Here is a 72089-nt window from a genome sequence, read left to right as displayed (position 1 = left end):
GAGGGGAGGCAGAGACTGATTCCCTGCATGTGGGCGCATGGATGTTGGCTGTAAGCTCTGCTTCGTACCTGCAGATGCATTCAGCCAATAAATTAATTTCTTGTTTGTTTCTGTGTATATTCCAGAATTTATCTTTCGATAACACGCAGTCACGCGAATGTAATTTCTTCTCGAATTTCCATTCTTTTTGTAGTTGCTTCGTGTTGTGGCCTTCATCTCTTTCTCTTGTAGAAGAAACTATAATATATGCGGATGGCATACTATTGCTTTTCAAATCCAAACAAAAAAGAAGTGAAGGAGGACATATGAAGAGTGCAAATGGGAAACTTCTAACAAGGGAACCTCCCCATCGCACCCCCCTCAGATTTAGTTATAAGTTGGCACAGTGGATAGGCCTTGAAAAACTGAACACAGATCAATCGAGAAAACAGAAAGAAGTTATGTGGAACCGTGAAAAAAATTAGTAAAATATACAAACTGAGTAGTCCATATGCAAGATAGGCAACATCAAGGCGAGTGCGAGCTCAGCAGCACCGTAGTCCCGTGGTTAGCGTGAGTAGCTGCAAACCGAGAGGTCCTTGGTTAAAGTCTTCCCTCGACTGAAAATTTTACTTGCTTTATTTTCGCAAAGTTATGATCTGTCCGTTCGTTCATTGACGTTTCTGTTCACTGCAATAAGTTTAGTGTCTGTGTTTTGCGACCGCACCGCAAAACCGTGCGATTAGTAGACGAAAGGACGTTCCTTTCCAATGGGAACCGAATCGCAAGGTCATAGGTCAACCGATTCCTACACGGGAAAACACGTCTGATACATGCTACACGACACTGGTGACGGCATGTGCGTCACATGACAGGAATATGTTGTCGACCCACCTAACTTGTACACTTAGCGAATGGGTAAAAAGATTCTTCTACCTTGCCCGATTTAGGTTTTCTTGTAGATGTGATAATCACTCCCAAAATAGTGATGACAACGAAAGAGTTTGTCACATAAACTTAAAATAAAAAATTAAAAATTTCATTCAAAGGAAGACTTGAACCTAGGACCTCTCATTCCGTAGCTGCTCTCGCTAACCACGGGACCACGGAGCAGCTTGCGTTCAAGCGTCCCTGATGTTGCCTATCTTCGCATGGACTACTCAGTTTGTATATTTTACCGATTTTTTTTTCAGTTCAGTTTTTCAAGGTCTATCCACTGTGCCAACTTATAACTAAATCTGAGGGGGGTGCGATGGGGAGGTTCCCTTGTAAGTGCGTACCATTTTTCTACTGAACATGTTTTCAGTCCTACTGTGTTCTCGATACTCCATTGCCTGTCCTAGACTTGTCAAAAGCGTCAAATCATGGAGAAAATGTTTCAAACATTCATTACTAGATGGCGACAAGCAGTGCGTCTCAATGACGTTCCAAGTGCCGTGCGTCAAGATCTACATTTGAAGAAATAAAACATAAGTTTTTGGTGAGTGGGCACAGCCCTTTGAGCTGCGACAAAGATTTTGTAACTATAGAGAAACGAGAAAAGATAATAAAGGTAAGATTTACACAAGATTGTTGAGTCAGCTAAAGTTATGAACCCCTTCCATCTAACTCCAATGCATACAACTCACTTCTTTGATTATAAAGATGCTACTGAAACACTGTTGTCAATACAGGAATGTAAGATCCCGAAATGCAGTATGATGCAAGTGTCTCATCCTCATTCACCTCAAATCGTTACATAAAAATACTTCTTTTTAAACGGAAGAATAGAGAAATGTCAATGTATTCAAAAGAGGAAAGACCACAGATGTGTGCAGTGCCGTACTTCATGTGAAAGGCCAACCATGTTTGTCAGTTGCAAGACAGAAAGTCCTGTTGCCGGTATTGCCATTTTTTCTCAATAACTCAGGGAGTTTTACAGTAAATTTTGCAACATCTGATCCCAAGAATGGAGATGTGAAAGAAACAGAAGTCAATACTGAGAGGTTTTTTGTCTTGAATTTAATTACGACATTCTCTTAAAAAAAATTTAAAACATATGGAACTGATTTTTCGTTGACTACAGTTCTACTATTTAAAATATTTCTGCTGTGTTTCTGTACTTGTACTGCCACAAGTAAAACGTACTGCACCTGTATTAATAGCCTTTAACGAAATCTCGAATATGAATGGTTTGAAATTTCGTTAAAGAAGAATAAATTTTATATTTTTGCCTTTTCAAATTAATTTTCTTTCGTGCGAACTTTGTTGTAGAACCACTCTCTTATTTTCGTGTGGTAATAAAAAAATTTACTTTCTTAAGAATTACGTACATTTCAAGAAAAATATTACGTGCACTCATATTAACTGGATAATAATATTTGGTTGAGAATTGAGTCCTTTAGATCATTCGGCCTTGGCATACACTTTCCAGATGCACTGGGTTTTGTTAAATATTTTTACTGAATTTTATCCCGGCACTAGCCATAGAACACAAGATTACCTCTATTAGCAGAAAATGTTTTAATTATTGCCAAGCCGACATTTATCACTGATCAAACCTACTTCACTATGCATTTGAGTTATTTTAAAGAACCAAACTGTTTAAATTTCAATGTTAACTAACATTAACTATCCGCCTACGAATGCACAAACGTATAATTAATTCAAATTTTATCAGCCACAGGATCACTGAAAAAGAAGAACAATTTCTTAATTCACTATTGATTTTTATGCATCTGTTCCCGATTTACGGGTTTAATAATTTTTTAAATGTGCCGCCTCTGCTATTGTTGGTCGCGGCACAGCCCAGTAACACCGCTAAAAAATGCTGAAAAATTCTTAAAGAAATTTTATAGATGACGTGGGCAAGCTAATTTACATAAATAATTCACACTTTTGATAAATTCTAATATATTTAAATCAAACAGTAATACAACTCACATTAATTCGTAACGCATCGTCTAATGGCGGCTAAGTCCAGACAGAGACAAAAGAAGTCTACACATTCGTAAAAAAAACTCTTTCACAGTGTCCTACCGCAATGACTTCTGAACAGACAAGACCAAAGAATACATAATGAATTGTGCTTATATAGTAGTGCTGACTATTAACATTTCTTTGTAAATTGACGATATTATTCTCTTCTGGCAAATTTTCATATCTCTGATACCGCAAATATTGACACATTTTACAATCACATAATAAATACAGAAAAATTCCTATCCTAAATACAGAGAAATATTACAACAAAAAATATAAGGAGAATCACAAATGTCTTTTACACCACATTCAGTAATATTTTTGTTCAATAATTACGATATATACAACTTGCCCAGAGCGGCGTATATGGTACAAATAAACTCTTGTTCTTTAATAACGTGAGTTTGCCAGGGAACGTTACAAGCCCTTGAAACAAAAACTTTATTATTGGCACTCAGAACCACTCAGGTTCCTTGTACTTAGAACGTTCTTAGTATATTATTTATTTGCTCATTTGTATTGTTATTTTTTGTGGCAATGCGATCAGCAGCCTAATTCCATGATATGAAAATACCTTCTCAGTTTTTTGGTACGTTTATGTTATATACGAAAAGTGATGCATTATTTCTTGGTTCTCTCCATAAATATGAGATGTTGCACTTAAAACATTTTCAATTTCCACTCTTCATATGAATTCGGTATGAAACAATTTTTTTTAAATTATTTCTACTTTTAAATAAAAAAGGATCTAGTGAAACTGTTTGAAGGCTTCAACAAACGAATAGGTGTTAGGAACCAGGTCGTATATGCTAATACGAGGGGCCATCAGTAAGTAATGCAACACTTTTTTTCCGAAAGGAGGTTAGTTTTATTCGGGATTCCAGCACATCATATTATTCACTACTCTTTGGCTACAAAATCCTATTTTTCAGTATAATTTCCGTTCCGTGCGACGGCCTTACGCCACCTTACTGAGTGTGCCTGTACGCCCGCATGGTACCACTATACTGGTCAACGTCGGAGCCAACGTCTTATTGTACCAATAACCTCCACATTACCTACGTACTGCTTTCCGCAAAGTGCATCCTTAATTGGGTCAATCAGATGAAAGGCGGAAGGTGCGAGATCTGGGCTTTAGGGTGGATGAGGAAGAACAGTCCAACGAATTTTTGTGAACTCCTCTCGGGTGCGCATCTTGTGTGAGGCCTTGCGTTGTCAAGAGAAGGAGAAGGTCGTTTGCATTTCTGTGCCGGCGAACACGCTGAAGACGTTTCTTCAATTTCCTGAGGTTAGCAGAACACACTTCACTTCAGAGTTGATCGTTGCACCTTGTCGGAGAATATCAAACAGAATAACCGCTTCAGAGTCCCAGAAGCCGTCGCCTTGACCTTAGCAGCTGAAGGTGCGGCTTTGAACTTTCTGTTCGCAGAAGAGGAGGTGTGGCACAACTCCATGGATTGAGGTTCTTTTTCCGGGCGAAGTGGTGAACCCATGCTTCATCGACTGCGACGATGTTCGACCAAAAAATATCACTATCCCGTTGAGCAGCGATGTGTTTGATTCTGATTCGTCTATCATTTCGAACGACAGTGTCCGCACGTTCCAACATTGCAGGAGTGAAGGCTGTGTTCAGCTGGACGGTGCGCTGGAGAACGGACAGTTTTATGCGATTTTGTTGCGATGGAGACAGACGCCTCTCCCAACGACTCACTGTACTTTTTCTCACTGCTAGGACACCGTAGACATTCTGCAAGCGCCTATGAATACCTGAGGTGCTATCGTTTGCCGCCAAAAGAAAATAAAAGCTGTCTCTGGGACCCTTACCAGGTTGGATTAATAGAAGAGATAGACATGATCCAGCGAAAAGCAGCGCGATTCGTCATGGGGACATTTAGTCAGCGCGAGAGCGTTACGGAGATGCTGAACAAGCTCCAGTGGCGGACACTTCAAGAAAGGCGTTACGCAATACGGAGAGGTTTATTATCGAAATTACGAGAGAGCACATTCCGGGAAGAGATGGGCAACATATTACTACCGCCCACATATATCTCGCGTAATGATCACAACGAAAAGATCCGAGAAATTAGAGCAAATACGGAGACTTACAAGCAGTCGTTCTTCCCACGCACAATTCGTGAATGGAACAGGGAAGGGGGGATCAGATAGTGGTACAATAAGTACCCTCCGCCACACACCGTAAGGTGGCTCGCGGAGTATAGATGTAGATGTAGATGTAGATGTAGAACGCACCTCGTTTACAGGCACCATTTTGAAGGCTATGTAAAGCGCCGCAACCTATCGGAATTTTGTAAAATTACAGGGGTTGAAGCGGCAATACCCCGCGATGTCCCACAGTAAATTCCGTATTATTTCAACCGCAAATGACCGAAAAAATGTGTTGCATTAGTTACTGAAAGCCCTCGTACAAAAAACTTCGCACTAGGATTGGTGTATTGATATTAGTAAATTGTGTGTGTGTGTGTGTGTGTGTGTGTGTGTGAGTGAGTGTGAGTGTGTGTTCAACTGTGTAAGTGAGTGTGAGTGGGCGCGTATTGGTACATCGTGCGAAATATACACTGAAAAGCCAAAGAAACTGGCACACCTGCCTAGTATCGTGTAGGCCTGTACGACAACCGCAAGCACGCAGAAGTGCCGCAACACGAAGTGGCATGGACTCGAATAATGTCTGAAGTAATTCTGGAGGGAAGTGACGTAACGAATCCTGCAGGGCTGTCCATAAATCCGTAACAATACGAGGGGGGTGAAGATCTCTCCTGAACAGCACGTTGCAAGGCATCCCAGATACGCTCAATAATGTTCATGTTTGGGGAGATTGGCAGCCAGCGGAAGTGTTTAAACTGAGAAGAGTTTCCTGGAACCACTCTGTAGCAATTCTGGGCGTGTGGGGTGTCGCATTGTCCTGCTGGGATTGCCCAAGTCCGTCGGAATGAACAGTGGACATGAATGGATGCAGGTGATCAGACACCTGTCAAAGTCGTGTCAGGGATCCCATATCACTCCAACTGCACACGCCCCGCACCGTTACAGAGCCTCCACCAGCTTGAAGAGACCCCTGCTGACATGCAGGGACCATGGATTCATGAGGTTGTCCCCATATCTCTACACGTTCATCCGCTCGATACAATTTGAAACGAGACTCGTCCGACCTAGCAACATGTTTCCCGTCACCAACAGTCCAATGTCGGTGTTGACGGGCCGAGACGAGACATAATCCTTTGTGTCGTGCAGTCATCAAGGGCACACGATTGGGCCTTCGGCTCCGAAATCCCATATCGGTGATGTTACGCTGAACGGTTCGCACGCTCACACTTGTTGATGGCCCAGCACTGAAAAGAGTTGCACGTCTGTAACTTTGAACGATTCTCTTCAGTCGTCACTGGTCCCGTTCTTGCAGGGTATTTTGCGGGCCGCAGCGATGTCGGAGATTTGATGTTTTACCGGCTTCCTGATATTCACGGTACACTCATGAAATGGTAGTACGGCAAAATCCCTACGTCATCGCTACCTCGTAGACGCTGTGTCTCATCGCTCGTCCGCCGACCATAACACCACGTTCAGCCCCACTTAAATCTTGATAACCTGCCATTGTAGCAACAGTAACCAGTCTAACAACTGCGCCAGACACTTGTTGCATTATATAGACGTTGCCGACCGCAGCGCCGTATTCTGTCTGTTTACATACACGTATCTCTGTATGTAAATACGCATGTCCATACCAGTTCCTTTGGCGCCTCAGTGTATGTCTCTCACGCTACTCTGAAACAGTAATCAGTTTTTATATTGATTCTACCTCAGTAAGTACAGTTAGCAATATTTGGTATCTTAAAGGTAGTCTATATTCACGACTATGACTATGTAAGCAGTGCTTAAGTAGATGTTGACATCAGCTTAGTTCAGTACGTTTTGAAACGTCGCCTTGGAAAAATTTAAAAATGACTGCTGGTAAACCTCTTACGTTATTTGATTTTCAAACAGCTGAGCAAAACTGAACGTTCTCAGACATTTCTCTCTTTACTTATTCTGATCATTACTAAACTGACACACAATTATTTTTGCGCAACCCAATCTGACTTTCAATAATCCCTACAAAAGAATGGCCCTGACTAACAATAACCTGTACCTTTTATGAATCACTTATCGTACCTCACAAAAATCTTCGTTACTCGAACTACTGCAATACAGCGAGCGCCAATACTGCCGGCTAAATAAAAGATTCTAACTACTGAAAGCACTAACTACTGACAGGCATAGTTAGCAAATGAAAACTTTTCATAGAGAACAAACAATGTATTTACCTTAATAGTGTTCAAAAGTCATTATATATATATATATATATATATATATATATATATATATATATATATATATATATATATATATATTCATGATATCCAGTCTTACAAATTTCCTTTTTCTGACGGACACATGTCCAGATCGTCCGCTCTCAAAACTCTGGCATCTCTTTCCCCACGTCCACCACTGCTGGCGGCTCACCTCCAACTGCACAACGTTACGCGCTGTTCCCATTGCCCAACACTACAATAGCTAATATTGCAACAGTGCCAACCAGCCACAGACTGCACACAGCACAGTCAGTGATTTTCATACAGAGCGCTACGTGGCGTTACCAACATAAAAACATAAACAGCCTAGTTACAGTTTGTACTGTTAACACTCAAGGAAGGAAACATTGGGAGTGTATTCCTTGATACAGAATATACTTTTGACCGCAGGTGGCACTATGACTTAATATATAAAGTATTCTCCACATGTTGTTCAGGATTAGTGCTCAAGAAGATTTATTTGTTCCTGGTGGAGAGGAGATCCTTCGCCAGGAACGGCAGTCATCGCAGCAGAGTAAATCAGCTACTAGCTGGAGTGCCACAGCGCTCGGTTTTGGATCCCGTGATGCACTTTATCTACATCAACGATATACCCAAGCAGGCGGGAGTGGAAATCGTCTTGTACACCGATCCGATAACTGTGCTGTTCAGGCGCTGCCACAACCGAAGCTTCGTTGTTAGGCACCCCCAGAGATAGCTGGACAAAATCACTTATTGGTGCACTGTCTGAAGATGAACGCCAATCCTAACACGAACCAAGCAGTTCTGTTTACCACAGAGCTCAAACTCCCCAAGCTCGACCTCTCAATTGGTGGCACAGACTTGACTTGGTGTGATTCAGTCACATGTCTGTGTCTTAGCATAGACAAGAGATTGACCTGGAGGTTATGCACAATCAGTGCATCCAATAAGGACTGTGGCCTATTTCATCAATTGTTTTCGCTCGTCAAGCGTGACGAACCATCAGACAACACAAAACTGGTTATTTGGCGTGTCATCATATTTCCGGCTATCTTATATAGTTCGACAGTGTGGTTAACAGTCGCAAATAAACATTTTAATAGACTGAAAACTCTACAGAACGAAGTTTTGCAGTGGAATCTCCCAGGTATACTCTCAACACACACACGAGGAAACTCCTAGGGAAACCATATATCTAACAACTTATCTAGGCGAAATCCATCAGATTTTATACGAAAATAGCTTCTTCGCTCCACAACCTCATCAATTCGTTACGCCAAGAACTTACAAATTCGTTTCATGAACGTCCAAAGATGATCCTCACACGGAACTTTCGGGATTCGCACACATTTACAGACTATACAAATAATGACGCTGTAAACAATTAACATCCCTTCAATTTTCCAGTCACCTGTACCACACTGAAGTTGACGAGCTAAATACCCTGTGGAGCTTCTGTTTGTCTGTCTGACCTATAGACTTAAGTTGTTGACGTTGTTGCCCACCCTCAGGTTCTCTGGCTTCCAAGACCGCGACGGCAGGAAGACTCAAATGGCTCTGAGCACTATGGGACTTAACATCTGAGGTCATCAGTCCCCTAGAACTTAGAACTACTTAAACCTAACTAACCTAAGGACATCACACACATCCATGCCCGAGGCATGATTCGAACCTGCGACCGAAGCAGCAGCGCGGTTCCAGACTGTAGCGCCTAGAACCACTCGGCCACCGCGGCCAGTACGGCAGGAAGAAGAGGTCTTGATTCACTTTTCATGGGTATTTAACGGGCTGAAGTGACTGCGTCCAAACTAATTATCAGCTAGGTGAAGAGAGTATACTAAAGCAGACAGATGGTCTATTTATTTTTATGTACTACTTTTGCAACAGTATCTGATAAAGTGTGTCGACTTAAGTTTGTAGCAAGTTGTGTACTATTATTGATTAATGGTTCCATGATTCTCCTTAAACAATTACCTGAGGTGTTATTGTGGACTATTCTCTAGCATGACAGTAAGGTTTCTATTGTCATGTTACGGATTCTGTCGCAATGTTCTATTTGCTCATTTTATTTCTAATAAAGGCAGATTATGATGAGTATTCTAAAGACGTCTCATTACGGAAAGCGAGAAAGAAGATATGCAGAAGATATTAGTTTGATGCAGAGATCATGAACGAAAATAAATGTAACACACTTCGCATAAACAGACGAAGATAGGCATTATTCTTCGATTACGCTGTTGTCGGAAAATCACTGGAAATCGTAAAATATCTAGGAGTAGCCATCAAGAGCAATGTAAGGTGAAATGAGAACATAAAACTAATTGTACGAAAAGTAAGTGCTAGGTTGATATTGATTGGAAGAACCTTAAACGAAATGTAATTCATCGACGAAAGACGTGGCTCACAAAACACTCGTATCAGGTTATGAAAATGCTCAACGAATTCCAAAGATAGGCGCAGCAAGAGAGCTGTCGGGTAACACGGAAAAGATCTGTGTTAACATTTCGAGTTTGTACCTCGTAGAAAGGCAGATGTATTCCCTTCTCCAGCACCCGTACTGGCAAAATTAGTACGAAAAAAAAAGTGAAGTTGCAGCTCGAACGGAGGGTTATCGACATCCGCACTACTCATGATCGCAAAAAGAAAGGAGACAGTTATACAAGAGGTGTTCAATTAGTAATGCAACACATTTCTTTTCCTTTGCCAATTTCGACTGAAAAAATGCAGAATTCATAGTGGGACATGGTGGAATATTTCTGATTCAGCTAGCAAGGTTTCATAGAGTTCCGATAGGTGGCGACGCTAAACGTAGCATTCAAAATGGCGTCTGTGAGGGAGGTGCGTTCTGACTCCATCAATGTGGGAACGTGCGGACTCTGTCAATCGAGATGATAGACGGACAACAATCGAACACCTCGCTGCACAACTGGACGTCTCTGTTGGTAGCGCTGACATACTCATCCATCAGTTGGGGCACTCAAAGGTGTACGTTCCCTGGATTCCTCGCCGACTAAGCGCCTTCCGGCATCAAATGTTTGGCCCAAGGAAGGGTGAACTCAGCGGGAAGCAGAACGTGGATGGTGGGGAGGTTGTTGATGCAGCAAGACGTTGGCTCAGACGTCGACCAGTAGAGTGGTACCACGTGGTCATACAGGCCCTCCAAATAATGTGGCGTAAGGGCGTCGCATTGGACGCAGATTATGTCGAAAAGTAGGGTTTCGTAGCCAAAAGAGTAGGCAATAATATAGTGCACTGGAATACTGAATAAAACCAAACTATTTTCAGAAAAATATTGCGTTGCATTTCTTATTGAACGCCCCATGTACTTGAACTAAAAGCAGCCTCCGTCGCACACGGTAAGACGTCTTGCGGCGTTTGGACTGCTCAGGGCGTAATTCGTCCTGACGTAACTGGACCCAACGCAAGGTTTCTTTCTTTTTCTCTCCTCCAGTATATTTTGTAACGTAATGGGAATGAGTTACAAATGAGTAACCTAAAATGTTATAAGATTCTAAAATTATTACTCTCTTCTCTTCGATGTGTAATGGAGCGGTTATAGATTGTCGAAAGATATTGTTATTAGACAATGCAATAGCACTCTATGAACAATGTGATGAAGCAGTACGAACGAGGAGTTAATGATCTTCATGTATTTCTACATAATTACTCTTCAGTTCACAATTAAGTGCGGGGCAGAGGGTAATTACCAGCAGAGAACAGCGGCGGAACCAGAGGAAAAAAAATCAAGAAAACAGAATTTTCAGTTTTACGCAGAACAAGTATAGTTTCAAGAAATTTTTACAAAGGAGTTATTATGATTTAATTCTGGGACAGAGCCAGGAATTTTAGAAATATAAATATTACGAAAAAGACTAAAGAAATCTGAACAGAAAGCTAATGAGTAATGTGTTGTGAAACGTAAAAAAATGTTCACTAGGTTTATTTCATTTTTACCTGTTAATCGATAAGCATTCATCTCCGTTTGATACACGCCCATTTATTGATTACTGTATTAAGTGAACTGAAATTTTATATTTTTTTATGTCTGCAAATTTTGAAACGATTTTCAACCAATGCACCTCGTGTCCCATAAAAAAGTAAGTATGATATATGAACAGTCACCTGAAATATAACCTCTCCTTGATGCAGCACAGGAGGGCTAAAGAACGATCACATTGCTCATTCGTTATAGAAAACTTGAATCAAATTCAAATGCAGCCGCGATTTCATACATCGCATGCGGAAATAAGAACAGCGTTGATTTGGTTTTTACGTCTAATTGCATGAGGTCTGAGTTCAGAAGAATCCGGTAAGCGTGTCGTCTAGTTATTTTAACAGTATTTCCTAGCTGTGATGGACGAGTGCACTTCGTAATGGCTACAACTGTTAAAAAATTTATCACGATTTCGCCAGAGAGGTGATAAGATGTAGATGTAGATTTCGTAATGCGATTTTCCTGTATAAATTTTCACCGATATACATGTAGAAAGTGTAAAAGGATCTCTAGTTGCCGAATCATTGAACATGAGCAGTAGCTTTGTTAGTGTTGCGTTTTAGTGTGCCATCAGGTACTTTCGTAAGCTTTCTTCGTAGTTTTATTTGTGGCCCACATCCATCATCACAGGTTCTTCTTAGGCTCTTGTAGAATTTAGGTAATGGGAGTAGAAAATTTCTTGTCGTTAAAAATTTCCTTTTCTCGTATATTAAGCTTTTTGTAACCATGGAACCGCAGAGTGATTCTCTATTTTGTGCTGCACCCATGCAGGTATAATAGGGGGGGGGGGGGGGGGAGAAGGCGTTACACTGTACGTTGCTTTGAATACAACGACGCCATGTTATGCCCCAAAACATTAGTAGACTACAGTTTATGATTACTTATTGATCTTAATTTCTGTCGCGTGCCCGTAACAGTTGTTTCAAATACTAAATGTTACAGTGTTTTCGTGAAGAACACAGAGATAGGAAGGCATTTTTGGATGTTTTTGTCTGGTCTTAAATGTATGTTTGATCTAGTAATACGACGCATTTGGCCTCGTTAATGTAAATTTTGTAATACATAATTGTTGCATGAATAGCTTACGTTCTAACTACACACATCAAAAAAGTTTTACATCATCCCGTTTCCCAGAACTGAAGATAGACGTTTGTGGATATCGTATCACAGATACAGTCCCTTTGACAGTTCAGAGATGACACTAAAACCACCCAAAGATGTAAATAACCATGCATGAGCAGCGCCTATTAGATGGAGGGGCTCCGACAGCCGATAAGTCCCAGTTATTCCACCACGAAGGAGGTACACAGCTCGTGTTGTCTGTAGTTCAACCATGTCTAGACGGTCAATACCGCGGTTCGATCGCGTCCGCATTGTTACTTTGTGCCAGGAAGGGCAGTCAACAAGGGAAATGTCCAGGCGTCTCGGAGAGAACCAAAGCGATGTTGTTCGGACGTGGAGGAGATATATAGAGCCAGGAACTGTCGAGGACATGCCTTGCTCAGGCCGCCCAAGAGCTACTGCTACAGTGGATGACCGCTACCTATGGTTTATGGCTCCGAGGAACCCAGACAGCAACGCCACCGTGTTGTATAATGCTTTTCGTGCAGCCACAGGACGTCGTGTTACGACTCAAACTGTGCGCAATAGGGTGCATGAAGTGCAACTTCAATCCCGACGTCCATGGCGAGGTCCATGACACCATTCAGCGCGGTACAGATGGGCCCAACAACATGCCAAATGGACCGCTCAGGATTGGCATCACGTTCTCTTCACCGATGAGTTTCGTTTATGTCTTCAACCAGACGATCGTCGGAGACGTGTTTGGAGGCAACCCGGTCAGGCTGAACGCCTTAGACACACTGCCCAGCGAGTAAAGCAAGGTGGAGGTTCCCTGCTGTTTTGGGGTGGCATTATGTGGGGCCGACGTACGCCGTTGGTGGTCATGGAAGGCTCCGTAACGGCTGTACGATAGGTGAATGCCATCCTCCGACCGATAGTGCAACCATATCGGCAGCATATTGGCGAGGCTTTCGTCTTCATGGACCCCAATTCGCGCTCCCATCGTGCACATCTTGTGAGTGACTTACTTCAGGACAACGACATCGCTCGACCCGAGTGCCCAACATGTTCTTCAGACATGAACCCTATCAAACATGCCTGAGATAGACTGAATTTCTGGACGACGTGACCCACCAAACACTCTGAGGGATCTACGCCGAATCGCTATTAAGGAATGGGACAATCTGGACCAACAGTGCCTTGATGAACTTGTGAATAGTATGCCAGGACGAATACAGGCATGCATCAATGCAAGAGGACGTGCTACTGGGTATTAGAGGTACCGGTGTGTACAGCAATCTGGACCACCACCTCTAAAGGTCTCGCTGTATGGTGGTACAACATGCAATGAAATGATGTTTATGTTGACCTCTATTCAAATTTTCTTTACAGGTTCCGGAACTCTCGGAACCGAGGTGATGCAAAACTTTTTTTGATGTGTGTTTTATCTGTTGCATGAGCCCCACGATTTCATCATAAATTTTACAAATATTGTCGAAGCTAATGAAAATTTGGAAGCGCAGATTTTCAGGACTGTCTGTAGGGGTTAGGAATCCATATGGTGATAGAAAAAATTATTTTATACTTCTTAGCCCAATTTAAAACGTGTTATATTAAAAATTTATTTTTATTTAACTAATTATTTACTTACTTTTGAATGCATTACGGGAACAGCAGTGATCAATGTCTTATAAATAATTACTATTAAAAACAGTCTTGATCACGATTTATTTAACAAGGTGACCGGTTTCGACCACTACTGTGCTCATCTTCAGACCATTGAGTAGGAACCTCTTTCTGTTGGAGAATCACTACTAGTGATTCTCCAACAGAAAGAAGTTCCTACTCAATGGTCTGAAGATGACCACAGTAGTGGTCGAAACCGGTCACCTTGTTAAATAAATCGTGATCAAGACTGTTTTTAATAGTAATTAATTATTTACTGTTTTCTAGTCTCATATGTGTGACATTTCACAATGTATTTTAAACATTTTTTGAATTTACATTTCTTATTTACATAATTACTAACATACTCTGATCAGGTAGAAAATTGTGACCATCGTCCTACTATCGATATGAACCTGTCCTGGCCAAAGCAGCGTCACCTGGCCAGGAATGCTAGAGAAGATGGTGATGGCCCTGAGGCTTGGCACAAGCCTTTCTGAAACTGCATTTCTTTTCGGGTGTTCTGGGAGTGCTTTGGTGCGTGTCTTCAACATGTGGCGAAACCAAGGTGAAACCACGCCCAGACGTCGTGGGGTTGGGCAGACTGGTAAAAAAGGACAGGTGGCGAACTGTTGCGGAACTAACATCAGACTAATGTTGGGCAGAGTTCAAGCGTGTCTGAACATACAGTGCACCGAACACTCCTATCGATGGGGCACCACAGCTGACAACCCATACATCTACGAATGTTGACACCTCGACATCAGCAACTACGATCGAAATGGGCACGTGACCATCTTCACTGGACCCTAGCGCAGCGGTAGAGCGTTATAAGGTCTGATGAATCTTAATACCCTCTCCATCATGCCAATGGGATGTCTCAAATCCGTCGTTTTCTAGGGGAACAGCTCCTTGACACCTGTACTGCAGGATGGAGACAAGCTAACGGTGGCTCACTTATGCTCTGGGAAATATTTATGTGGGCGTCCATGGGCCCAGTGCAAGGTATCATGAGGATCAAGGAATATCGTAGACTGGTTACAGACCAAATACACTCCTTCAGGCGATCATGTTTCCCGACTGCCGTGGAATTTTTCAACAAGATGATAATGCAAATGTCACAGGGCCAGGAGTGTGACAGAGTGGTTCGAGGAACACAGTGACGAGTTTTGAAGTGCTGGCCTCCCAACTCTCCAGATCTGAACCCGATCTAAAACATTTTGTATGTGACTGAACGTGGCTTCAGAGCTCATCGCCCCCGCCCCAGAATTAGGTGACTTGTGTGTACAGATGTGGTACCAGCTCCCCCTAGCGACCTACGAAGGCATCAGTGCTTCCATGTCATGACGCGTCACCGCTGTTATCTGTGCCAAAGGGTGACATACAGGATATGAGGCAGATGGTGTTAATGTTCTGGCTGATTAGTGTAATTATATACACATGTAAAAAAATGTGCATCATATCGGTTCCCAGAGTTCCGGAATCTGTACAGAAAATTCGAATAGACATCAACATAAACATCATTTCCGTCCTTGTTATTGGTCATGAAAACCACACATTGCATGTTGTACCTCCACACAGGGAGACCTTTAGAGGTGGTGGTCCAGAGTGTTGTACACACCAGTACCTCTAATACCGAGTAGTACGTCCTCTTATGTTGATGCATGCCTGTATTCGTCGTGGCATACTATCCACAAGTTCATCAAGGCACTGTTGATCCAGATTGTCCCACTCCTCAACGGCGATTCGGCGTAGATCTCTCAGAGTTGTTGGTGGGTCACATCGTCAATCAACAGCCCTTTTCAACCAATCCTAGGTATGTTCGTTAAGGTTCACGTCTGTAGCACATGCTGGCCACTCTAGTCGAGCGATGTCATGATCCTGAAGGAAGTCATTCACAAGATTTGCACGATGGGAGCGCGAATTGTCGTCCATAAAGACGAAAGCCTCGCCAATATGCTGCCGATATGGTTGCACTATCGGTCGGAGGATGGCATTCACGTATCGTACAGCCGTTACGGAGCCTTCCATGACCACCAGCGGCGTACATCAGCCCCACATAAAGCCACCCCAAAACAGCAGTGAACCTCCACCTTGCTTCACTCGCTGGGCAGTGTGTCTAGGGTGTTCAGCCTGACCGGGCTGCCTCAAAACACGTCTTCGACGATTGTCTAGTTGATGGCATATGTGACTCTCATCGGTGAAGAGAACGTGATGCGAATCCTGAGCGGTCCATTCGGCATGATGTTGGGCCCATCTGTACCGCCTGCATGGTGTCGTGGTTGCAAAGATGGACCTCGCCTTGGACGTCGGGAGTGAAGTTGCGCATCATGCAGCCTATAGCGCACAGTTTGAGTCGTAACACGACGTCCCTTGGCTACACGAAAAGCATTGTTCAGCATTGTGGCGTTGCTGTCAGTGTTCCTCCTAGCCATAATCCGTAGGTAGCGGTCATCAACTGTAATAGTAGCTCTTGGGCGGCCTGAGCGACGCATGTCATCGACAGTTCCCGTCTCTCTGTATCTCCTGCATGTCTGAGCAACATCACTTCGGTTCATTCCGAGATGCCTGGACACCTCCCTTGTTGAGGGCCTTTCCTGGCCCAAAGAAACAATTGGGACGCCATCGGACCGCGGTACTGACGGTCTAGGTATGGTTGAACTACAGACAGCACGAGCCGTGTACCTCCTTCCTGGTGGAATGACTGGAACTGATAGGCTGTCGGACTCCCGCCGTCTAATAGGCGCTGCTGATGCGTGGTCGTTTACATCTTTGGGCGGGTTTAGTGACATCTCTGAATAGCCAAGGGGACTGTGTCTGTGATACAATATCCACAGTCAACGTCTATGTTGAGGAGTTCTGAAAACTGGGGTGATGCAAAACTTATTTTGGTGTGTGCTACTATTTACCTGAAGATTTTACCCATATATGTGTATGTCACATACATTACACATCACCTCTTCCCCCTGCTTTGCCTCTCTGTCCATCTCCTTTTCCCCCTCTCTCTGCTCAGTCATCCCATCCACTCGCGTACCGCCTGGAGTGCATTCTGGTTTTGCCTGCATGACATGCCAGTCCTGCACGGCAGCTGAGATGTGTGGAGTTATGAACCATTTTCACCCCTACCCAGCACCCCTGCCGAACAGACGGAAAAGAAAGTGATTTAATATTGCAATGTCATACAGTTCTGAGCTATGTTTAAAATTTCAAGTCTGTAGCTCATTGGGAAGATAGTTTAAAATCAATCGCAAAATTTTTACTTAAATAACACGAAGTTCACGTAACCTCACTCAGTTCTCCAGGAAGATAGTGCGGCGAAATGTGTGGCGCACTACAGCGTCTCAAACGGAAGATTACCATATTTCCTGCAGACACAAAATCGTGTTATTTTGGTCGGTGCAGTGTTAGGTGCGCGACGGGACGTACACCTGTGCTGCAACAGTGTTTTCATAGTAAGGGGAGAGAGACGGCACGTGGCTTCGAGCAGAGAGCCAGCAGCGCGGTGCCAGGGGTCGGTGACGCGGAGGAACAGAGGTCACGTTGCCAGCGGAGACCACGGGCAGTCCCTCTCAGGCAGGCTGTGGCTGGAATGGACGCTGGCCGGCAGTTAGCGGCGCGACCGGAGGGCGTCCATCACAGCAAGGGGTCGCGGGGTCACGCCGGGTGCTGGCCGTCGTGCCGTCTGGGGCGGTATAAAGCGGCGGTCGCAGGCCAGCTGTTGGCAACACAACTCGGCACACCAAGCCATGGCGTCCGCGGCCGTCACCTGCTTGAGCCTCGCCGTGCTACTCGGTGAGTACGGGGGTGCACCGCCACTTCTCCGAGCACTGTCTCTCTACCTACATCTACAACTACATACTACTGGCTCCCGACTATTCGCGTTAAAGCGGACCCGAGACTGCATGGATAATCGGAAAACACAGATAATAAGAAACACACATTTCTTTACCGAAACTGCTACTCACACTTTATCTCTAAATAACAAGTACACTGCTTTTGTTCTGCTGAGTTTTGTTTATTTCAAACTAGTTTTCAGCTTATTGGGCCATCTTCAGGAAACAACTGACTAGCGTCTGGAAGAGACACTAGTTGCTAGGTAACCAAATATTGTAGGCAAAGATACAATCCACTTTCGTAGACTGTTGTGCGTCAAACTTGTTTCTTAACACTGAAATTACTCTTTACCCAAAGAACAACAATAAACAAAATAAATAATGAAACTTCACAATATTACAGGTTAAGTGGTTATAAAGCTAAAGTCTGTGAGGTCTTGACATTTCCTGAGAAACTGTTAAACTGAGCACTCCTCATGTATGTCGTGCAACAATATGTTTTTCAATATTGTAAATTAAACTTCAGGCAATCGGCAATATTACAAACAATAATTAAAATACACAGTCTTATATTATTACATGTTATTTGCCTGTAATTCAGTAAGATTGTGTATTTAATTATTGTGTATAATATTGTCCGTTGCCTAAAGTTTAACGTACAATGTTACAAAACATGTTGTTGCAAAACATAAATGAGGAGTACTTAGTTTAACAGTTTCTCAGTCAGTGACAGGAGCTCACAAAATTTGGCATTATAATCACATAACATGTAATAATGTGTAGTTTAATTATTTATTGTGATTAATATTGTCTGTTGGGTAAAGAGTAATAGCAAAGTTATGAAACTGGTATAATGCACAACACTCCATGCAATTGCACTGCATCTTTGTTTAGAATGTTTGGTTATCTATGAACTAATGTCCCTTCTAGACACTGGTCAGTTGTTTCCTGAAGATAGCACAAAAAGACTAAAACTATTTTGAAATAAACAAAAATCGGTGGAATAAAAAAACAATGTACTTGTTATTCAACTTTAAATGTGGAATTTTTTTACCAAGAAGTAACGGAATAATCCATAAATAACAATGCTATTTACTGTATTTTCAAAACATACCACATGTCACAGTTGAAAGCCAACATACCACATGTCACAGTTGAAAGCCAATTGCTTTACTTGCGAGTTACTTATCGGGCACTGGCAAATTATATGCAAAATCACACCTCAGAAACACTGCTTCCAGACACTTGCTTTCAGTTCATTTTCGGGAAATAATCTCCAATTTTCCCTCTGTTTGTCATTCACGTTTCTACTGACGATAGTTCTGATTTCCAGAAGACTCAGATAATCGCTATATTTATTTACTTACTTCATCTTCTCCTTCTCCTGACAAGCTTTTCCCCGTTTGTTGGCCACATTCCGTAGATTACTGGGATAACTGTTGTTCTGTCTGCTGGGTGGACGTCCAGGCAGTCGTTTCTCTTGCTGTCGTTCATGTTTACAATTTTTAGCTAGTCTTGTGGCGTCCAACCTTTCCCCATGACCCTTTCAATTTCTTTTTCTAGTCTTCATTCGTTTATTTATACCTTGCATTTCACACTAGTCTCTTATTATAATATTGTTCTGTTGCCACACATAGTTAATCCTTGGGTCTGTCTTACAAGTTAGTACTCTCATTTCCATTGCCGTTAACTTTTATTTCATTTTTTTTGTTTCCATTCTAGATTCTGATGCATGTGTCACAACAGAATGCACCATTATTTTATATATTTTTATTTCCTCCTCAGTTCTCATAGATTTGTTTCTTCATACAGTATTTTGCAAGCAACTATCTACCCTTACTGCCTTTGACATTTGGTTCTTCACTTCCACGATTAGCTCTTTATAACTGATGATTAACAGTACCTAGATAATCAAAGCAAATTACTTGTTCGATTAACAGACCATCTACTAATTAACAACTAAGAGGTGTTTTTAGGTATTGTATTTAATTGCCGAGCAAACCTGGCTGTTGGTAGGTTATTTGTTGCGCATGTGAACATTCTCGTGCAATAAAAATTTAAAGTTCATGAAATGCAAAATTTTAAATAAACAAAGTGAATCCAATTAGATGCCAAAAGAAACTAATTGTGTGCTCAATGGAAACTACATAACTAAAACTCAGTACGAAGTATATTAGCAACGATGCGTGTAATGAAGTGCAATGTTTGACTTAGAATATTCACAAAAATAAATTACTACTCTAATCGGAAGAAATTCTTTGAAATTACTGACACTGTGCACTGAAAATTAATCTGCTTGCTAGCACGACAACTGATAATCTCGACCAAACATTGTTTGCTCATGAATGCAAGATGAGATCTGCCTTGAAATAAACGTGACTTAAATCTTGCTCAGCATGCTGTTTTTCTCTCTGGAGTACTGACGTTCTCGAAAGCAAATATATATATATCAGAAGATACAGCAGCTAAAGGAAAATAAACTACTCACTATTAATTTCTCTCTATTTGCTTGTAAAGAACAATCTGTTGCGACGTGCGGCGTAAGATGCAATGCAACACGACAGTAGATTTAAAATTTTAGTATGAATCATGGAGGAGGCTTTTTCACTAAAGAAAACCGTTTTCAAGAAATGAAATTCTGATTATTGACAAAGAGACCACACAACATAAGAAGACGCTAACAATTACAAAATTCTCGCATTACCTTTAAAATTCCTCCAAAATCTTCTCCATCAGTATAAAGAACAAGAAAGTATTATAAATGAGTTTTCAACTCCATAAGAAAGTATTCCAGATAGTTTCTTTCAGATTCATAAATAAGAGATTTCAATCACTGAAAAACTCAACTGCTTGCTGCCATGTCTCAAATAAGAATGCCCAGCGTTGCGCAGCTGACTGACTAGCAAGTCAACCATAGATAAAACTGAACACAGAGTCGTGGATCTTATTCACTACTCAAGCAGTGTGCTCTTTCATCTTTGTCCCAGTACAGTAAAGGTGAATTATTTACAATAGCAGAAAATATATCGAAAACTTATTATTTTACCGCACAAGTTGAATTTTTTAAATGAATTTTCCAAGTTCAATTATTCAGCAGTTATTTGGTCCACTATTAACTTGAACAGAGGTAGGTTTAGCCATTCTTGTCTAATACCTTTATGTATCATAATTTTATCTGCCAATCGTTAGTGTGTTTTAACTCTTGTTTCATTACCTGTATACAGGGTGGTCCATTGATAGTGACCGGGACAAATATCTCACGAAATAAGCATCAAACGAAAAAACTACAAAGAACGAAACTTGTCTAGCTAGAAGGGGGAAACCAGATGGCGCTACAGTTCTAGGCGCTTCAGTCTGGAACCGCGCGACCGCTACGGTCGCAGGTTCGAATCCTGCCTCGGGCATGGATGTGTGTGATGTCCTTAGGTTAGTTAGTTTTAAGTAGTTCTAAGTTCTAGGGGACTGATGACCTCAGATTTAAGTCCCATAGTGCTCAGAGCCATTTGAACCAGATGGCGCTATGGTTGGTCCGCTAGATGGCGCTGCCATAGGTCACACGGATATCAACTGCAGTTTTTTAAATAAGAACCCCATTTTTATTACATATTCGTGTAGTACGTAAAGAAATATGGATGTTTTAGTTGCACCGCTTTCTTCGCTTTGTGATAGATAGCGCTGTAATAGTCACAAACGTATAAGCACGTGAGATCACGTAACATTCCGCCAGTGCGGAAGGTATTTGCTTCGTGATACATTACCCGTGTTAAAATGGACCGTTTATCAATTGCGGAAAAGGTCAATATCGTGTTGATGTATGGCTGTTGTTGTTGTTGTGGTCTTCAGTCCTGAGACTGGTTTGATGCAGCTCGCCATGCTACTCTATCCTGTGCAAGCTTCTTCATCTCCCAGTACCTACTGAAACCTACATCCTTCTGAATCTACTTAGTGTATTCATCTCTTGGTCTCCCTCTACGATTTTTACCCTCCACGCTGCCCTCCAATACTAAATTGGTGATCCCTTGGTGCCTCAGAACATGTCCTACCAAGCGATCCCTTCTTCTAGTGAATTTGTGCCACAAACTTCTCTTCTCCCCAATCCTATTCAATACCTCCTCATTAGTTATATGATCTACCCACCTTATCTTCAGCATTCTTCTGTAGCACCACATTTCAAAAGCTTCTATTATCTTCTTGTCCAAACTAGTTATCGTCCATGTTTCACTTCCATACATGGCTACACTCCGTACCAATACTTTCAGAAACGATTTCCTGACATTTACATCTATACTATTGTGATCAAAATGTCCAACAGTCGTGTGCTATGTATGCTGCACGGTATCCTGGACGACATCGTCCAAGTGTCCGGACCGTTCGCCGGATAGTTACGTTATTTAAGGAAACAGGAAGCGTTCAGCCACATGTGAAACGCCAACCACGACCTGTAACAAATGATGATGGCCAAGTAGGTGTTTTACTGCTGTCGCAGCTAATCCGCACATCAGTAGCAGACAAATTGCGCGAGAATCGGGAATCTCAAAAACGTCGGTGTTGAGAATGCTACATTAACATCGATTGCACCCGTACCATATTTCTATGCACTAGGAATTGCATGGCGACGACTTTGAACGTCGTGTACAGTTCTGCCACTGGGCACAAGAGAAATTACGGGACAATGACAGATTTTTTGCACGCGTTCTATTCAGCGACGAAGCGTAATTCACCAACAGCGGTATCGTAAACCGGCATAATATGCACTATTGGGCAACGGAAAATCCACGAGGGCTGCGACAAGTGGAACATCAGCAATCTTGGCGGGTTAATGTATGGAGCGGCATTATGGGAGGAAGGATAATTGGCCCCAGTTTTATCGATGGCAATCTAAATGGTGCAATGTATGCTGATTTCCTACGTAATGTTCTACCGATGTTATAACAAGATGTTTCACTGCATGACAGAATGGCGATGTACTTCCAACATGATGGATGTCCGGCACATAGCTCGCGTGCGGTTGAAGCGGTATTGAATAGCATATTTGATGACAGGTGGATTGGTCGTCGAAGCACCATCACCATACCATGGCCCGCACGTTCACCGGATCTGACGTCCCAGGATTTCTTTCTGTGGGATATTTGCTATCGTGATCCACCGACAACTCCTGACAATATGCGTCAGCGCATTGTCAATGCATGTGCAAACATTACGGAAGGCGAACTATTCGCTGTTGAGAGGAATGTCGTTACACTTATTGCCAAATGCATTGAGGTTGGGGGGTCAGGGATTTTCTCTGCCTCGTGATGGCTGGGTGTTGTGTGCTGTCCTTAGGTTAGTTAGGTTTAAGTAGTTCTAAGTTCTAGGGGACTTATGACCACAACAGTTGAGTCCCATAGTGCTCAGAGCCATTTGAACCATTGAGGTTGACGGACATCATTTTGAGCATTTATTGCATTAATGTGGTATTTACAGGTAATCACGCTGAAACAGCATTCGTTCTCAGAAATGATAAGTTCACAAAGGTGCATGTATCACATTGGAACAACCGAAATAAAATTTTCAAACGTACCTACGTTCTGTATTTTAATTTAAAAAAACCTACCTGTTACCAACTGTTCGACTAAAATTGTGAGCCATATGATTGTGACTATTACAGCGCCATCTATCACAAAGCGAAAAAAGTGGTCCAACTAAAAAATTCATATTTCTTTACGTACTACACGAATGTGTAATAAAAAATGGGGGTTCCTACTTAAGAAAACGCAGTTGATATCCGTTTGACATATGGCACCGCCATCTAGCGGGCCAACCATAGTGCCATCTGGTTTCCCCCTTCAAGCTAGACGAGTATCGTTCTTTGTAGTTTTTTCGTTTGACGCTTATTTCGTGAGATATTTGGCCCCGATTACGATCAATGGACCATCCTATATACAGTGTGTTCCAGGGGGACTGGTCAGTATTCAAGGATACAACAGGAACGACCATTCGTAGTAATAAGACCAGTAAACCAGTGCTCTTGAACGCATATATTAAGAGCTTCTTGATCTTCGGCACTGTAGAACAAATCTCTTCTACTGCAAGCTCTTTTCTTTCCATATTTTGGCTGGTGGTAGTAAAGAGTGAAACAAGAAAACAAAAGGTACAATAAACATGGTCTCTAAAGGGCGTATCTTAAGATCTACGAGCACTTTTTTCAGCAGAAGAGATGTTTCACATTAGCGAAGAACGAGTGCTTATGGTTCTAAGGGTATGCATGTCAGCACCATGTTTACTTGACAACTTTTTCCTTGTGTTGGTCCATACTGACTCCTCTTAAAATACGAAAGCAAATAGCTTGCAGTAGAAAAGATGTGTTGCACAGTTTCGAAGATGAAGAAATGCTCGTAGCTTTTAAGGATGCATTTTATAGCTCATGTTTACTAGGATTTTTGTTTCGAATGATTGTTCCTGTCATATTGCTGAATACTGACCATTCTTGCTGGGACACACTGTATATATTTGATTTTTACTATAACCATTGACTTTACTTCTCCATAATCTTACAGAGAAAATTTGTTTATTTATTCTTCACAATTACAGCCTATTGTCTAGGAAGCTAACGTAGGCCGTACAGTCACTTTTTTGTCGACAGCACTAAATGTAAGTTTTATTTACTTATTCCTGGGTTATAAATATTTCGAAAAAGTTAAGATGTTTGTATCTTTTGTGCCTGACTCCTTTATATGCTGTCCCAAGCTACGACGTTCGTCAAGGAATAATCATAGAATTGACGAAGACCAATGGCCGAAAGCTTTAATTGTGAGAGTCTTCTTGTTGTGCCTATCTGCGACTTAGCATCTTCGCTATATGGTGAGCAGCAACTTTCCTTTTGATAATATTGTTACATTCCATCCTGGGTTTTCTATTTTTTGATTTAATAATCATCGATGCCTCGTTACTACGTATCTTGAAATCATTACATCGTTTAATTTTATTTTAGTGTTTCTTGCTAGGGTCCCTTTCAGCAGGACGTACGTAGTTTTGTGAGGTGCTAGTCATAATTTGACACATCGACACCATCCTTCAAGTTCATGGAGCGCTGCGTTACATTTGTCTTCTGTGATTCTTCCCGAATCACCGCTTACAACGAACAATACGTCATCTGCAAAAGGAACTAATCCGTCTACGTTACCGCTGTCTATACACTATGTGATGAAAAGTATCCGGACACCTGCCTGAAAATGATGTACAAGTTCGTGGCGCCCTCCATCGGTAATGCTGGAATTCAGTATGGTGTTGGCCCACCCTTAGCCTTGATGACAGCTTCCACTCTCGCAAGCATACGTTCAATCATATGTAGGGAATGGCAGCCCATTCTTCACGGAGTGCTGCACTGAGGAGAGGTATCGATGTCAGTCGGTAAGGCGTGGCACGAGGTCGGCGTTCTAAAACATTCCAAAGGTTTTCTGTAGGATTCAGGTCAGGACTCTGTGCAGGCCAGCCCATTTCAGGGATGTTGTTCTCGTGTAACCACTCCGCCACAGGCAGTGCATTATGAAAAGGAGCTCGAACGTGTTGAAAGATGCAGTCGCCAGCCCCGAATTGCTCTTCAACAGTGGGAAACAAGAAGGTGCTTAAAACATCAATGTAGGCCTGTGCTGTGATAATGTCACGCAAAACAAGTGGTGCAAGCCCCCTCCATTAAAAACACGACCACACCATAACGTCGCCGCCTCTGAATTTTACTATTGGCCCTACACACGATGGCAGATGACTTTCACCGGGCATTCGCCATACCCACACCCTGCCATCGGATCGCCACATTGTGTACCGTGATTCGTCACTCCACACAACGTTTTTCCACTGTTCAATCGTCCAATGTTTACGCTCCTTACGCCAAACGAGGAGTCGTTTGGAATTTACTGGCGTGATGTGTGGATTATGAGGAACCGCTCGACCATGAAATCCAAGTTTTCCCACCTGCCGCCTAACTGTAATATTACTTGCAGTGGATCCTGATGCAGTTTGGAATCCCTGTGTGATGGTCTGGATAGATGTCTGCCTATTACACATTACGACCCTTTTCAACAGTCGGCGGTGTCTGTCAGTCAACGGACGTGATCGGCCTGTGCGCTTTTGTACTGTACGTGTCCCTTCAAGTTTCCACTTCACTATCACATAGGAAACAGTGGACCTAGGGATGTTTAGCAGTGTTGAAATCTCGCGTACAGACATATGACACAAGTAACACCCAGTCACCTGACCACGTTCGAAGTCCGTGAGTTCCGCGGAGCGCTCGATTCTGCTCTCTCACGATGTATAATGACTACTAAGGTCGCTGATATGGAGTACCTGGCAGTAGGTGGCAGCACGATGCTCCTAATACGAAAAACTTATATTTTGGGTGTGTCCGGATACTTTTGATCACATAGTGTAGTATGGTTTCCAGTGCTACGTCCAAAAACTGTGGACCACACACTGGTTCCTGCGAATAGGCTTTTGTTATGGTCTTTATTATTTCTTTTCCTGTGCATGTTAAAGACGCTTGTTACCCGTGGCAAATCTCTCAGTGGGTTGTACAGCGACTCTGGACACTCCGACTACCCCAAGGCGACCAGATGAAGACGGCCACCATAGGTAATAGAAACTATTTATTTGTTTCATTATTTCATTAACAGTACAGTGGTAATAGGTACTGTCAAATGAATTTTACCTTGCATACTCTAGTAACAGATCAATGCATTTCAGTGCCTCGGTATGCGTGATAATGGATTTCTCGATCGCCTCATCTTCGTTGTCTCCCTCTACCGGATACACTTTGCTCAGTACATCCGTGTCACATAGCCGCTCAAATCCCGGATCAGAGACATCGCTAATTAACCAACCGCGGATGCTTTCATCATCTACGTCTTCGCAACTAAAAATCTGTATTCCCTTCGAAAATGTTGTTAACAGTCGCACAATAATATTTGAGGCTGCATCTTTTATTTTTCAAAAATCCCCGAAAGGTAGCTGGATAGTACACAAGCTGTGTAATACCATATCCAGTAAAAGGAAGCTTGTTGTATATACTTCGTAAGATACCCTTTAGTGTACGGCGGAGTGTACTCTGTACTACTGCTAGACATTCCCTTTTCTCTGCCTCTCGCTTATATAGCGAGGCAAAAAATAGGATTACCTGCGCACATTTCTGCGGACCCTAACCTGTTTTCTTTCGCCCCTTTTATCATCATGCGTGAAGAACGTTGAAGCGGTAGAATCGTCTTATACCATGTCGCAAATCCTGGTTTTCTGAACTTCCCTCATGAGTCCCAATATAAGCTCATGGAGCATCTCCATAACACTCTCGCACTGATCGAACCGATCGGTAACAAATCTAGCAGCACGTCTCTGAATTGCTTCAATATATTCCTGTAAACCGACCTTGTGTGGATTCCAAACTTTCTAGGAGTACTCAAGAATCGTTCTGTACGGTGTCTCTTGTACAGGTTCACTAAACTTCCTAGCAAATCTCGGTCATTCGGCATCACTGCAAGTGATCTTACGTGCTCGTTGTACTTAATGTAGTTTCGTCCTGATATTTAATCTGCGTCAATGATTGAAGCAGGGTACCAGTAATCCTGTATTCTAACACTAAAGGCATATTTCTCTTAGCCACAATTGTTCACAATTAAGGCAAGCTGTCATTCATGAGAATTATTCAAATATTGGTACACAATTTGGCGCATATTTTTACCCTTCTTACATACGGAACTGGCCCCGCTTTTTTCGAGACGGTTAGGGTAGTTCGCTGCATGATATATTCATAATAAAGCTGACAAAGTGGCACAGTCTCTTAACAATCGAACGAAACGGTGGTAGAGGGAAACATCGACTGACATACAAAGTATTCGAAACGGAGTAACAGTGTTTTGTGAAATCTGCGTGCAGCAAGGTAGAATAATATGAGTTTAGTAGCAGGCCTGCATCTGATGATTAACACAGATTAGTGTAAGTACATACAGATCACGTGAAAGCTGGCAACAGATCATAACAACATATCATCGTGACAGGGAGCTGGTATTATTCTTTTAGCTTATTGAGGAAAAAAGCATAAAGAACAATACAAATATGCTAATTTGTTGTGGGGTGATGCTGCGACTTTAACTTCAGTTCTGCAGTGCTTCCCAAACGCTAAAACTTAACCAGTACGTAGATATGGCACTACTGCGTGACATGATCTTTGTCACGGTACAGATGTTCACCGTTGTATGAAATTATTTTGTAAGCTGTCGCATTTTCTGAGACGAGGATAAAGGTGATATTGGTGGGAAATTAATTTTACAATTTACTTAGTCTCTTGCTCAAAGAATATCTGATTTAAATTACTTTGTTATGTTACGTTGCACAAACAAGTTAGAAAGTCAGTGACGCCCTTCGACCATAGATACTAGTAGACTGGCCTTGCTGTGCAGATGCTATGGGGCTAGTGTGGCTCCAACATAAACCACGTGACTGTTGGCAAAACGTGGCGGGATTTCAAATCAGCGGTCTGCCATCCTATGTTTGTATCGGATTTTCCCCACATTTCTCAATTGACTGCCAAACGCTTCCAACAAAAACTACTTTTTTATTTGTGAAAAATTATGCCAGAACTACATTTGACCTGGATTTGTTCAAAGTACCATTTATAAAATCTAACAAATACATCGAACGCCACTCTGGTGGGCAGCGGGACGAAATTACTATAAACTATCAATTATAGTAAAATGTCGTTAAAATTCTTTTAAACAGTAAGAGTGGGCTCGTGTCAAAACTTTAAACATTGTATTCGCCACGTTTCGAGCTCTAGTCACTTATAAAAGAAAATGGGCTATGGGAATTATGTCAACTATAGGTGTCAAAATTGTTTACTTAGGAGCAGGTCCATTTTAGAGTATCAATTTTAGGTGCATTTCAAAGGTTAAGTTCCCACTATTTTTACAAAACTTTAAACTATCAGTTTAAAAAAAATGATATTTTAGATGAAAGGTGAGACTTTGCAGTTTCAGAAAATAATTTTGGAGCCTAGGTTTAAAAATGACAGACACTGTAAATACAAATTATAGATATACGTACATTGTAAATAATAACTAACCTATCAAAACACTTCTCCGCGAAGTGCTTCGAGCAAATGGCTTAAAGTTTTTCCGTTTCAGGGCCTGTATCCAAAGCTGCCTTCGGTTTTCATCCTTACGGAACCTATGAGTAGGAACGAGAAACGATTATACTTACTTCTGTAACCGAATTATCACAGTTACTTTCCAAAATGTAATACGAGTATGACTTTACAGGCATCACTTTCAACACTTTAATTTACGTGATACTCTACTTCAAGTGTAAAAAACATATAAAAGTCACTTCAGCAGATTTCAATAAACGCATCTGCACTATCATAGAAACACTTACACGTGAAATGTAATGCCATTTCCCCAACAAAACGCTGAGTACAGCCATAAGCACAACACGAAACTACCATGTTTTGCCAACATTCACGTGACTTCAGCCGAGAGATGTTGGAGCCACGAAAATGACGTCAGGGCCAGTCTATTATACTTACGGTCGAAGGTGACGCCTCTTCTGTGGAGATGATTGGCATGGTGGCCACGTTGGAAGCATATCCTTATTTTGATTGGAAGGCATCGTCTGCCGCATGCCCAGTAGGTAAATCGCCACCTTCTGGAGAGTGCATGTTGCAGATCACAGCAGTGGAGAATTCGGATAAGGCTGAATCGCCGCGAAAACTGCCACAGGTTCAGCACCTCATCCTCAGACTGACCACGACAATGAGTCACGTTATGTACAGTTGCCGCTCTCCCTATCCCCCCCCCCCCCCCATTCTCCTCTTACATGTCTTAGTTCCCAACGATCAAAGTTCTTTATTAAAGTTTAGGTAACGCTGCAATTAACCCGAAAGTTGGTTTGAAGGTCGTGGTGCTTAATTAGCCATGATATTACTGCAAGTGGTACGCCGTTGCCTTCCTACGGCCTCTGAACTGACATTCTCGGACTGCTATAGGAGGACCTGCAGTTTAACGTGGACTTCGAACCACGGTTTAACTCGGTATTTTTCACATACACAAATTATTACAATTTAGAACTGCGTTTTCTTTTTGCGTTTTCTTTTTGGTGTTTGGTGAAGGACTAGATTTGAATACTGTGTATAGCTACATGCGCTTTCCGATGCTGATCGGTATCATATTAAACGACATAAGAATAGTGTAATTTTTATATCACACTGATTTATTGTATAAGTGTCTCACGACATCAATGAATGAAGGAAACAAGGAGACACATAAATTTTACAATTAATGTAAGAATTATTTATGAATCTAAACTTCAGCGGCGTTGAAATTTATCTACGATCTACAGTTTAATTACAAAACGATAGTTAACGTGATTTTTAAATAAAATTGTGCTGGCATCTAATAATCCTGCAATAACGAAATCCCCTCTGGCAGTAACTGCTGATGTGAAAGATGCGGGGATGCAGCGTGTTTCAGTGTCCACGTTAAACTGTAGGTCCCTTCTATAACTAGCAGAGGTAAGTTAGATCAGAGGTCGGAAGAAGACAACAGCTAATCATCTCTAATAGCACTGTGCATAGCAAACATTGTGGTGTTCGAGCCAAACTTCGGGTTAGTTTATTTATCATAAGATAATTCACTACAGCAGCACATACAATCTGAAACTTTAGAAATACAAAATCATAAAAATAAAACATAATGTTACTGGAAGTCATGCAATTATACATTATATTTGGATGTCTGATACCGTCAAAGAGTGTCAGATTCGGTTGCCTCGATTAGTTCTTTCATTGGTAATTCCTTGCTGGCCACTCTTGCAGTACGTGCTATGCATTTTGCTCACATTTCTTCCAGCCATACATCGCAGAAATTGATACACTTAATGGACGGAGACGGCCCTAGCCTGTCCGTAGTTCGGAGCGATCACTGCAGTGGCACCTCCCCCTCCCCCCCTCCCCTTTCCATCCCCCACAATTAACGTTGAAGTTAGGTTGTGTAGTTAGTCCAGCTCTAGTATTCAAAAATTTATTGGGACATTGATTTAGTTTCAGATTTTAACAAAACCACATTTTATAGAATCGCCATTTATTATCTCACATACTACACAAAAAACTATAGTTAGTCATCCAATTTTAAAAATATCAGAAGTTTTGAGAGAAAACCTATTTCCTGCACTTTAGTATTCGAAAAACCCTTAACAATATTGCCACGTAGAAGAAGGTATAATTAGATGAATGATGAACACTAACATCACTTAATGAAGGTTAATTCAGCACTTGCACATACAAGAGCGCGGAACGAACTGCCTCTGGCCAGAACACACACGGTATACAAGATGGTCCATTGATCGTGACCGGGCCAAATATCTCGCGAAACAAGCGTCAAACGAAAAAAATACAAAGACGAAACTTGTCTAGCTTGAAGGGGGAAACCAGATGGCGCTATGGTTGGCCCGCTAGATGGCGCTGCCATAGGTCAAACGGATATCAACTGCGTTTCTTTTTAAATAGGAATCCCCATTTCTTATTAGATATTCGTGTAGTACGTAAATAAATATGAATGTTTTAGTTGAACCACTTTTTTCGCTTTGTGGTAGATGGTTCTGTAATAGTCACAAACATATGGCTCACAATTTCAGACTAACAGTTGGTAACAGGTAGGTTTTTAAAATTAAAATACAGAAAGTAGGTGCGTTTGAACATTTTATTTCGGTTGTTCCAATGTGATACAAGTACTTTTGTGAACTTATCATTTCTGAGAACGAATGCTGTTACAGCGTGATTACCTGTAAATACCACATTAGTACAATAAATGCTCAAAATGACGTCCGTCAACCTCAATGCATTTGGGAATACGTGTAACGACATTCCTCTCAACAGCGAGTAGTTCGCCTTCCGTAATGTTCGCACATGCATTGACAATGCCCTGACGCATGTTGTCAGGCGTTGTCGGTGGATCACAATAGCAAATATCCTTCAACTTTCCCCACAGAAAGAAATTCGGGGACGTCAGATCCGGTGAACGTGCGGGCCATGGTATGGTGCTTCGACGACCAATCCACCTGTCATTAAATATGCTATTCGATACCGCTTCAACTGCACGCGATCTATGTGCCGGACATCCATCATGTTGGAAGTACATCGCCATTCTGTCATGCAGTGAAACATCTTGTAGTAACATCGGTAGAACATTACGTAGGAAATCAGCATACATTGCACCATTTAGATTGCCATCGATAAAACTGGGGCCAATTATCCTTCCTCCCATAATGCCGCACCATACATTAACCCGCCGAGGTCGCTGATGTTCCACTTGTTGCAGCCATCGTGGATATTATGCCGGTTTACGATACCGCTGTTGGTGAATTACGCTTCGTCGCTGAATAGAACGCGTGCAACAAATCTGTCATTGTCCCGTAATTTCTCTTTTGCCCAGTGGCAATTCCTGCTGCATAGAAATATGGTACGGGTGCAATCGATGTTGATGTAGCATTCTCAACACCGACGTTTTTGAGATTCCCGATTCTCGCGCAATTTGTCTGCTACTGACGTGCGGATTAGCCGCGGCATCAGCTAAAACACCTACTTGGTCATCATCATTTGTTGCAGGTCGTGGTTGGCGTTTCTCATGTGGCTAAACACTTCTTGTTTCCTTAAATAACTTAACTATCCGGCGAACGGTACGGACACTTGGATGATGTCGTCCAGGATACCGAGCAGCATACATAGCACACGCCCGTTGGGCATTTTGATCTCAATAGCCAAACATCAACACGATATCGACCTTTTCCGCAACTGGTAAACGGTCCATTTTAACACGGGTAATGTATCACGAAGCAAGTAGCGTCCGCACTGGCGGAATGTTACGTGATACCACGTACTTATACGTTTGTAACTATTACAGCGCCATCTATCACAAAGCGAAAAAAGTGGTCCAACTAAAACATTCATATTTCTTTACGTACTACACGAGTATGTAATAAAAAATGGGGGTTCCTATTTAAAAAAACACAGTTGATATCCGTTTGACCAACACAGCGGCATCTAGCGGGCCAATCATAGCGTCATCTGGTTTCTCCCTTCAAGCTAGACGAGTTCCGTTTTTTGTAGTTTTTTCGTTTGATGCTTATTTCGTGTGATATTTGGCCCGGTCACTATCAATGGACCACCCTGTATATAGAGTTACAGAACATTCCAGTACAATGATTCTTGACATTTGTGGATACTTCTAACCTGTACTCGAAACGAATATAGAAATTAAAATTTTACAGTTGAGGTGAGTTTTGAACTCACGACCCTCCACGACAGTCTAGTAGCATACCCACTACACTCCGGTGACTGTAGTACTGAACTGCTTCTGTGACAATATCAGTAATTTCAGCTGAACTCGAAGAGGGTTGAATTAAACATGTGAATCACAAGTATTTGGAAGTGTGTCACTTATACAATAATGATCTGTTGCCCATGTTTACATGTCAATTCAATTCAGTAATCTAGTGGTTTTGAGTATATATTAATAATGAGCTTAGTGATAGATTTTGGGCTCATCGTTGGCCACTAGATAAGTGCACCCCATGCGGTATTGGACGGGGTCGCCGCTCCTCATGGATTTTCATCTTACGTGGGCTGCCCTTGTTGTTTTTAGTCCAGTCCATATATTCCTCGGACAATTCCTGCCATATTTAGCTAACTTTCAAACGTTTTATTAATGTTATCGAATTTTAATGAAACATTTTGGTGCTTACAGATATTTATCTTATTTTCAACAATATGACCTCATTTCTGAGATGTCTAAAGTAGTTTGCTTGTCTCGTTGTTATGTGACGTACATAAGTTTTGTCGAGTAGTTTTTGACGTTCAGTACTTGGCTGTAGAGTCCTCTCGACGCGCGCTGACTTAACCCAATACATAGTCGCTCAGGTGCATGCTTGACCCGGCTAAAGTGACCAAAGCCGGCTCTGGCCTGAAAGGCCGATCTGTTCTACGCAACGAGTTAAAATTTCATAGAGTGGCTGAGATACTAGTTACAGAACTAAGTCGGCCGCCATGTTCTCCTTAGTCAAAACATTAGGAAAGCGTTACTGTTGTTTGTGTTGGAAGTGTGTCAGCTGTTGTGATATTACTGCAATATTTAACTTTTCTAGTTGACTTTTTTGTTACAAAATATAAAGTCAACATGCCTGCAGTGTGTTCAGCGTTCAACTGCACAAATCGCAGCGATAAAACAACAAATATTTCATATAATAAGTAAGTATGTTAGTACCGAAATACGACACACGTTTTTTAATGTTTATTAAAGAGTCATTTGCATTGGAACTGTAATTATGCTTAAGACAAATGCAGGAAAGTAATTTATTTATCGTTGATTACAGATTTCCTTTAAAAGATAAGGAAATTACAAAAAGATGGGTTATAAATATGAAGCGAGAAACCTGGTTTCCTACTACAGCCAGTTACCTCTGTTCAGCTCATTTTGAAGAGAAATATATGTACCACACAAATGTCCAGAGGCGCCTTTTGTCAAAAGCAGTACCTACTATCTTTAACTTTCCACCACATTTACAAAAGCAAGATAAAGTATTCCGACCACAACCCAGAAAGCGATCTTTCGACAATTTGCAAGATAGTGCTGTTACAGTGACATCATTAGCACAAAGTAAGTCAATAATGTAATTTTACTCCGTGTTCTTATTACTTTGAATTACATACTTTCTATTATAATCTTGTGGTGTAACTCTGTTATAAACTTATGATGTAACTGCATTCTTTCAGTGCCTGTCGGACCCATATCTGTTTCTGCTGACCACAATTACTGTCTCTCAAGCCCTAAGAAGTTGAAAACACAATATAACAGAGTACAAGCAGAGAATGTGCGACTAAAGAAGCAGATAAAGCAAATGAAGCAACTTAGTGTACGACACAAAAGAAGAATAGTGCAGTTACAGACTTTAGTTGCTGGATTGAGAAGAAGGCTATGTAGTTCAGTTTCTTATATGTTAAACAGTGAACATGTAGTTGGTTTGTTGAAGGAGCTATTGGAACTTCAGTGCAGTGCTAAAGTATGCCATTATTCTCAGCAAATAAGGAAATTTGCCCTGACCCTACACTTTTATTCTGCCAAGGCATACAGCTACTTACGAAAATTTGTGAAATTACCCCACCCAAGAACGCTTCGCCGTTGGGCAATGTAACACATATTTCAAATAAATTCTCGTTCACAGTGTACTGGTTTTTGAGGCTTTGACTGTTTACTTTGAAATAGCGACAAAAATATCGCATTTCTGCGCCAGTTACTGTTTCTAATAGTTAACCACAGCATGTTTAGAAGTTTCACCGTAATATTCTGGTGGTACCTGCTCTAATTGCATTAATTTATGGGCAACAAGTAACGTTATAGTGGATGGACAGACTTATTTGAGTTGTCTTGTAGTGTTATCTACATCGAAAAGTTTAGCCATATTTCGACAAAAACATCCCTTTTTGCTGTCAGTGTACACTGAAATCACTGCTGTCTATTGCTTGTTTTAGAAAAAATAAAGCTAGTATGGGCTATTTCAAGTAAGTCAAACGCAGTTACAAGGGGGCGGGACACAGCAGACGAATGACTTGACTAAAGAAAACATGGCGGACAGAACTTCAATTTGCTTCAAACATGGCGGACCTATAGCCACTCTATGAAATTTTAACTCGTTGGTTCTACGTCACACCGTTGCCTCCCGAGGTCCTCGAGAAAGACGCCGCGGCGCGTACGTCATAGCACGTGACACTACACGTGTTAGGAGTGCCAGCAGTCGTCTCCGCCGGGAGTGAGTAAATATTTCAAACGAGTTTAATAATTCTTGTCTGCGTGTTTAGATGCATGCAAGCTCTCGATAGCATACAACAAAGTCAATGCCTTTAGAAGGTATCTTTTCAATTACACATTGATTTCCCGTGGGGCCTGCATGGAGCCGAGCGTACGCAAAGTGTGGCGGACAAGCCAACTAGAGTGACGTCACAAGTTCGTTGCACGGCACGTGTATCTTGTGGGCCCCGATTGACTGCGGCCTCACCAGCCGCTGGACGCCTAGGAGTGAAACATCTGTATTATATTTCAGTCACTGGTCCGACCCGACATGGGTCCCACATCTGAACAACGTCCCACAATCGAGGATAGCTATAACAAGTGTTGTGCCTGCGATATCTAAAATAGTTGTCAAACCACCTTTTTTTTTGTTGTTCGGCAAAACATGCACACAATACGAGTCAACAAACAAGAGTGTAAGGGTGCCCGCGCGCAGCTAGTACCGAGCGAGCGTTCTCGAATATGGCAGTCGGAAGAATACCGATATATCAATATTATTTCCAAAATATATCTGTTTATATCAGCGAGACTTTTCCCCCGATACAACGATATATCACCGAGCGAGGTGGCGCAGTGGCTAGCACATTGGACTTGCATTCGGGAGGACGACGGCTCAATTCCGCGTCCGGGCCATCCTAATTTAGGTTTTCCGTGATTTCCCTAAATCGATCCAGGCAAATGCCGGGATGGTTTCTTTGAAAGAGCACGGCCGATTTCCTTCCCCGTCCTTCCCTAATCTGATGAGACCGATGACCTCGCTGTTTGGTCTCCTTCCACAAACAACCCCAACCCAACAAGGATATATCCATGTCAAAAAGGCTATATCGAATGCCTATATTTTTATTTTATATTATATTTTTTGACAATTTTCGTCAAATATTTGAAGCTGTTCTTTTGAAATTGTAGTAGAGCATAATTTTAGCCGGACGCGTGGCCGAGTGGTTCTAGGCACTTCAGTCTGGAACCGCGCGACCACTACGGTCGCAGGTTGGAATCCTGCCTCGGGCATGGATGTGTGTGGTGTCCTTAGATTAGTTAGGTTTAAGTAGTTCTAAGTTCTAGGGGACTGATGACCTCAGAAGTTAAGTCCCATAGTGCTCAGAGCCATTTGAACCATTTGAACATAATTTTACTTTCACTATGGGAAGGAGCCTTAGTACTTCTTGCGCTTTCATCACGTCCAATATTTTCTTTGACTGTGTGAAGCAACTCTATGTCGCATAAAATAAGAAGAAATCCGACTATACCGGGAGGGGGGGGGGGGGGTGTCAGCGTGAATAGAATAACAAGATTTCCGATGTGGAGAAATAGCACACCAGTTGCATTGCAAAACAATTTTTAACGCAATTAGTGTGCTATTTCTTCGCATCGGTATTGTTCAAAAACAACTGCTGAAAATGCTGAACAAAAATCTAAACGGAAAGATTAGTCTTTGCGGTGGGTGGAGACGTTTGAGGAGAAATGACGACGTAACCGGCGCTACCAACAGAAACTGCAATGTTTAGCTTCACCACTCAGTTTTGGCACTACAGGGGAAGTCGACATAAAGTGTTCCGGACAGATCCGATATGTGACGAAACCGAAAGACGGACCCATCGGACACCTTTTAGTGTCCCACTTACATGCAGTTACTATTGTTAGCAAAGTGGTTATCACCAAACGTGAACATGCATCATTTTCCTTTCAATTCTTGCTCTAAAGAGGATAGGCAGACTTCTACCTTGTTGATGTACAGAATATTTAATAATGAATCAAATATACAGCTCTGAAAGCGGCAGTATATTTACAATATGAAGTCGATATTTTTATAGGCCGGTACGTCGATATTTTTCGGTCGACATATCGATACCTTTTTTCTTTGTATCGAGTGCCATTAATTTTATTTTTTTAAATATCAATGTATCGGATTCCCGATATTTTATAACATCAACAATCCTATTCTCGAAGCAGCACACTCAAAAGTCCAACATCTGCTACACAAGTGTCGTTCGCTGAGGGCAGAGCGCAATCTGTTATCGAAACACCAGACTTAAATCTACAGAGTGGATGAGTAGTCCCCGTGCCTCTGTAGCCCCTGTTTAATAGCGAATGCTGTTATGCAGGATGGCAGCTAAGTTAGTTCTTATCAGTTGTTGCAATTCATGTTTAAATGTTTTCGCAGTCGAAGTCGCATTCGCGTTTTAATTTTTAGCCATGAGAGATGTGAGCGGTCATAGTTACACTACTGAGGAGCGCTTGGCGACAAGTGTGTGGGTAGACGAACGATAACACACAGGGCAGGCAATAGGACATATTATAGTAGCATTCCAGGAAAGATTGTACAAGGCTCCAAATCGAAAGACAACACTTCTGAATTGGGAAAGACGTGCTTTTGCTTTAGGCAGTGTTAAAAACAGACACGAGAAGAAACGTGTGCCAAAGTCTCTGCTTCTATTGATCAATCTCCAAAAATTGGACACTTAAACGTGCTTCAGAACGCGGTATACTGACGACGACAATGTGAGATCACATGAAGAAAGACCTTAAGGTCAGACTTTTTGGACCGAAATTCGTAAACGAGTTATCGGATACAGACTGGAATGAGCGCGTTTTAGGACGCCGTGCTTCGTTCTCCAATGCAGTGAATCACTGAACCGTGCTAGGATTCTGTTTTCAGGTAACTACGACATTTATTGTCGCTTGAACCAAAGAGAATCGTTATTACACACTCGAATTGGAAAGGAATCCGCCTCGAGCGATATGGTCAGCGATGACATCACACCTGCTTGGACCGCACTTTTATTGAAGAGACTGTGAACGGTGAAAATTATTTACACATGTTACAAAAATGTTTAATACCTCCGCTTAAGGGAAGCATTCTTACAGAACGCATATGGCTGCAGCAAGACGAAGCGCCTCACTCGATACTAGCGGGTACGGGGACTTCTGGCCCAAACTGTAGATAGTAGGCCGAATGTCCTTATACGGCATCAGAGGTGCCAGTAGTAGTACAAAGCAAAGTCCGAGCGAAATCGAAAACAAAGATCCGGCGTCGTGTGCAGTTTGTCAGGCGTTCAGCGAGCAGCTCAGTTATTAGACAGAGAACGGCTGGCACTTACCGCCGCGACGCCTCTATCGCGTCATGGGGAAAGCTATGCACAGAAAGAGCATTAGTCCGGATCCATCGCCACACCACTTTGTCACTATGCAGATGGGACGGGATACACCTCATGAGTTTGCCCAAATTCGCTAGCACCACCATATACATCTATATATATATATATATATATATATATATATATATGTACGAGGGCAGTTCAATAAGTAATGCAACACATTTTTTTTCTCGGCCAATTTTGGTTGAAAAAACCGGAAATTTCTTGTGGAATATTTTCAAACATTCCCGCTTCGTCTCGTATAGTTTCATTGACTTCCGACAGGTGACAGCGCCGTATGGAGCTGTTAAAATGGCGTCTGTAACGGATGTGCGTTGCAAACAACGGGCAGTTATCGAGTTTCTTTTGGCGGAAAACCAGGGCATCTCAGATATTCATAGGCGCCTGCAGAATGTCTACGGTGATCTGGCAGTGGACAAAAGCACGGTGAGTCGTTGGGCAAAGCGTGTGTCATCATCGCCGCAAGGTCAAGCAAGACTGTCTGATCTCCCGCGTGCGGGCCGGCCGTGCACAGCTGTGACTCCTGCAATGGCGGAGCGTGCGAACACACTCGTTCGAGATGATCGACGGATCACCATCAAACAACTCAGTGCTCAACTTGACATCTCTGTTGGTAGTGCTGTCACAATTGTTCACCAGTTGGGATATTCAAAGGTTTGTTCCCGCTGGGTCCCTCGTTGTCTAACCGAACACCATAAAGAGCAAAGGAGAACCATCTGTGCGGAATTGCTTGCTCGTCATGTGGCTGAGGGTGACAATTTCTTGTCAAAGATTGTTACAGGCGATGAAACATGGGTTCATCACTTCGAACCTGAAACAAAACGACAATCAATGGAGCGGCACCACACCCACTCCCCTACCAAGAACAAGTTTAAAGCCATACCCTCAGCCGGTAAAGTCATGGTTACAGTCTTCTGGGACGCTGAAGGGGTTATTCTGTTCGATGTCCTTCCCCATGGTCAAACGATCAACTCTGAAGTGTATTGTGCTACTCTTCAGAAACTGAAGAAACGACTTCAGCGTGTTCGTAGGCACAAAAATCTGAACGAACTTCTCCTTCTTCATGACAACTCAAGACCTCACACAAGTCTTCGCACCCGAGAGGAGCTCACAAAACTTCAGTGGACTGTTCTTCCTCATTCACCCTACAGCCCCGATCTCGCACCGTCGGATTTCCATATGTTTGGCCCAATGAAGGACGCAATCCGTGGGAGGCACTACGCGGATGATGAAGAAGTTATTGATGCAGTACGACGTTGGCTCCGACATCGACCAGTGGAATAGTACCGTGCAGGCATACAGGCCCTCATTTCAAGGTGGCGTAAGGCCGTAGCATTGAATGGAGATTACGTTGAAAAATAGTGTTGTGTAGCTAAAAGATTGGGGAATAACCTGGTGTATTTCAATGCTGAATAAAACAACCCCTGTTTCAGAAAAAAAAATGTGTTGCATTACTTATTGAACTGCCCTCGTATATACTCTACAAGCCATGGCAAAGGGTACTTCTCATTGTACCAGACATTATGGCTTCTTCTCGTCCCGTTCATGTGTAGAGCGCCGGAAGAATGTTTCCTCAAACGCCTCTGTGCGGATTGTAAGTAATCTAATCTTGTCTTCGCGACCCTTAAGGGAGCGAAACCTATGGGTTTGTAGTAAAGTCCTGGATCGATCAACAAGTTCGTTCTAGAAGCAGTAGTTTCTCGCGACACAGTTTGCGTCTGTCTTCAAGCGTCTACGAGTTTCGTTCTTTCAGCATTTGTGTGTCACCCTTCCATGGAGCACAGAAACCTGTGAACCTTTGACCATCTGTGCTGACCTCCATTGTAAGCTTTCAATATCCTCTGTTAGTCCCACCTGGTACAGGTCCCACTCACTTGAGTAATATTCTAGGATGGGTCGCACGACTGTTTTGCGTGCAGTCTCCTCTGCAGACTGATCGCGTTTCCACAGCTTTCTACCACTGAAATGACGTCTGCCTCCTGTTTTACCTACGACTGCGCCTATGTGACCATTCCACTTCATATCCCTACTAATTGATACACCCAGCTTTTGTAGGAGCTGGCCAATTCCAGTTGTGACTTCAGGCAGGCTCTGCTAAGCGGAGCGTCGTCTGCTGTGTCGTTTGTGCCAGGGCCCTAGCGACCAGACAGACAACACAAACATTGTATTTTGTTGAGTTCAAAAGCGTAACTTGCGACTGGAGTTCCTCAAAACCGTGTAGCACGTCTCTGCGTGTATTTCCATAACAAATGAGCATGCAGGTGACAACAGATACCATGATGATATTAATGGTAAATAATGTAAAGAAGGCCGTACAGAACTCAACATTTTTGAAAATAGAAACCGAGTCAAAGTAACCTATGACGATGGCACAAAGGTGCTGAAACATGTTTGGAAAATAAAAAACTGCTCTTTACAGATCAGCCAGAACTGAATACCCACAATTGAATCTACATGCACGGATGCTGTTAGAGCTTCAAATTGAACCAGTTCACATATTTCTCGTTTATATAAAAGCGTCTGTAGCAATTGTGGGTACAGATATTATGCTGTTTTTACTTCTGCGTTGTCATTTATTTGTTTGTTCCTGTAGCAGTACTAATCTACTAATTTTAGTGTCTCATTCCCTAAACTAATTTCCACAGCATCACCTAACTTAATTCGTCAACACTCCGCACTCAACTTCCTTTTATTGATGTTCATTTTTTACCCTTCATTAAACACATTACCACTTCATTCCATTGATATTCCAAGTCCTTTGTCATCTCTGACAGAGTTGCAATGTTATTGGCTAACAAGAAATTCATTTGTAAGTGCATTGGTTTCCGTTTTATTTGCAACAGTTAGCAACACCTAGCAGCTACATCTCTATATAGTCGCCACTCCGATTTAGACATCTATCATAGCGGTGTACCAACTTTCCAATACCCTTGTCACAGAAGGCAGCCTCCCGCGCTTTACAATTTTCTACCCTGGACTGCAGTTCATTGCCTGTGAGCAGAGATGAAAATAAGAGGTAGGCAAGTCCGGGCTGTATGGTGGGGGATCAAAAATTTCCCATCGAAAACGCTGCAGAAGCGTCCTCATTACCCCTGCAGTGTGAGGCAGAAAACTGCCATGAAGAAGGAAATGCATGACAGTTAAGGTGCGTGAGGCTGCATGAAATCTACCGGCAGGCACCCGTACTTGGCGGGAAACACTATTTTCTACGCATCTCTAGGCACTCACTGCTTGCTCATAACTGAGAAGAGCGACGTGACTCTGTGTACGGGCATAATAGGGCCACTGCTCAAGACACCTGTGCAAAGCTCCATCAGATTTTCACTGTGGTTTTTCGCGACCGATCGTTCCTCGCTTTCCGAACAGCCCTCGTAAAATAACTGTCACTGAATCAAGTCACAGTAGGTCCAAAGGACGCCCGCTGCAAGAGCGGCCAAAACGTCTGTTTTGTTCAAAAATGGTGCAAATGGCTCTAAGCACTATGGAACTTAACATCTGACGTCATCAGTCACCTACACTTACAACTACTTAAACCTAACTAACCTAAGGACATCACACACATCCATGCCCGAGGCAGGATTCGAACCTGCGACCGTTACAGCAGCGCGCTTCCGGACTGAAGCGCCTAGAACCACTCTGCCACAGCGGCCGGCGTCTGTTTTGTCAATGATATTTATTACAATATGATTTGGTACTATTCCCAGCTTTTATGTTAATTAAAGGCTTCATTTCATCTCTAAGAACTTTAATTCCATTTTTTTAAATTGCTGCTTTGTTTTCTTTCCTACTTGATCAATGTCAATACTGAATAACACGGGAAATGGGCTGTAACGCTGTCTCACTTCTTTCCCAACTACCGTACCCCTTTCGTATCTGCAGTCCGTTTCATGTACAGACAGCTGATAGCACTCCGCTTTGTATATTTTGTCTCTGATAACTACAGACTTTCAAAGATTGCAGTCCAATCAGGATCTTCAAAAGCGCCTATTGGCTTCTGTGTCCGGTTCTTCGGTTGACGTTTGTTTGATTATTTTCCCGACTTTTCGCCAACACGAGTGGTTGGCATTTTCAAAGCTTCACTCTCTACTGCTGGCGGTGGACTGGAGTCGAGCTCGTGGCCATAGATAATATACAGGGTGATTCAAAAAGAATACCACAACTTTAGGAATTTAAAACTCTGCAACGACAAAAGGCAGAGCTAAGCACTATCTGTCGGCGAATTAAGGGAGCTATAAAGTTTCATTTAGTTGTACATTTGTTCGCTTGAGGCGCTGTTGACTAGGCGTCAGCGTCAGTTGATGCTAAGATGGCGACCGCTCAACAGAAAGCTTTTTGTGTTATTGAGTACGGCAGAAGTGAATCGACGACAGTTGTTCAGCGTGCATTTCGAACGAAGTATGGTGTTAAACCTCCTGATAGGTGGTGTATTAAACGTTGGTATAAACAGTTTACAGAGAATGGGTGTTTGTGCAAAGGGAAAAGTTCTGGACGGCCGAGAACGAGTGATGAAAATGTAGCACGCATCCAGCAAGCATTTGTTCGCAGCCCAGGAAAATCGACTCGCAGAGCTAGCAGAGAGCTGCAAATTCCACAATCAACTGTATGGAGAGTCCTACGAAAAAGGTTACTTATGAAACCTTATCGTCTGAAAGTTGAACGTCAACTACCCGAGGCGATGGATCGGCCGCCAGGCAGCCCGTGACAGAGCACTTCATCACTGGCCTCCAAGAAGCCCTGATCTTACCCCCAGCGATTTTTTCTTATGGGGGTATGTTAAGGATATGGTGTTTCGGCCACCTCTCCCAGCCACTATTGATGATTTGAAACGAGAAATAACAGCAGCTATCCAAACTGTTACGCCTGATATGCTACAGAGAGTGTGGAACGAGTTGGAGTATCGGGTTGATATTGCTCGTGTGTGTGGAGGGGGCCATATTGAACATCTCTGAACTTGTTTTTGAGTGAAAAAAAACCTTTTTAAATACTCTTTGTAATGATGTACAACAGAAGGTTATATTATGTTTCTTTCATTAAATACACATTTTTAAAGTTGTCCGTGCGGTTAAAGGCGCTGCAGTCTGGAACCGCAAGACCGCTACGGTCGCAGGTTCGAATCCTGCCTCGGGCATGGATGTTTGTGATGTCCTTAGGTTAGTTAGGTTTAACTAGTTCTAAGTTCTAGGGGACTAATGACCTCAGCAGTTGAGTCCCATAGTGCTCAGAGCCATTTGAACCATTTTTAAAGTTGTGGTATTCTTTTTGAATCACCCTGGTGTCCAAAATGAAATCAACAAAAGAAAATTTTGCAAGGTTGCGTTCAGTTTTCCACAAAACAGTATAAACAGATGATAATGAAGTAGAAACTATGTGAAGAATACAGAACGCAAACAAGTGCAACATGCATACCGGTAGACAAAAATGCTCTTCGTTTTCTTCAACTTAACGGATTTGCACACACATTCCGACAACTGGTTAATGGGCGCAGTATGGGGTGTGACCATCTCTGGCAGCGATACAGGCCTGACAACGACGGGGCATGCTGTGATGATGTCATCAGTCTCATGTCGGGGCAATAACGCCCATTGTTCCTGCACAGCTGCTCGCAGTCTTGAAGAGTGTCAGTGGATGCTGACGTGATGCGAGCCGTTTCCATAGAGCATCCCAGACGTGCTCTATAGAATTCAGATCGGGAGAGCGAGCAGGCCACGCCATGCGTTTCCAAGAAAACATCAGCCACCCGTGCTCTATGAAGTCGAGCATTATCGTCCATCATTATGACGTCTGGGCCCACAGTACCTCGCAACAACCGCAGATAAGGTGCCAAAATCTACTCACGATACCTGACAGCAGTTAAACATTGACGATTCACCTGTACAATTCCAGGAAGAGGGGTTCCAGAGGTAAGCATAATCCCTGCCCACACCATTAGATATCCTTTCTCGATCTCGGTCTCTTTCTACAATCTCTCGGTCCCGGAATCGTGTTCCACGTTCCCTCCAGATGCGAATCCATCGAGAACCACTCTCCAGACGAAATCGGGACTCATCTGTGAAAACAGCATTGGCTCGTTGTCGACCGTCCAGGTGGCATGTTGATGACTCCACTCTAAACATTCCCTTCTGCGAAGACGCGTCGGAGGCACACGTACAGCAGGTCTCCGACAGTAAAGACCTCTCTGCCGAAGCCTTCTGAGCACCGTTTGCCTCGATACAACACGTCCAGTGGATGTTGCGAGCTCACGTGCCAGTTGCCGTGCAGTGCTAAGACGGCAATGTAGTGTCCTTACAGTCAAATAACGGTCCTCTTTTCTGAAGTCGCACGCGGTCGGCTCTGTCCTGGTCTTCGGGATATAGTTTCGGTCTCTATAAACTGTCGCCACATCTGAGAAACAAAAGAACACTTCACATTAAGCCATCACGCCAAATCAGTTTGCGTCCGTCCTTCTTCCTTTCTTTCTATGGCCCTCCACCACAGAGAGACTGGTAAGCATCTTTTCTGAGCTATATTGCACCGTCTGTGACTGTGAACACAGCGACTGTGACTGTGGGGCTACCCGGCAAACATTACCTCGTTTCATAAATGCCCTGTCGTATTCGTTAGCATGGTTGCCCGTTGACCGGAATCCCATCTTCCGTGCAGAACACGACCCTACGGACATATGGCTGACAGTTTGTATGACTATATCGTGAATTAGACACAGGACCGAGAAACAGCGGTTTCTTGATTTAACTTTGAACACCAGTGTACCTGGCGTTCTAACGTCCAAGGGCTTTTCCGTGGGCATTTCCGGTGCAGTTGTGCCCTTCCTACTTCCAACGGTAGTTCGCTGCAGCACGGGAATCAGAGAACCGTTGACCTTCTTTCTTGCTGAAGCTGTTCTCATGTTTTTGTATTTCTATAGCCTCTCTGAACAAACGGGTGTAACAGCTCTTATCTACAACAAGAACTTCCGTGTCGGCGAATTTCATTATGTGGCTGGTCTCCTATAGAGCGTGCTCCGCCACGGCCGGTTTCTCCACCTACCCCACTCTGCAATGTCGCTTATGTTCGGTGATCTTGGTTCTGTTTGATCATCAAGTCATTTTAACGTAGGCATTTCCGCATGTACATGGTATGTGGTATATTTCTGGCATTGCAAGTGGGTCCCTTTCCTTCTTTGCCAATCTGAGATGCTCTTTGATCTTCTTTATCGGTTTATGAATAATCTTTGGGCCGCGTTTGCGCAATATACATCCAGTTCTGCTCGTCACTCTGGAAAGGTATGGCAGAAAGGCCGTACTCGACATTTATTTTTATCATATGTCACTTCGACGAGTGTTCGATTCTGTGTCGCTTCTTATGTAACTGATTGAGTAAACACTGCTCCTCATATGTTTTTCTGGTGTTGCATCTCGCGTCTGAGGCGCTGCGGCTCACACAACCATGTTGCTCACGGTACGAGTGGAGATTTGAAAGTTTGTGTAGGTATCGGTCCATATATGTCGGTTTTCGCCATCCCTCGTGACCAGCACATCTAGAATTGGTAGCTGTTCGTCCTCTTCTACCTTCTTGGTAAATTTTATCTTGACATGGAGGCTGTTAAGGTGTCTTAGGAAGTCACCGAGTTATTCTTCACCATGGGTCCCAACAAAGAAGGTATCGTTGCCGTCGACATATCACACAAGGTCCAAGTCCAGTGATTGTGCTTCGAAATGTCCACGAAGATGTTGGCCACCACTGGACTAACAAGGGGAGGCCGCCAATTGTGAAATTCAGATTCGATTCATACTGCGCATAATAAAAGCTCATGGCCAGAGGTGTAATGTGGCAAAGCACCAAGATGCACTTCTCAGCCGTTGTCGAGAAAATCGACAGTTAAAAGAAACCGTTGCAGTGAAATACTCTCTACGATTAATAATTTTCTACAGCGTCGTGGCGCAGCGGTAAGCGCTTAGGTTCGTAATCCGAAGGTCGCCGGATCGAATCTCGCGCCATGCAACCTTTTTTTTTTTTTTTTGTAATTCAAATATATATATATATATATATATATATATATATATATATATATATATATATATATATATATATATATTCCCGGCAATCAGTTGCAACAATTATGCATATAATAAGTTGTTGAAAGTCGTTTCTCGTGGAAAAACTGGCGACTTCGAACATCATTATGTTTTCCGCAAACAAAGTTGTATTTCACAAATGTTATTAATTGTCTTCATAATGTTAACCACGTATAGTTAACGGAAGATGTAGAGACGATATTCCGAAACGAATACGTATAGCGTAAGTCAAACGTTCGAATAAGAACAGAGACCCCACGAACACAAATTTGCTGTGGCAGGTATGAAATATAAACTCCGTTACTCGCTCGTTACTCTTGAAGGACAGATGTTGAATGGGCCGAAACGAGCAGCCGCATAACAGCGTTGTTGCCTGCTAACTTCGAAAGAAGGTAGATGCGGTCCCTAGCACAACTTATAACACCGTCGAAAATTAGTGCGGACGGGAGAGCTTTGGTAAACCCTGTTAAACGAACGGAAAAATGGAGGCGGTACAATTGGAGAGCGATCCGCCTTCACCAACATGCATAAGCAATTCATTAATAGTTTATATATAAAAAACTAATAAAAAAATTGCATGGCGCGAGATTCGATCCAGCGACCTTCGGATTACGAACCCGAGCGCTTACCGCTGCGCCACGACGCTGTAGAAAATTATTAATCGTAGAGAGTATATAACTGCAACGGTTTCTTTTAACTGTCGATTTTCTCGACAACGCGGCTGAGAAGTGCATCTTGGTGCTTTGCCACATTACACCTCTGGCCATGAGCTTTTATTATGCGCAGTATGAATCGAATCTGAATTTCACAATTGGCGGCCTCCCCTTGTAAGTGGACTACCCACGGCGATGCCTTCCAGCTGTTCGTAGAAGCTGCGAAATTGCTCTACATAAAAGAGCTTGGTGATGTATTACGGAGAGTCACTGAGTGGCACTTTGGTAAACAAAGAAACAACATCAAGGCTGACCAGGACGTCCTTTTGTCCAAGTTTTAGTTTCTCCGGCTTCTCAACGAAATGTTCTGAGTGCGTTATATGTGTCAGTATTTTCCACGTGCGGCTGGAGCGGAGAAAATGGTTCAAATGGCTCTGAGCACTATGGGACTCAACTGCTGAGGTCATTAGTCCCCTAGAACTTAGAACTAGTTAAACCTAACTAACCTAAGGACATCACTCACATCCATGCCCGAAGCAGGATTCGAACCTGCGACCGTAGCGGTCTCGCGGTTCCAGACTGCAGCGCCAGAACCGCACGGCCACTTCGGCCGGCCCTGGAGCGTAGAGACCAAGTGTTTCGCCCTCGCCAGTTTATACATCGGTGAGCCAAGAGCGCTAACAATCAATCCTACTGGAACATTATTCTTGTGGATCTTGCAGCATAAGCGGCATTGCAGGCTGGGGCAGGCGGAGAAATCGGCCGTGGCGGAGCAAGCGCTGTGTGAGACCGACGACACTGTAAAGTTCTTATCGTAGAGAAGAGATATAACACCTGCTTGTTCGGAGAAGTTATAGAGATACACAAACACGAGAATAGCTTCAACAAGGAAGAAGAAAACCTAAAAATGAATGGTTCCTTGATTTCCGTGCTGTAGCAAACGACCGTTGCAGGTAGCAAGGGCAGAACCGCACCGGAAACGCCCACAGAAAAGCCCATGGACGTTGACGCGCCAGATACACATAATATGCGGCCGCGAGCTCGACTCCAGCAGTAATGGAGGGTGAAACTCGGACAATGCCAGCCAATCGTGCTGGCCAACCGCCAGGAAAAGCATCAAACAAATGTCGACCAAAGTACCTCAGGCATATGCGAACAGGCAGTTTGCCAAAAAGTGGCCACGAAAACCTTAACAATTTTGTATCTTTAAAACCCTTTTCCTCACACGCTATAAATGCGAGTTTGTCCTCCCTCAATCCATCTTCTAAGATAACCCAAAGTGTCAGTATTACCTGTCCTTTTCCTGGACCCAAAGTGCTCTTTCCCTAGCACCGCTTCTACCAATCGTTGCATATTCCTGTAGATTATATATGTTCCACATCTCCTCCTAAAAATGAAAATTTGTGATAAGATCTTATGGGACTAAACTGCTGAGGCCATCGGTCCTAGAGCCTACACACTACTTAATCTAACTTAAACTAATTTACACTATGGATAACACACACAACCATGCCAAGGGAGGACTCTAACCTCAAAGCGCTACCCCGCGCGGCTCATCTCCTCCAAAATCATCGATTTTAACCAAATTTGGTACACTCACTACTTACTCTCTGGAAACAAGTACTATTTGTGTAAGAACCAACTGTCTGCCATTGGGACTGGAGTGGGGTTTACAAGATTTGGTAACATCTGAGATTTAGGCTGTCCTGCACAACTAACGTGTTGTGCAGGTTTTAGCAGGATTCAGTCCAGAGGGTATAAGTGTAGATGGAGAGGACCAAACAGAGAGAATGGGGAGGCGGAGGTGAATAGCGAGAGGGGGAGGATGAGTTGGGCAGAGAGAGAGAGAGAGAGAGAAAGAGAGAGAGAGAGAGAGAGAAAGGAAGGGAGTGAGGGAGGAGGAGATGGGCAGAGAGAGTGAGAAGAGGGGAACACGCAATATATGTGTCATGCACATATGCAGGCGAAGCTGCAGGTAAAACGCTTGTGATAGATATTTACAGTAGTTTGATGAACGCTGTAGTTGTCGGAGCTGGACTATCAGTAATTGCAGGCAGCTCAGTGACACTGCAGCGCAGAGGGTGACGTCTCCTTTTGTGCCAGGTATATGGTTGCTGCCCTCGGCGTCTCCACTGCCAGCGCCACCGTCGCAGTCAGCTGCAGCCTCCTGCCAACCGTGTTCCGGCGCCGGGTCCCCCGTTTGTGGCAGGGACATCGAGCTCAACACCACCAGCGCCTTCCTCACCTACTGCCACCTTAAGAGGTTCAACTGCATCAACCGCACCAGTGAGTGCTGCAGCCCACAAGTTGAGAGCAAGGCGTTATGTCTTCTCAGTCCTTTGTTCACAACATGGGCTGTTTGTCTTCTTGCAAGGTTTAGCAGCCCCTGTTATTAGCATAATTGACTGAAAATCCTATAGCAGATATTATTGGGGGGAGGCAATACTACATCATCGTTTTCATCAGTACTCTGCTAACCACTGTGAAGTGTATGGCAGAGGTTACCAATGTACCATGTGTTAGGGTTTCTTCCAGTTCCATTCACGAATGGAGGGTGAAAAGAATTGCTGATTTAATGTCCTGTTCAAATCAAATTAATCTTGTCCTCGTTATCGCTTTAGGAGCAATACTTTGGGGTCTGCAGTATGTTCCTAGTTTGCTCACAGAATACTGGTTCTCAGAACTTTGTCAATAGGCTTTCACGGGTATCCTCGACGTCTATCCACAAATGTCTGCTGGTTCAGTGTTTATGACATTTCTGTGATGGTCTCCTAGAAGTTAAACAAAGTCGTGACCAATGTTGTTGCCATTCTTTGTACACAGGGTGATTCAGCCGCCCCTACCACATTGTTTTATGCGACCTGGAACGGCTTCGTATACCACGCGCAAGATTTTCAAATTCTCTCAATCGCTATACGCAAACTATTAGTCCTAGAGAAGAAATGAACAGGACATTATTGTAGGAAATTTGATTTAGTTAAATTTTGCACTGGGATGCATTTTTGCTAGAGGCCGTAGTTTCCGAAAACCGTGGCCTCCAGGGAAAACGTATCCCAATACAAAAATGTAACGACATTAAATTTCCTACAAGAAGGTAATGTTCATTTTTGCTGGACTAATAGTAGTTTGCCCTTAGCGGGCGATGGAAAAGGAAAATGTTGCTCATGGTAACTGAAGGTATTGCTGGCTGCATAAAACACAGTATTAGGGGCAGCTGAATCACTCTCTGTGTACAATAACTTCTATCAGTCATATTCTGTAAGAGCTTTACACATATGAACGATTTATTAGGATGGTCACGCAAGTGTCTTCTACGCAATCTGCTTTATACATTTATTACATTTTCCCTAGTATCTTAATAATGAACGTAATTCTGGCGGCTGCTTTACCTATTACACAGACCTTGTAGTCATTCCATTTTATACTCCCACATATTGTTACATCCAGCTAATTGCATCAGTTGAATGTTTCCATTTGTAACTTACCGATATAGTAGTCAAAGGATACTACGTGTTTTCGTTTTGCGAAGTGCACAATATAACATTTCTGAATATTTAAAGCGTATGGGTAATCTTTGCACGCCTTACAAGTGTTAAAAAGATATGAAATGTATTCGCAGTTGCGATTATGGTCAGCCATCAGCTGTACAATGGAACGACGACAATGAAAATTTGTGCTGGACAGGACTTGAACCCGGATTTCCAGCTTATCTCGAGCGGTCGCCTTACCATTAGGATATCCGAGTACGCTTCACAACCAAACCCAAACATCTGTTTGTCGTCAACAACGTGTCTACAACTTGCACTCGCCATTCATTATGTATTTTCCTGTACAGGGGAGACATTTTACTTGCAGGCGCTTGCCCGGTGTCGGTGTATGAAGACGATATAGCAGTGCCTGTGTTGTTAGAACGGTACAATGTTCCTTCACCGAGCGAGGTGGCGCAATGGTTAGCGCACTGGACTCGCGTTCGGGAGGACGACGGTTCAATCCCGTCTCCGGCCATCCTGATTTAGGTTTTTCGTGATTTCCCTAAATCGCTTCAGGCAAATGCCGGGATGGTTCCTTTGAAAGGGCACGGCCGATTTCCTTCCCCATCCTTCCCTCACCCGAGCTTGCGCTCCGTCTCTAATGAACTCGTTGTCGACGGGACGTTAAACACTAATCTCCTCCTCCTCCTACAATGTTCCTTCGGACATGCATGCATGTGCGAAGGAACATTGTGTCGTATTTCTGAACAAGAACTGCACTGTAATATCCTATTAACAAGATACGACTTTAAGCAAGTACAGCTGTTTTCATTACAGAAAAGTGCGCCATTTGCCAAATTTTTGGCGTTGCCATTGATGTTGTCAGGTTATTAACATAAAACATGACCAGTAAGGTACTAATACACTATTGGCCATTAAAATTGCTACACCAAGAACAAATGCAGATGATAAACGGGTATTCACTGGACAAATACAGGGTGTTTCAAAATTGACCGGTATATTTGAAACGGCAATAAAAACTAAACGAGCAGCGATAGAAATACACCGTTTGTTGCAATATGCTTGGGACAAAAGGACATTTTCAGGCGGACAAACTTTCGAAATTACAGTAGTTACAATTTTCAACAACAGATGGCGCTGCAAGTGATGTGAAAGATATAGAAGACAACGCAGTCTGTGGGTGTGCCATTCTGTACGTCGTCTTTCTGCTGTAAGTGTGTGCTGTTCACAACGTGCAAGTGTGCTGTAGACAACATGGTTTATTCCTTAGAACAGAGGATTTTTCTGGTGTTGGATTCCACCGCCTAGAACACAGTGTTGTTGCAACAAGACGAAGTTTTCAACGGAGGTTTAATGTAACCAAAGGACCGAAAAGCGATACAATAAAGGATCTGTTTGAAAAATTTCAACGGACTGGGAACGAGACGGATGAACGTGCTGGAAAGGTAGGGCGACCGCGTACGGCAACCACAGAGGGCAACGCGCAGCTAGTGCAGCAGGTGATCCAACAGCGGCCTCGGGTTTCCGTTCGCCGTGTTGCAGCTGCGGTCCAAATGACGCCAACGTCCACGTATCGTCTCATGCGCCAGAGTTTACACCTCTATCCATACAAAATTCAAACGCGGCAACCCCTCAGCGCCGCTACCATTGCTGCACGAGAGACATTCGCTAACGATATAGTGCACAGGATTGATGACGGCGATATGCATGTGGGCAGCATTTGGTTTACTGACGAAGCTTATTTTTACCTGGACGGCTTCGTCAATAAACAGAACTGGCGCATATGGGGAACCGAAAAGCCCCATGTTGCAGTCCCATCGTCCCTGCATCCTCAAAAAGTACTGGTCTGGGCCGCCATGTCTTCCAAAGGAATCATTGGCCCATTTTTCAGATCCGAAACGATTACTGCATCACGCTATCTGGACATTCTTCGTGAATTTGTGGCGGTACAAACTGCCTTAGACGACACTGCGAACACCTCGTGGTTTATGCAAGATGGTGCCCGGCCACATCGCACGGCCGACGTCTTTAATTTCCTGAATGAATATTTCGATGATCGTGTGATTGCTTTGGGCTATCCGAAACATACAGGAGGCGGCGTGGATTGGCCTCCCTATTCGCCAGACATGAACCCCTATGACTTCTTTCTGTGGGGACACTTGAAAGACCAGGTGTACCGCCAGAATCCAGAAACAATTGAACAGCTGAAGCAGTACATCTCATCTGCATGTGAAGCCATTCCGCCAGACACGTTGTCAAAGGTTTCGGGTAATTTCATTCAGAGACTACGCCATATTATTGCTACGCATGGTGGATATGCGGAAAATATCGTACTATAGAGTTTCCCAGACCGCAGCGCCAACTGTTGTTGAAAATTGTAACTACTGTAATTTCGAAAGTTTGTCTGCCCGAAAATGTACTGTTGTCCCAAGCATATTGCAACAAACGGTGTATTTCTATCGCTGCTCGTTTAGTTTTTATTGCCGTTTCAAATATACCGGTCATTTTTGAAACACCCTGTATATTATACTAGAACTGACATGTGATTACATTTTCACGCAATTTGGGTGGATAGATCTTTCGCTTCGTCTCTTTTCTATTTGTTTTGTTTTACTATTACTCGCGTATCAAATAATGTATGAGATAAAATATGTTACTACGAAAAGAGACCCGAAATACCTTTTAGTGAGGCTGTGCTATGCCTTTCTTTGGATCATTAATTTTCAACAAAACAAAATATATTATGTTCTTATTGTTCTGGATCTGGCTTTCTATTAAAGGAACATTTTTTCGTTACTGTAACTCGCCATAAAGTTCAACATATCTTCCTTACTTTATAGTTATTGAAAAAGTTAATGAAAATTACTTCGTTATCAATACTGAGGTTACAGTACGCAATGACTGTTCAACATCATAATTTTGCAGTGGATTTTTGTTAACAGTAAAACAACAATAAGTACCACGACTAACACGAGAACATGAGACTATTATCGGAGAAAAAAGATGTTTTTACTATAAGGTTGCCAGACCAGAACTACGCACAGCAAGATTTCTTTTATGTTATGAAAGTAAATTATCTTTTTGCACTGTTAGTAATATATTATCAGCAGCCCGCGTCAACCTGTAAAACACATCATAAAATCTGCTGCTCTGCTCTGCAATTCTGAAAGCTGAAAGAAATAATTTTACTTCACTATTACCTGCCCGCTTCTTTGCGGTATGATGGATTTTATTTAATGCAATTTGAATGCGCCGCGGCAACGGCTCGTTCGTTCGTAGCGCAGCTCTGCACCACGACTAATATTTAAATAACTGAAAATGTCTTAAAGGGATGGGATAAAATACCAGGCAAGCTTATTACAAATCATAATGCAAGGTTTCACTAAGTAACTCTATTCAAAACATTTAAACAATTCAATTAATTACACACCTTTCCAAAACTTTTCTTAATGGCGCCCCTCTTACAAACTTGACAAAAGAATGCTACGCTAGCGTACAATATAACGTCACAGGCTATCCTACTAAAGTAACTCCAAGAAGACGACAGAGAAATTAATGTTCGTTCTGTATTATTTATACTAGTCACATATTCTCATCTTTGTTTGATATTTATCGTCTGTGGCGGTTTCAGTACTCGCCGACACAGATATTATCTAAAATAAATAAAAAAAACAGTACATAATTTTATACAAGAACAAAACATGACACACAATTTTTCTCTTTATTACATAATACGTCTTTTGCTAAGAGACGTTACAGATCCTGAGAAATCAGTACCCAGAACAACCACCTCTGGCCATAATAACGGCCTTGAGTCAAACAGAGCTTGGATGGCGTGTACAGGTACAGCTGCCCATGCAGCTTCAGCACGGTACCACAGTTCTTCAAGAGTAGTGACTGGCGTACTGTGACGAGTTAGTTGCTCGGCCACCATTGACCAGACGTTTAAAATTGGTGAGAGATCTGGAGAATGTCGTGGCGAGGGCAGCAGTCGAACATATTCTGTATCCAGAAAGGCCCGTACAGGACCTGCAACATGCGATCGTGCATTATCCTGCTGAAATGTAGGGTTTCGCAGGGATCGAATGAAGGGTAGAGCCACAGGTCGTAAAACATCTGAAATGTAACGTCCACTGTTCAAAGTGCCGTCAATGCGAACAAGATGTGACCGAGACGTGTAACCAATGGCACCCCATACCATCACGCCGGGTGATACGCCAGTATGGCGATGACGAATACACGCTCCCAATGTGCGTTCACCGCGATGACGCCAAACACGGATGCGACCACCATGATTCTCCAAACAGAACCTGGATTCATCCGAAAAAATGACGTTTTGCCATTCGTGTACCCAGGTTCGTTGTTGAGTACACCATCGCAGGCGCTCCTGTCTGTGATGCAGCGTGAAGGGTAACCGCAGCCATGGTCTCCGAGCTGGTAGTCCATGCTGCTGCAAACGTCGTCGAACTGTTCGTGCAGATGGTTGTTGTCTTGCAAACGTCCCCATCTGTTGGCTCAGGGATCGAGACGTGGCTGCACGATCCGTTACAGCCATGCGGATAAGATGCCTGACATCTCGGCTGCTAGTGATACGAGGCCGTTGGGATCGAGCACGGCGTTCCGTATTACCCTCCTATGCCCACCGATTCCTTATTCTGCTAACAGTCATTGGAACTCGACCAACGCGAGCAGCAATGTCGCGATACGATAAACCGCAATCGTGATAGGCTACAATCCGACCTTAATCAAAGTCGGAAACGTGATAGTACGCATTTTTCCTCCTTACACGAGGCATCACAACAACGTTTCACCAGGCAACGCCGGTCAACTGCTGTTTGTGTATGAGAAATCGGTTGGAAACTTTTTTCATGTCAGCACGTTGTAGGTGTCGCCACCGGCGCCAACCTTGTGTGAATGCTCTGAAAAGCTAATCATTTGCATATCACAGCATCTTCTTCCTGTCGGTTAAATTTCGCGTCTGTAGCACGTCATCTTCGTGGTGTAGCAATTTTAATGGCCAGTAGTGTAGAAACGGAAGTGCACAGACGTAGTACCGATTCTTGAGTACTGCTCATCATTCTGGGACTGTTCGTTGACAGGTTAAGTAGAAGACATAGAGAACGTCCAGTGGAGAGCTGCACAGTTCGTCACCGACTCTCTCACTATATGCCAATCGACAAGTAGCCTGAACTACACCTTCCACTCACTTCGGGTTAAACTCATCATTGGGCCTCATTTGAAAAGAGCCAAAATGATCGGTGGATCACAGCACACGCATCCAGTCAGTTACTGTCCAGTTTCTGCGTTGTTTGATACATACAAGTTGTGCGACTTCAGGTGCCTCTTTGAGCAATGGCTTTTTTGCGAGATACCTGGTTAAATGCCCATTACATAGTGTTCGCTTCGCAATATTCGCTTCTGAACAGCTGATCTGCCAATCTTCTGTCTTCTGCAATTGCCGTTGTGCTCTTGTAGTCGCTTTTTGACCGTTCTTTTTCGTAGTAACCACGTACATCTTCTTTATGGAAAAATTCGAGGAGCAGGCACTGAAAACTGTCAACAAATTTGGTTCCGGTACGTGGATGATACGTTCATGGAGGTATGGTAGGAATTAGGTCGTTTTCACAAACATCTCAACGGGATCAATCCGAAGATTCAGTTTATCCTGGAGGAGGAGGCAGGCGGAAGATAACATTTTCTTGATGTGCTAGTTTCCAAGAAAGACAATGGTAGCTCAGACCACACGGTTTACCGAAAACCCACGCATACAGACCACGATCTACAACGGGAATTGAACCACCACGCACAACAGAAGCGAGGCATCATAAAAACATTGGCGAATAGAGCAAGCAACATTTGCGATACAGGGCTACTTGAAACAAAATTAAAACATCTGACCAGTGCATTGCTCAAGAGTGGTTATCCGTCCGCTGAGGTAAAAAGAGAGTTAAAACCACCGTGCGGAAGTCGTAGTGATGCACAAGCACCTGTGAAATATGAAATTCTCCTGCCTTTCATTAAGGACGTTAATGACCGCACAGCAAAAATCTTGAAAAACCGGAACATAGCGATAATCTAGAAACCCACCCGGAAGATATAAGGTCACTTAAAATTGGCCAACGATACTCAAATGGTTCAAATGGCTCTGAGCACTATGCGACTTAACTTCTGAGGTCATCAGTCGCCTAGAACTTAGAACTAATTAAACCTAACTAACCTAAGGACATCACACACATCCATCCCCAAGGCAGGATTCGAACCTGCGACCGTAGCGGTCGCTCGGCTCCAGACTGTAGCGCCTAGAACCGCACGGCTACTCCGGCCGGCCAACGATACTCGCCAGCCGCTGGAAAAAGCTGGAATTTATAGGATTTCGCTTAGTTGTGGGGAGGTGTAAGCGGATACTAGGAGGGTTGCCCAGAAAGTAATGCACGGAATTTTATTTCTCAGCCGAAAGCAACGCTACGAATACGAAATGTTACTTATGCATTACTTGAAGTCTCCTGAGTGAGCGCACCAAGTTTCCATCACTTCCAACACATATCGTAGCTGAAGGACAGTTTCAAAATGGCGTCTGTAGTGATGTACGTTACAAGCAACATGCCCTCATTGAATTTCTCACTGCAGAGAAAGCACAGCACTGTCGGGACTTTGTTTTGTCCGAGATGAACGCTTAGAGACGAAATTGATGGTGGGGAGACGGATGAGTAATGTCTGGGTCGATTCAGCCGTCCCTGTTGCCTCCAAGAAGGCAGGGTGCACCTCTGCCGCACTCCACTCGGGTAGCTGCGACCCGTAGGTAGCGACAATCAGCTGCTATTACTGACCGCGGGCGACCATAAGAGGCAGATCTTCAATGTTTTCTCTCTCACAATAGCAGTTGACTGTTGGAATGACGTCGCTGTGGTCTACAGCTTCGGCTGACATCTTTCCCTGCAGACGCCCCTCGTCACCGTAAAGTGACAATGTGTGCTCGCTCTCAGCTTGGAATCACTCCCCGAGTCACGTTGGCGGAGCGGGCGATGCTCCCATTGTATACATCGTCCCGTTCACGGCTGTGCGGCGGCGCGGTTCCTTCCTTCCATTACCTCCACCTACCTGTGAACTCGATGCAGAAGATCGGCGGTAGGAAAGACGAGCAGAAACCTACCGCACTGCAACTCGTCCCAGACTGCTTGCAACGTAACTATTCGAAGAATCGCGGAAAGGTCTTAATTTTGAATGAAAGTTGGAAATACTGGCAAAATTTCGGTATATTCTGAACCTTGATAATGTCCATATTCACTGCCAAACCCGTGATAATCTTAAGACAGTCATGCTCAAACCCTTTGATTCACGTTAGCGAGTTTATGGTAATACATTGCCCGAAATGTGAACAGCTACTAAGCACGGATTGTTCTTAAATGAAAATGCTCGCCATACTATTAAGTTTATCGGTGTCTAATGCACTCAAGTTTTTAGTCACAGATCTGCTCAATATGCCACACGAAATTACTGTCTTTTCTCATACACAAAATTACTTAAAAATTCGTACTTTCTAAAAGACACACAGGAATATATATGCCTTCACTTTAAAACACTTTTGGAACACGTAGCACAACTAAAACCGGCAAATTATAACTTCCTTCGGAGTTCATATTGCACACGACCGTACCATTGAAAGACTGAGATCCAACTACTTAGACTGCTGTAAGCATTCTCTATCTCCGAGAGAAAAGACGCGCGAAGAATACTCCATTCTGATTGGTTAGCTTTCTTTAAGGTCAATAGAAAATCATTTTTCTCTCGCGTTAGTCCGCGCTTTTCATGTCCAACCAATCAACAAATAATACTCTTTCCAACTGTACTTTTTCGCGAAATAAATATTTGACATTTTGATATTTTGTTTATATTTTACGTTATTAACTATTTTCATCTGAAGTAGAATTAGCTTTCCTTTTAAAATAAACTTACTTAACATATTATGATACAAAATTCCCAGTCGTCTGCATTCACACTGTCTTAAAACTTTCTCACACTAGTTCGTACAGCGTTCATCAGTAGAACAATGATCAACATATTTACTTTAGACCATTGTTAAAAGTATATATAAAACTGTACAAACATAAATAAAACAAAAAAGCCTTCAAGAAATAAACAGAACAATTCACAAAGACATTCACTTGACTTGTTTTTTGAATGGCTGTGTGCACTACTGGACTCTGGTGAATGAAAAATAGAAATATGTACTCGACTGGGGTCCCTTCAGACCATCTGTGACTGTGGGTGCATGAGTCATTCTCCCGATACACAGGCCCTCACACCCCCTATGACAATAAAGTTTTTTCCAAAAAATTTAGAATTATATAAATGATTGGTCTTGGCTTCAAATTTTACATTTTTCAAATAATTCTCAATCTCAGAAACTAAAATTTCAAATTTATTACTCCGGTCTTGGTAGTCTACAACTAACTTAGCCTAATCTTTCAATTTATTTATGAAAAAAATCATATCTTTACTTGACAAAATTGATGCAAATTTTCAAAACAAATTTTCAATATTTTAATAACTTTTTCAACATTTTTAAATTCATGTTTCATGAAAGTCTTTTGAAATTAACTACTTGTTCACTTATTTTATTTGAAGGCACTGCGATTTGTGTCCTATTTAGTAATGGTATTTTATCCTACGTTAGCACCAGCACATCACTGTAGTCTGTCACATATATTTCCATGCTTTTTGACTATGGCACCTTTGCACTGTAGTGTCCGTAACATTCCCCCATTCTCCACCTATCTTTCCTTCCAAAGTTTACGTGCAACGTTCTCCCTGAAACCATATTTCCATCTAAGACTACTTTCTTTACATATATCCTAGTACACAATTACTTATTATTCCAAGAAATTATTCACAAATTTTATATTTTGTTTAACTTGACTTCGAATGAAAGTAAATTAACAGAGTGTTGCTTGTTTATTTTACTTTAATCAGCGAGATCCAATCTACTAGAATATTTTTTCACAATTTCGTTTCCTTTAGAAGAATTAATGAGTTTTATTTAAAAAGTAGTTGCTATTGAAAGCAAAACTTAAACTTTTTCTTTACTTTAACTCAGCTTGAACATTTAATTGTGAAAAACACATTTAACACAAAGCTATTATTTACAAACATTTTATAATACATGGTTACCACTTTTATGCAGTGTCTCTTTGCGTCACTTCTTCATATTTTTCACCACTATTAAACAGAACTCTATTTTTTTATTTACAACATATATAATCTCTATATTCATTCATGTTCCTTTCATAATAAATGTTCTTCAGTTTTACCAGTCCGCCCCCGGTAGCTGCGTGGTCAGCACGACAGACTCTCAATCCAAAGGGCCCGGGTTCGATTCCCGGCTGGGTAGGAGATTTTCTCCGCTCAGGGACTGGGTGTTGTGTTGTCCTAATCATCATCATTTCATCCCCATCGACGCGCAAGTCACCGCCGTGGCGTCAAATCGAAAGACTTGCACCAGGCGAGCGGTCTACCCGACAGGAGGCCCTCGTCACACGCCATTCAGTTTTACCCAGTATATTTTTCGTCATATTTGTTGAACTTCCTTTATCTATGTGGCTACTGCATAGCCCTTTTCATGATTACAACATGTCTTTTCCTGACCTCTACACTTTAGTGTTCATCATAAAAATCTCCTTTACTAATTGCACTTGTCACATCCTGTTACTTTCATTTCCCTACATTTCACACAGCCTCCAATTTATTTTTACATATTCCAACAGGATATTCCTTCCTATCTGCCATTATTTTAACTGATACATTAATGCTTCATACATTTCCACATACCATGGAATAGCTTCTCATATTACTAAAGTCAATCCTTACTGTCAGCTCTCAGCGGGAAAATGCACCCTTTTTCTACTTTTCCTTTATGTCTTCATCTTCGTACCTTACTTACTTTCCTACCTCAACATATTTATGTTGTCACTTCACTCCATTACAATATGACCCCCATTTCTCTCACCATGAAACTTATTTCGTCATAAGACACCATAAGACCCTCTGAGGCTCTCAAACACTTTACCTTCACTGATAGAGAAGAAAATTAGAGATGATAGATTCAGCTCAGAATGACAGAAGAGGAAGATTGACAATACGAAAAGAAACTGAAATTGCATTGGCAATAACTCAAGCACCTGGTGTTTGTCAAACACTTAGCATTGCCTCCAAGCTTCGCTCACATCAACTCTGGACTAAAGTATCTTTTCAAATCAATAACATTTTTTTAAGCCCAATGGGTTCCTCGATTTCCAGTATACTAATATATACGCATTTGGCTGTGGTTTTAAGTAATCCTGAATCGACACATATATTCATGTGTAAACTTTTTCGCCTTTGAGCAGTAATCTTTTTTGACTTCTCCCTTGTTTTCGCTAGTCCAGTTCTCTAGTTTGGAAATTCGTTGGTAGAGCCTTAGCTATTTTTTCTTGTACCACCTTCATTCCTCAGGGTCCAATCCCACACCATCCCCATACCTACTGTAGCCCTCTAAATCTTCCATCCTTCTACAATACCTAATTTGTATACTGGCTACTTCTTCTTTGGTCAAATTATTTTTTCGAAAAAATGGTACCATCACATCTTTCCCATTTATTTCAAAAATTACTACATTTTCAGTAAAAATTAATCTCCCTTTGTACTGGTTAAAGAAGTCTACGCCAGTTAGCATTTTTATACGTAGATCAGGGATTATAAGGGAGTTATGGAGTACGTTTGTTTTCACTGGCAATATACCTTCGTGTTTAATAGGTTTTTTTAACTTTTCCTGTAGCTCAGTTATCTGCTTCCCCATTACTGGCATTATTACGAGTTCATTTCTATTTGGCAACGATTCTAACCATCTTTTACTTACAGCACATAAATCACTGCCACTATCTGCTAAACACCGTACTTCTTCGTTACACACTTGTAGACAAATTCCTTCCATTGCTAGTGTCAGAACCCTCCTCCAACAAATCATTCACAAAATCCTTTCTGCCGAAACCTTCCCTGTTTTCAGAAATTACACAAATTTCTGAAGAATTACCCTCGTTCCTTTTCTCCCCCAAACTAACTATTCTGTCCACTAATGACAACGAAAAATTTTTTTCCAGTGTTTCGCCATTCTCCCTTTTCACTCTCTTTTCCTTTTTTCGACAATTAATTGACTGAACCCCATTTCCGTCACCGTTTTCCTGCCTCTCTCTTATAGCCTCACAAATGTCGTCATTTATAGATGCTAGTATTCCTTCTACAGTGACGTCACTAATCTCCCATAATTCTGCAGCTCCTGTTCTTTCCCCTTCCTCAGAACATGACTCGACTTCAACTTAGTTGCTAAAGACTTTCTGGCAATCAGGTTCTGTAACATTTTCCGCTGCTATATCACCCATTTGGTTTGCAATACAGTGCTTATTTTGTTTATGCCTGTTCAAAAAAACCATAAACCTCATTTAAATGTACAGATTTTTATGTAGCTCATTTCGTCTGTTGTTACTACCTTCTTCTGCTCCCTACTTATAACCCCTGTCTGTTTAGTACTAACATGTACACTACAAAGGGTTTTGCTAGTGGGTTCAAATTACTACTTCGCATCTTGTAAACGCTAGCCCTTTTACAGACAGCATTTAGTTTGACAGATTCTGGGATTCTGTACTGTTTCTTATCTTTATCCCCATTTGCTGTCGCCTTGGCGCAACATCATCCTCTCGCACCGGAGAATACGATCGATAATTGTGCACCTGCTCCCCTTTATTTCGGCTATCATTTGCTGGATAGCACCACCTCCCGGCACCTCTGCTCCTGCTGTTTCCACGGTAAACGCATATTCTGTTAAAGTTTACATTCTGCTGTGGTTCTGCATTATTTGGTGGTTTGACATTACGATTAGCATGCTCCTTCTCATGCAGCAACTTCTACACACTCTACAACTCTGAATTTATAAATGTCATCCCTCAGAGGTGCAATAACTTTGTTTCGCCATTTCATGGGCAGTTTACCTTCCAGGCTCATAACAATTTGTTGTTGCTCAACTTTATTGTTTAAATATGATAAATTTGTCATTCACTTCAACACGAACGTTCTTACGCTTTCCTTTCTGTGCCTAAACTTTTCCACAGCCCAGAAGCTATTTAGCAACTCCATTTGTTTTTGCTTGTTCCAATATTCTTTAGAAAACGCGTGTTTAACTTTATCTTGAGTATCGTACTGTTCCGTAGCGACAACCATCCAAGTTTTAGCCTCTCCAAAGAATTTAGACGTAATAAACCCTATTTTTTGTCTGTCTGACCACAAACTATGTAGAAAACCTTCAAAGTCATTCCAAAATTCTTTTGGATGTACATTTCCTGTTGGATCAAAACGTAAAAACTGCCTGTTAGTGGCGTATGATATTTCAGACAATTCTACTACAAAACTACACCCACTACTGTTAGTTCCATGTCTGACGTTAGTTTTAACTTGGCATGATCTACTTTCATGCTCATCCTACTTAGTTTCAACCTGTTCTACCTGGTTAATTAGCTGAAGAACATTTTCTTCAGACACACCCACTCAGTCAGACACACATTTTACTTCATTCATACATTTGGTATATTCAGAACTGATTTTACTGTCTAACAATTTGTGATCATTTACACATATAGACTCTACCGCCGCTATTTTAACCTCTACTTTCTGCACACTTTCTTTTATCAAATCTACCCTTTCTTTGTTTCCAATAGCAGCTTTTTTCAAAGCATCTGTTAATTCACTTTTTACAGTTTAAATGAATTGTTGGCAATTATTCTCAACTTGAGAAATTTTGCCTTCCACTTTACTTTCTAACGACTTCAAATAATTTTTCCACATTTCTTTTAGAACAGTAGTGCACTTTGCGAGTTATTCATCAAGTTACTAATTTTCTGACCAATTGTTTCAGCCAAATTAGTATTTTGTTTGTTTCCATCTTCTATAGAACCCATTAATGCTGCAAACATTTCTTGCATACTTAGAGGATCTATTTTCCGCATTACTGTTTCCTGTTTACCTTGTTCCACCGGTAGTATACCATATTTGGTATCCACATTTGATTTGGTAACAATACCAACAATGACATCACACAATTGGTTGTTACTGATTTCATGCTTAATGTCACTTTCAGGATTTGCATTATCCCTACTAGTGACATTAACTGACATTCTTGAAGCAGATTCTACACCACTGTCCGTAAATAACACAGAAATATCGTCAAAAACCTCCTCTTTTACTTTAACATCTACTCCTCTCTGTTCTGGCGTGATAGTTCGTGAGGCATTTACACTGAATGAGAGTTCTTATTTCATCGTATTTACAAAATCTTTACCACATTCCATGTTATTCAGTCTCTCAGTACACACACACACACACACACACACACACACACACACACACACACACACACACAGTTCGATGAACTCTCTGCCAGGCACTCGAGTGCCAGTTGCAGAGTAGTCATACAGATGCAAGTTTAGCTTTGCAGTGGGATCTCGTTTATCAGACCCTCATTAATCGGGATCCGCAGTTCATCTGTATGGTTTTTATTACAATACAGTATTCTAACTTTATAGCTGCAACAATCGACGACGAGAACCATTAGATTTATAATCAGACAGCCGTCATATGCAAGTTAGTTGCTATGTTGAAACAGAGCTGTACAGTACAGCATACCCTAGATTGTTACAAGTGAACAATGACATCAGAGAGAAGGAAACTGTACTGTACATGTACAAAAAGGTAGCTGCACTGCGTAGGGTAACGGAGAATTGAAGCCATGGCTTCCAGAACAAGAGCACCACAAGTCCACCAACCTTACTTTTGAGGAAAGAAGTTATTTTTGCATATCTCTAAAACATTTAGATTGTTAAGTTGGTATTTTGTGTCCAGTTAACTATATATATAACTTTGATTCATATCAGTGAAATCCAACGGCTTAAGTGTGAAGAACTGTCATAAATCTTGCTTTTTTTTGTTGCTGGTTGGGAAATCATTATATTTCATGTTGTGCAACTCCACAGTAAGGGAGTCCGAATTAAGTTGGCAAGATGTAAACCGTACTTGTTTTGACTCTAACGTGTTTATGATACTGTGAATAATACAGTGTCACTTTTAATCTGTGCCCAGACTTGACTGTCTGAGTCAGCATGTTTCATCTGTTGCGTTCTGTCTTTCTGCACCATTTCTTCAAAATATCGGGATGATGGGTATGAACGGATGCTACATACTTCTCAACGTCCTTTGCCTTAGGGGCTTTTATTGCTATGTCATGTTCATAAGCACAGTCAAAGAACCAATGATTAAGCATCTGTTTCTGTTGGAACAGAAATGTCTCGGTTACCGGTCCACTTCCAGTATTATTCACAGTCACATAGTTCTTATGGTACTCAAATGATTTTACATGTCGTCGCTTTCCACTTATCTCGATCATTTGTCAGAGGAACAGATTCCGTCAATGAATACACTGATACCAAATAACCACAACTCGTATAGTATCAAACTATTCATTTGTGCTGTTTTTTAATTAATGGCTTCAATTGTTGAAAGACATTGCTGATGAATTTGGTGTTGAAACATTTACAAAGATCTCGAGATACTCCGACATCGGCGTTATCAACGTAAACGACTCGCTGCGAAACGACAATAGTTTCTAATGTTGATATTATCGCCTTTTGTTCGTCTGCAAACAATGACGATGGTGATGACGGATTATCTCACGACTTTGACACTCAGTCTGAAGACATTACGACGCATACAGACGCCACATCTCAGCTGGACAAATAACGGTTTTTTGGAACGACAGGAGGAAACAATGTCTGCCGAGATGTAACGTGACCGTTCTACACGCAAACGATATACGAACCTGGCTCTACAGATACGTAACTGGTTATTTCTGTGTACGAAAGTCACTCTTTTTTTTTAATATCTGGTCAACATTCATGTAAAACTTTACATTATCTGTCATTCTATTTTTTTCTGAATTCCCGCATTATATCGATTTTAGATTGTTCGACTGACCTATGGTCCAAACAACTACATTCAAACGAACTTCCATTGTACCTCCATTTCAAACGTGGCGTTTTCCTGTGACCAAAGTAGTTTTTCTGACCAAGTATCCACAACCAATATGTCACGAGGGTGGTGTAAAACTTATTTTGAGTCATTCCTATAACACTGGAGGATAGGAATTTCAGAGTCGATGCTGGAAAACAGGAAAGACAGATGACAGAAGAGAGCTACATGTACAAACTAGACTGACCAGGTGGCAGTAAACAATCAGTGATTCTGTAAACCAATGTCTGAGTAAACTAACATTTCGCGACGGTGAAATACGCTGTTTCGGAATACTGCAATTGTTGTTTAAATGTTTCAGATTTTCGAATAACTCTTGACAAAAACTGTCCAGCCCTGGTCAACAGTGGACGTCCGATACCATCCCCCAACAAGAATTCACCGAACGACTCAGTCAATGCGTTATGAAATACTTTTAGTCAACCTGCCAAGTACGTATTTTTACTTATAGTTGACGTTTAGTACTGCATTGTCAATTTAATCTTAATTTCATCAAAACGGAAGGGGAAAATGAGCGCAGAAGATGAATCTGTCAGTCATGTTGGTTACTGTGCTGGTGTACTAGGAGCGAAGAACAGGCCACAGAGAACAGGAACTTATTGATTTAGAAGTTCTGGAAATGAAGGGTCACTAAAAATTGTTACCTGGAATAATTTTAAAAGACGCAACCTGGATTATTTCGTATTGTAATACCCAAGCAAAAGTGCAATGATTCCAACTTGACAGATTTTCCATTCTACGATAACTGTTTCTTTCGGGATTTTGTTAACTGAGTTTCTTGTATTGTTAAAATTATTGTATTGTAGACATTAGGCTTATTCACTGATTTGGCAGCTAAATCTTTATTGTGATATGTAATAAAACATGTTTCGTTGTAATACTATTGTATTGTAAACTGAGCTCATAGCTTCGAGTCTAGGTTGTACGAAAATAAAAATTAGGCTGCGGAAAAGTGTGCGTTTGTGTAACAGACAAACATGTTTGCCATCTAGTCTCACTTACACAACATACGTTGCCTTCGGAAGACAAAGACTGCTTTCTTAAGTAATTCACCAAGCAATTAAAGCAGAACATAGATAGATCTTGGAGTACAGAGAAATAAAACAATGAGTATTGTAAATGTAGGATCTCATTGGTTATGATAATCGAGACGCAGGGTCTGTTATATTTGAAATTTTGTATAAAATGTCTCAAAACAACCATAGTTAATTTAGCATTCGTTCTCTTCTTTACTCTCATCATTATGTATATGATCCTTTACTGGATAAGATGTTGATCGTAGGAACTTCTTCACCACGATTATGAATTAGAGATTTAGCGATTAGTTAGAGACTCTTATATTTTTCTGCGTTTTAAATATTTATTTTGAAGAAATCTTCGAATGCTAATAACTCATAAAAGATCTTTCGTATATCTTTCAGATTTCCAGTTCACGATGAAAGAAGACTGTATAGCTCTCAGTAGCGCGGCCTCTACCAAGAAACCAACAAACATTAATCGAATTCCAGACCAGCGGTAATACCGGAACCACACTTCAGCATCGCCATCGTTGTATTTATTAACAATTTATTTAATAAACGATATCAGAATCAATAACTTCTGTTTTCTCTATTTATTTCTGTATCTAAATTTCGTATAATAGTAGATACATTGGGGTATGCTGCCTACAAACGTTACATCAAGTCAGAACGCAACGACATTTTTTATTGCTTACACTAGAAGCGATGTTGGGGTTGATTCGAATAACTTGACCTGTCGTCGAACACATGATCCTAAAAATACAATCTTCAACGTGGTTGGACAACTGAAAGTGTACGTTCTAGTGTTCGTGGTCCATATTTTATCTCAGTCAAGTTTGCAACAAAGTAAATAGGAAACGTGGTGTAAGTAGTGTTTACTGAGTTGATTAACGTAATGCATTTAAGTAATAACAGGTCTATTCATGTATCTCCCCCAAACGAAATGTATCCACGACACAAGAGAGGTGGCATAATCATCTATTTCCACAAGTGGAGGATAGGATATAGGTAGGCATCATACTGTAGAGGTAAAATATTGTGTACAGCAGTGCTAGCTGCAAATACACCACGTGGGGAAGCTAAGACTTGTCTGGAAAAGAATAAGTGATAAGACAATTTCAGATTTAGCAGAGAAGCACTGTTCCAAATAATGTGTGTCGAGTTGTCAGTAAACAAGTGATAGAGGAGAACGTTATCAAGTTATCCTGTGAGAGGCGCAAACACTAGGAGATAAGACATCTTCGAGTTTTAGCTGCAGTTTTCTTCAGGAGAAATTGTGACTTTTTCCACCGCAGCACAGCACTTGGTTAGCCACTATATGACCATGGCGGTATTTACGCATGCCAGATCCCTGTACTAGAGCAACGTGGAGATGGGAATTTCAGTTAACCTGAAGTTGACAATTAGCAAAATTGCTTCGAGACGATGCTGTTACTCGGCTGATCATCCGAAATAATTTCATCAACTCTGTTACAGTTTCACGACATTAGTCAAAAAGCTCTGAAACGCCCAGAGCAATTGCAACGGAGCTTGGTACGTATATGATTATCTGTTAGATAAGACAGCCAGTGTCCCGTTGTGCGTGGGGTGCATATACCATCCGTCCAAAAATTTCCGAGACTGATTTCATTCTTGGTGTACAACAACAGATGTGCTTTCTACTAGTCAACTGCAACCACGCAGTGTTAAGTAGAGGACGTGGAGCAACATCTCTACATCAGGTGTTCAGGATCTTTTCCAGAATGTGACTCACAAATAAAATCAACGACTTTTGAATGTCTTCCGAGATTTGAGTGCAAAACGCGGATAATTCTTTGCCGGAAAGAAACGTCAAGAGTGTTGTTATCAACAGGAACCAACCAAAACCGACAAAATGCATTAATTGTTGCCAGTCTGACGAGTGAGTTATATCAATGAACGTTCTATGCATTGTACTTGGAGTGGACGGGATATGCAAGTGGGTAACATATCAAAGTAATCGATAACGAAAAATATTAGTGTCCGTGTCGAATCAGCAGTTTTGGGGATGACAGGTTCATTGCCAACAAAACTAGAATACATACACATTTTACTTTATAATTTCTGTACTGTATTAGTACGTCTACATAAACTAAAGGTGCTTTGCACTCTAACTAGGTGCCAGTAAGATAATCCATATGTATTATAAAAGTGAATATTTGTACGTGTGTTTGTATACACGTATGTATGTATGTTCCACATTTCCTCTTAAAATATTGTCACGATTTCAACCAGACTTTGTAGACATATCATCTGAAAAAAATCGTTGTTGATGTAAGAACCACATACCTATCAAAAGGGTGGGGGTGGGTGCGAAAAAGTAGTGTAGCCCATGAAGCGAAAATACCCAGACTTTATTCATCCAGTATTTGAGAATGACAGCACTTAGTGACTTGCGACTAACTTTATACATAATTTCGAACCTTTACGACATTTCTTCTTGGTAACAACCCCAACAAAATGATGAAAGGATGAAAGGTTATTGCTTACTAGATTTTTCACTGTTCATGCACTAAAACTGCCGCATCAAGAATGAAGTTTTAATTTATTACTTCTTTATTGCTAACTGCATTCGCGACAGATTTTGCAGACAGTATTCACATATACAACTGAACAAGCAAAATTATATCAATGTACATACATAGTTCAGGAAACATGACGTCATATACACTGAAATGGGTAAGAAACTGCCGCATCACGCATTACTTTTAAATTTATTACTTCTTTAGTACTAACTCAATTAATAAATTTCGCAGACAGCATTCACATATGCCGTCGAATACAAGAAGAAAATTACATAATTGTACGAAACATATTTCAGGATATATGACGTCATAAACACTGAGATACGTAAAAAAATGCGCATCAAGCCTTTGATATTTACTGTATTCGGAACACATTTCGCAGACAGTATCCAAATAAACCACTGTATGTAGCTGCAAAATTATGTCATTACACGCCATATTATTCAGGAGATATGACGTAGAGACTGAGCTGTACGAAAACGAAACTGCAGGGTGAAATTCGCTACAGATACAGATGAAATATGGAAGAAATATGTGTGAAATATATGGGACATGTGCGTACTCTGCAAAGCCGTGGCTGAAAACCTTCTCCTAGGCCCCTGCATCGATTTCAACCAAACCTGGTTCACATATTATTTACCGTCTGGAAATAAATACTGTTGTGGTAAGAACTGCAAGCCTGCTATTGGGGTGGGCGTCGTAACTTAGAGAGAGAGAGAGAGAGAGAGGAGGAGGAGGGAGAAGGAGGAGATTAGTTTTTAACGTCCCGTCGACAACGAGGTCATTAAAGACGGATCACCAGCTCGGATTAGGGAGGGATGGGGAAGTAAATCGGCGGTGCCTTTCAAATGAACCATCCCGGCATTTGCTTGAAGTGACAGGAAAATCACGGAAAACCTAAATCAGGATGGCTGGACACTGGTTTGAAACGTCGTCCTTCAGAATGCGAGAGTCCAGTGTGATAACCACTGCACCACCTCGCTCGTTTTGGAGAGAGAATGACAGAGAGAGGGGTAGTAGCAGATCGACATAAGGGTGAGAAGCAGATGGATGGAGAGGGGAGAGGAGCAGATGGACAGGAAGAAGGCCAGGACGTGACGGAAAGAGAGCGGTGGGAGGAGATGGACAAAGGGAAAAAATGTGTGGCCAGCGCCTCCCGTCGGGTAGACCGGTCACTTGGTGCAAGTCTTTTGGCTTGACGCCACTTCTGCGACTTGGCTCGTCGATGGGAATGAGGTGATGATAGTGATAAAGACAACACACCCAGTCCCTGAGCGGAGAAAACTCCGATCCAGAGAATCCGGGCCCCCTGGCAAGACAGTCCGTTGCAGTGACCGCTCAGCTATCGGGGCGGACGGACAAACGGAGAAGGAGCAGACGGACGAACAGAAGAAAGGAATAAATACATACCTGTGCAACGTCAGGTACTCAGCTAGTAAGATAAATCAGGAACCGGGACATACCGAGTAATCAGTTGCTGCCCAATATAATGCACGGCCTTTGGTAGCCATTTGATGGTGGTCCATGTAGATTGAAAATAATATGGGTCTCTACAAAAATGTTTATTCCTCATACATAGTAGAACATACCAAAATGATCAGAACGCTGAGATGCTTATTTTGAGTACCCAGCTTATCGTATAACATATAGCAATCAATAGTAAACACAGTATGTACTTTTTGCAGCGGTAGAACGACAGGCCACTGTGTGGGATGAGGTACAGTCCAAAACTAGGAGCAGGAGCAGCAGATGGGGAGTTTTCGGCGGTAGCACATGTGGTCGGCAGTAAGTCTTCGGTTTCAGACGTGCTTTGGTGTTTGCGATACACCTTGTTCGTGGGCTGTCGCACTTACACTTTTTCATAGGAGTATGAATGGCGATTGATAGTAAACATTCGATATTGTCTATTCAGTGAGCTTTTACCGTTGACTTGCAGTGCTGCTGTGCTAGTACATGTCTGATATAGGAATAAATACAAATTTAAAATTTAGTACTCCATCTGGGCTACCTCAATGTCGTTTCTCAAACCGATTCCTCATTTAAAGCCCTGTTTCCTGTGGTGCATCCCGACACAGGGGATCACCACGGCCATGAAGAATAGCTGAAGGACCATGTTGGACTGTGCATTCTAGATATCTGGGTCTGAAATGAAATGTCGTGTGGCGAGAGCCTCCCGTCGGGTAGACCGCTCGTCTGGTGCAAGTCTTTCGATTTGACGCCACTTCGGCGACTTGCGCGTCGATGAGGATGAAATGATGATGATTAGGACAACACAACACCCAGTCCCTGAGCGGAGAAAATCTCCGACCCAGCCGGGAATCGAACCCGGGCCCTTAGGATTGACAGTCTGTCTCGCTGACCACTCAGCTACCGGGGGCGGACTTTCTGGGTCTAGGAA

General features: G+C 42.2%; 1 protein-coding gene across 2 annotated transcripts; it reads left to right on the top strand.

The window, feature by feature from the left end:
• Positions 1-17653: 17653 nt before the first annotated feature.
• LOC126259766 (uncharacterized) lies at positions 17654-67725 on the top strand. 2 transcript variants are annotated; one of them, XM_049956769.1, is made up of 4 exons: positions 17654-17778; positions 49640-49822; positions 66431-66560; positions 67551-67725. In XM_049956769.1, the coding sequence occupies exons 1-3, from the start codon at positions 17733-17735 to the stop codon at positions 66535-66537; spliced, it is 336 nt and encodes a 111-aa protein (XP_049812726.1). In that variant the 5' UTR covers positions 17654-17732; the 3' UTR covers positions 66538-66560; positions 67551-67725. The 2 variants fall into 2 exon arrangements, with proteins under 2 accessions (XP_049812726.1, XP_049812727.1); XM_049956770.1 differs by lacking the exon at positions 66431-66560.
• The last annotated feature ends 4364 nt before the right edge of the window (positions 67726-72089 follow it).

This window comes from Schistocerca nitens, chromosome 5, assembly GCF_023898315.1.
Source record: "Schistocerca nitens isolate TAMUIC-IGC-003100 chromosome 5, iqSchNite1.1, whole genome shotgun sequence".
In the NCBI taxonomy this organism is placed as follows: domain Eukaryota; kingdom Metazoa; phylum Arthropoda; class Insecta; order Orthoptera; family Acrididae; genus Schistocerca; species Schistocerca nitens.
The sequence above is the reverse complement of the archived record's forward strand: the minus strand, read 5'-3'. Positions and strand labels throughout refer to the sequence as shown.

Bases quoted from the DNA above. Each gene is read 5' to 3' on its own strand.
- LOC126259766 (XM_049956769.1), top strand. From the start codon at position 17,733: ATGGCGTCCGCGGCCGTCACCTGCTTGAGCCTCGCCGTGCTACTCG. The intron at 17,779-49,639 runs GTGAGTACGGGG...CTTTTGTGCCAG, and splicing joins GAGCCTCGCCGTGCTACTCG to GTATATGGTTGCTGCCCTCG. The intron at 49,823-66,430 runs GTGAGTGCTGCA...TAAATGTTTCAG, and splicing joins CAACTGCATCAACCGCACCA to ATTTTCGAATAACTCTTGAC.